General features: G+C 30.6%; 2 protein-coding genes across 7 annotated transcripts; both read right to left on the bottom strand.

Moving 5' to 3' along the window:
* Positions 1-12,211: 12,211 nt before the first annotated feature.
* On the bottom strand, positions 12,212-17,527 carry LOC111298853 (alpha-1,2-mannosyltransferase ALG9-like). 4 transcript variants are annotated; one of them, XR_016329548.1, is made up of 12 exons: positions 17,143-17,527; positions 16,217-16,304; positions 15,975-16,134; positions 15,549-15,766; positions 15,093-15,388; positions 14,588-14,702; positions 14,368-14,506; positions 13,759-13,955; positions 13,560-13,649; positions 13,323-13,470; positions 12,923-12,996; positions 12,212-12,795 (listed from the first exon to the last, which is right to left on the bottom strand). XR_016329548.1 is itself a non-coding variant. In XM_022893552.2 (11 exons), exons 2-11 carry the CDS (start codon positions 16,637-16,639, stop codon positions 13,330-13,332), a joined length of 1,488 nt encoding a protein of 495 aa, XP_022749287.1. In that variant the 5' UTR covers positions 16,640-16,650; positions 17,143-17,268; the 3' UTR covers positions 13,098-13,329. The 4 variants fall into 4 exon arrangements, 3 of the variants coding, with proteins under 3 accessions (XP_022749287.1, XP_022749286.1, XP_089603006.1); XM_022893552.2 differs by lacking the exons at positions 12,212-12,795; positions 12,923-12,996 and adding an exon at positions 16,596-16,650 and having other exon boundaries at positions 13,098-13,470; positions 17,143-17,268; XM_022893551.2 differs by lacking the exons at positions 12,212-12,795; positions 12,923-12,996 and having other exon boundaries at positions 13,098-13,470.
* Positions 17,528-26,148: 8,621 nt separating this feature from the next.
* On the bottom strand, positions 26,149-33,111 carry LOC111298852 (phosphoenolpyruvate carboxylase-like). Of its 3 annotated transcripts, none has more exons than XM_022893548.2 (11): positions 32,998-33,111; positions 32,391-32,613; positions 30,656-31,047; positions 30,437-30,521; positions 30,090-30,312; positions 29,813-29,916; positions 29,637-29,724; positions 29,042-29,196; positions 27,557-28,555; positions 27,080-27,466; positions 26,149-26,734 (listed from the first exon to the last, which is right to left on the bottom strand). In XM_022893548.2, exons 1-11 carry the CDS (start codon positions 33,003-33,005, stop codon positions 26,438-26,440), a joined length of 2,961 nt encoding a protein of 986 aa, XP_022749283.1. In that variant the 5' UTR covers positions 33,006-33,111; the 3' UTR covers positions 26,149-26,437. The 3 variants fall into 3 exon arrangements, with proteins under 3 accessions (XP_022749283.1, XP_089603005.1, XP_022749284.1); XM_089746879.1 differs by lacking the exon at positions 32,998-33,111 and adding an exon at positions 32,723-32,997; XM_022893549.2 differs by lacking the exon at positions 32,998-33,111 and adding an exon at positions 32,898-32,997.
* Positions 33,112-72,089: the final 38,978 nt, after the last annotated feature.

Below are 72,089 nucleotides of genomic sequence, written 5' to 3'. Positions count from 1 at the left end.
TTTTTAGTGGTTCTGTAAATGTTATTGGCTCTAAAGGAATGCTTAGACAGTCAAATGCAAGTACATTGACAGCAAAAATGTATAAAGAGCAAATGAAGCAACTAAAGGCAATGAATTCAAAGACCTTGTAGTCGTTTTTGGATTCAAGGATGGCTTTCTTAAAATCAGTTACAAATCATATTGGGTAATATTTTCATTTTGTATATTGATATGGTTAAATTTTTGCAGAGAGTCAAAGTAAATGTGCTAATGGCTAACAAAAAGTTCAAAAAACTTATAGTTTCTCTAAAGCCAAAAGAAAAGGAAAAGTTAGTAAAAAAAATGAAAAATGTCAACTGTGGAAACCAGAGATCCATGAACCTATATTTTTCATCGTTGTTTATGATTCTCGTTGTTCTTGCATTTTGGATATTTAATGCATGCATTTCAAAAATGTATACGGCTCCCAAAAGCTTTTGTGTGAATGATGAAAGTTTGTTATCTTTAATCATCTTAAATTTATAAGGTTTTAATAAAATTTTATGTCATTTGTGTGGGACAAACTATAATTGCTACTACAGATGTCCGCTATCGTAGAAGAAGTACCTAGAAAATATGGATATACTAGGTACATGCATACAGATTTGGCCATAATATATGAGCATGCTGGATGAATTGAAAGGCAAAAAGATTCTATCACACAAATATGAATTCTTACTGTTGCAAATGATGATAATGCATTTTTTAATATTATCAACTTTTGGCACTGCCATACTTACTTTAAGGTAATTTTGATTCATAACTTCAATCAATTTATCTTTTTTTTATAGCTATTACACATCACTTTCTAGATCTTACTAGATATACCATAGAAAGGCAAATATACATTGATAGTAAAAAATAGTCTGTACATACTATCAACTTGTGTATATGGGAGATATGTAGGTTTACAAATTATAATCATGATTCTCATCAATTTGTGCATGAAATTTCATTTCCAATATAGTATTTTTTATAAGGATTGTATCTTTTCCATCCTTGCATTGCTTTAATGAATTTCTCATAAGGATTTTGGGTTAAATGTGGCTCATCATGGCATGTGATTTGATGGCCTATAACTTGGTTGCTTAACTAGTTGATTTTAGTGAAAAGAAAAGAAGAAAAAGAAATTTCAAATTTTTTTTTAAAAAAATGGAAAATGATAAAAGACTTAGAATCATAAGCCTTCAAACTGTTACAACTACTAAGGTTTGTTTTAAAAACCAAATTAATCTCAATTACATCGTACAAAATCTACCTTTGATTATTTTTTTAATTTTAAGATCATTATCGATTACTTGAAGGAAATGTAGCCAAGTTAATAACTGATCTCATGAAAAAATAGCTTACTACTTTTCATTCTCAACTTGAAAAAGTTCAAAAAGATCAGGTAAAAATATTCCTTTTTAATTTTTTTTATGATTTTTAATAGTTTTAGTTTTTTTTAATTTATATTTTTTTGAAAAAATGATATTCATAAAAATTCATTTTTTAGGTTACAATTTCACAAAATGTATGCTAAAGTAAGAATGGATCCTTACGCTTTAAATAATGGATTTTAGGTTGTGCTATTAGGGATTGGTGATTTTTATTATGAACTTGGTTGGTATCCAAAATCATCTATTTTTCATAAAAAAAATAATATTGGGGTATTTTCTTTTTTTTTTTTTGAGTTTTTTATTTTTTTTTGTAGCTTAAATTGATTTTATTTTATATATTTAGGCCAAAGTTCTGAGCTTTTTGTCTTTTTTTATTTTTTTGTAGAAATGTTTTAATCTCTTTAATTATTTTTTGTTTTTGAGCATTTTTTTTAATGCAAATTTTCTAATTTTCTAGTTATTTTTGCTTTTATAGCATTATGAAATGTAACTATGATAGTATTAGATTTTTTATTTGTAAAGTTTTATAGTTGTGAAATTTATTAATTTCTCTTCTTTTTAGCGTGATACATGAATTCATGATCTGTAAAGTCTCTTTTTAGAATCTTTTGATGCTTCTTATTATCCATTTTGAAATGGTAACCTTAGCATGAAAGAAATTTATGCCAATACTTGGTAGAGTGCTTATAATGTGGTTTTGGTACTTGGCTAGACAATGGTGCAAATTGTTATGATTCACATATGCCTATCTTTATTTTAAGTTGTCTTAGTTTCATAATCCAAATTGACAAATTCAAAATTGAGTTACCTCTTTTCACTTATGCAAGCTTGGGTTGGATCTATTACACTGTCAATGGTTGCCCATTCTATCTTTACTTTAATTTGTACTATAATTTTTTTTTCAATTTTAATGGATAAATTAAAGCAACTAAAGGGAAGGTTTTACATGTTTAAGCATATGCAGCTGTCCAGATGCATGCCTCCAAAGCTTGATAGGAGATGCAAGAATTATGGAATGTGCCTTTGTACTTTGCTAGGTACCTTTTTCAAATATTTATTTCATGCCAACATTTTCTTAGTTTGCTTTTCTGACATTTTTTTAATCAATATACTCTTATCTTAATCACAAATTATGGAACTCAATTTCTTTACAACCAAGGAACCACTTGGTTGTACTAGAGTTGAGGAAGTTTGTCAATTAGGGCCTCTAAACGAGTATAAGAGGTATATATACAAGTGTATTTTATGTTAGAAATATAAACATTTTTATTATTTTAAGTATAGATACAAATTACTCAATTAATTCATGTTTGATTTTTAATAAGGTGGGTTTGGAGAAAGCAAAGAAAGAGTTAGTAGGAAGCGTTCCAAAGGGTATTGCCTTCATCAAAAAATGAATTGGTGATGAGTGGATCTTTATTATATAAGCTGCTTAAATCTATTACAAGACTTTGTATATGTTTTGGTACTTTGAAGAATTTACTCCATGGCTTTAAACAGACTTCTAATGTCTAATATCCAGTTTCACAAAAAAATGACAAGAGAGAGTCATTTCCTATTGTAATTACACTTTAGTATGTACTGACGAGAGAAAGAAAAACCTTTTTAAGCTTAGTTGGTTACAATGATATTTTGTATTAAGATTAATTCAATAAAAAATTATAAATATATATAAAAGCCCTCAGTGAAGCAAAGGCAAAAATCTAGTAAAGTAATAAGTTTGAACCTTAGCCTTCTTTTTTTTGGCCATTTCTTGTTATCTTCTTTGGAAATTGAATTTCTTTTGAAGCATTTCAATGGTTAAAAATAAAAATCTATTGAATTTACAATTTATTTGACATTGTGTGCATTACCAACATGTTAGATTTTTTATGCAAAGTGAATAGTAACTTTGCATAGTTTTAATGTCCGAGGAATTAAAATAAAATAACTTTTATAATTTCTTAACTAAAGAGAAAGCATACATTGATTCAAAATAATTTTTTTATAAAAAGTATTTTATGATTTTTATTCTCTTTCTCTCTCTTAATCTTTTTGTTTTCATAAACATTTTTATAAAAAGATCACGATCAATTTATAGACAAAGAAACTGAAGCAACTTTTTTTTTTCTTAATAACATTTATTTATTCATTCCATCAACATATAATTTTAAAAAAACTCTCTCTTTTCTCTGTATTGATCAAAATCAGTTTTAACTATAGTATTTATTAAATCATAATTACTTAACTTATTAACTTAAATTATTAAACCATAAATTAAAAGATATTTTAAATTAGAAGGCATTTAAGTCACATAATATCTAACATTCTTTCACTTTACCTACATGAAATTATTCAACTTTATGATTTAATAATAAAATATAACGTGCAGAATATAAGTTAAGTTATTTTTTAAATTGATAAATAAATCATCATTAAGTAAAAAATAATAAGAATCATAGTGATTATATATCATTAGCTAAACATAATCCTTTTATTTATCATAATGTTAGTTTGTACTTAACACAACTTGTAATGAGAAATACCATAATGTTTGAATTTTAAAAAATCTTAAAAAAGCCATATCCACTTACACTGAATCCTAATATGTTGATATCGAAACCAACTAGGTATGTAAATCAAAGTCCTCAAATGAGCCATGTCTTGGAAATTGGTTGAACCTTTCGCACAATGTCGATTCTATTGAGATAAAAAGCCATAATGATCATTCAGAATACTAAAAAATTATACGCCGAATGGCGCAACATGTGCAAGGATCAATCTATGTGGCAATCTATCCACATATGAAATGATAGTGGCTTAAATTTCATAGTTATGATCTTAAGTAAATGTGATTCTCACTCATATCACTAGAGTTAATGTAAAATTATATTTGTCATAACGTGTAAGTCCTAGAACTAACATATTAAACACAAACATGGAGTCACCATTAATCATTTTTAATTACGTGTGATTGATCACCTAAGTGAATCTATCATTATAAGGTTATTCTAGCTTGGTTAATAGCCCCTAAAAAGACTAGGTTCTAATCTTTAAAACAAAATTGGATTCAGAATTTGATTACATGTAAGAAAGGTTATAGCACACGTACAATGCCCACAAATTGGTACTAATTAATCTTAAATTATCTTTAACCTTAATTCAATGGTCTCTATTTTATTCTTATTCTTATTTATTATTTTTGTTAATTTTAATATTTTAATATTGGTAATATTTACCACTTTGGTCGTCCTCCTAAAAATATTTTTTAACTCAAAAATATTCAAATAACACTTATTTGCTTGAAAAGACCCCGTCATCGAATTTATTAAATATTTTATGAAAGTCAAATTCAAATTCAAATTCAAATTCATTTTATTTATTTATAAAATATTGTAAAAATACTATCAAAACATCAAGCAATAATATTATAACATGCAAAATAAATCGTGCAAAAACATCACACAAATAAATAAAATCCATGCCAAATCATGTAAATAACTAATAAACCATGCAAATGTATTAATAATCCTACAAATAAATAATATAATCATACAAATAAATAAATAATCATACATTCATACAAAAATATAATAAATCATACCAAGCAAGAATTACCCTATAATAATGTCATGTAATAAATATAGATCTTATCATGCAATAATTCAAGCAATAATATAAAATTATATCATGCAATAAATCAAATAATAATATAAAATTATTTTATGTAATATTATAATAAACTAATAATCATATATTCATGCGAAAATATATTAAATCATATAATAAATTAAATTCTTGCACAATAATAAATATTGTTAAAAAAAAATTTATAAAAATATCGTACAAAAATAAACTTTTTTTTTCATTTTTTACACAAAAATCAAGCATTAAAGAGAATAGTAATAAAGACACAAAAAAAATCAAATCAGGTCAAGTAAGCATAATGGTGTGCACGCAGATCTAGGTCAAGAGGCCTACTTCTGCTTCTCTAGCATTTTCTTTTATTATTCAATAAAGCTTTCTGCCTCCAGCTTCTTTTCTTTCAAACACTCCCACCTTCACAGTTGCCGCCATCAATTGCCGACACCCAAAACTAAAAAAAAAACAAAAACATTTTTAATTCCTTCCAAACTATTCTCCTCCAAACTCCAAAGTTCCAACTGCTCTCTGAAGTCTCCCAACCCAGAAAACGCTCACCTATAGTTCATCGGTGGCTATCATCTACCAGGAGCGTAAAATCCAATCAATGTCCACTGCAGCCTTCACCAGTCGCTGCCATCCGATGCCAAAGACCACCTCTGCCGCTGCCTGAAAACAAGTTATCACTGTCAAAATAGCCAAGGAACTTCCCTACTCTCTAGCTTCTGCATTCCACCTCTGTTTGCTGAATGTGTCGATTATAGGTTTGGTAGGTTTCGGGTGTGGGTTTGATTTTCTAGGTAGTGAGTTTTTTTGGGTTTTGTTTCTGTATTGAGCTTTTGGTATTGCAGGAAATTGGTGTTTTTTAGGGTTTGAAAGTTGTGTTGATTATTGGTTTATTTGGTACTTTTGGGTTACTAACTGATTCTGGGTTGAGGCTTTGGTGAATTTTTTTTGCTGCTTGTTCTTGCTTGATACCTCTTCTAGTTTGCACGACTGTTGAATGTGCTCTTTTCTACCAATTTTTTCTTTGTTAAATTACCGATTATTACTTCTTGATTGATGTTTGATCCCCTCTGTCTTGCTGTATGATTGCTCGATCTTTTCGTTGACTGCTTATTAGTTTGCTTTTCAACTGATCTCTGTCGATTCTTGCTTCTTCAATTGCAATTTCCTTCTGCCTTTGAGATTGAACTATTTTTCATTGCCAATTGTTTTCCCTTCTCATCGTGATCCTTTTCACCAATTTTTTCTTTTATGATCATTTGATCATTTCTATGGTGCTGAATTTGTAGAGAAAACATCCCAATCATGAAAGAGTTTCTAATCAATCAGTTTCAAATCAAACGAGTTTCAACACTTTTAATACTTTACCAATTCTTCTGGTGAAGTCTCAACAAAACAAATCTCTTTTTTTTTTTTCTTTTTTTTAAAGTAATAACTCTAAACTAAGTACAATAAAAAAATAAAATAAAATTCAAAACCTATTCGTGAATTGAACTCAAACTAAATGGGATGTTTACAATTGTCTATTTTGTGTATTTTTTTGTAAAACAAGCAATATGTAAAGATATAGACATCCATTTCTTCTAGATTTGATACAAAGAAAAAAAATCTAAAAATTCTCATTTACAATAAAGATTCGCATTTGCAACTGCAATTCAAAAGTTTTCAATGATAATTCAAACATTCTTAATTAGAAATTCAAAGATTCTTAACTTGAAGTTCAAAAGTTTGTAATTAAACTCAAAGATTTTTAATTTGAATTTAAAAGCTTGCAAAACATTCAAAGTTCTCCTAAAAGTTTAAAGATTCACAAATAAATTGAAATCAAAGATTCACAAAAGTTTAAGATTTGCTAAAGATTTAAAATTTTAAAAAATTCAAGATTTACAAAAAAATTCAAATATTCGCAAAAAATTCAAAATTCTCAAAAAACTCAAAGATTTGCATAAGATTCAAGATAATGATTCAAAAGTTCGTAAAAGATTCAAGATTCATAAAAAATTTAAGATTCGTAAAGAATTTAAAAGTTTTGCAATTGTAAAAATTTGCAAAAAATTTAAGATTCATAAAGAATTCAAAGTTCGCAAAGATTCAATATTTGTAAAAGTGTAAAATTCAAAGATTCACAAGTAATTCAAAGATTCACCAAAGATTCAAGAGTCACAAAGATTCAAAATTCGTAAAAGATTTCAAAGATTATCATTTGAAAATTTTAAAGATTTATATCTAAACTTTCATAATGTTTAAATTCAAAAAAAAAAAATTTAAGATTCACATCCAAGATTTCAAAAATTTACATTCGAAATTTTTTTGAAGATTTAGATCCAAGATTCAAAAGTTCACATTCAAAAACCTTAGGGATTCATATCCTAAACTTAAAAGTTTGCATTCAAAAATCTTAGATATTCACATACAAAATTCAAATGTTTGCATTCAAAAAATCTTATAGATTCACAACAAGCAATCTTAAAGATTCACATCTAATAGTTTTAAAGATTCACATCTAAGATTTAAAAATTCACATTAAAGATTCATATCCAAGATTCAGTAACTCACATTCGACAAAATTTTAGGATTCACGTCCAAGTAGTCTAAAAGATTCACATCTAAGAGTACTAATGATTCACATCCAATATTCAAAAATTCACATAGAGATTCATATCTAGGTAGTCTTAAAGATTCACATCTAAAAGTCTTAAGGATTCACATTCTAAATTCAAAGATTCTCGCTTGAAATGTTCAAATATAAAATTCAATATATCAAGAATTCACATAAGAGATTCTCATCTTGTGACAAAAATATTTTTTTAAAAAGAGGTGATAAACTTTAAAAATAAAAGAGCTCTTTAACCAAGGTTTACCAAATCTTCTTGAAATCATTTTTTTCATCTAAAGGTTTTAGACTTCATTTTCATAATATTTTTCTCATATAAGGATTAAAATCTTATTTTTACAAAAATATTCCTCAATTGGGGATTATTATCTTACACATTCTTTCAAAAAATTTTCCCATCGAGAATCAAGTCATATTTTTCAAAAATTATCCCTCACCAAGGATAAAAATTAAGTAAAAACATTTGACACTATCATTAATTATCATTTCAAGATCCAAGATCATAACTTCTTATCAAACAAATTACACGAATGTAATGTTTATGAATGTAATGCATGAATGCAATGTCATAAATGAAACTCTAATCATGGCAAAAAAGTTTTCAAAATCCTTTCAATGCCTCTCTTTAACTTCCAAGTTTTACTTTTTCATCTTTTAGGCAATTACAAATGTCCTATGATCTCTTTTTAATCTCATCATTCAATTTCATCATTCATAATTTTTCTTTTAAGCTGCTAAATACTAATAATTTCATAATTAACTTATAAATTTCATCAACTGATCTATTTTCATCATTTGGTCAAAACTTACAAACTCTATTAACTGATCCATTGTTGTTTTCATCACTTGGTCACTATATCTGCAAAACATTTTCTCAAGCTTTTTTCACCTTTCTTATTTCATTTTCTTCTTTCCTTTGTCATCCTTAGATTTCTTTTCAAAGGAATGCAAGAATATTTTATAAACATTATCATTCATTTATTTATCATCATTTCAATTCATGACAAATTAAATACAATCATACATTTCCTTAATTCATTTTGGGAATACAAAATTGGTAAAGAACAAGAAAAATTGAAGGAAATGGGTATTCATTATTGAAAAGAATAAAAGAAATCTGGTAAAAAACAAACAAAAAATGAATAAAAGCAAATTATTGTGATTGTTTAGATGGGATATCAACATTCAAATAATGAATATTTAGATAATTTTGAATTCTAATTTAGAATTCTTTCTCAAAAACTCATTCTATTAAATTTTCAAATCATTTTGAACACATCAAACCTTACCCTAGTTTAGTAGAATCTTTAGATAACATTGATCTTTTCAACTCGAATATTTTCTTACCAAATCACTCTTTCGAGTTTTCAATTTGAATATTCGTTTTCTGTTTTTTTTTTTTTTTTTTTTTTTTTTACATTTTTTACATTTTTCTCTATTTCATTTTTTTCTCATTTTTTTTCACTTCATTCATTATTGACTTCGCTATCTAATTTTAGACCAATCCCAAATAATGGAACAGATAATGATCTCATTGTCCTATCACAAGCATGCCTTAATTCAATATCTAACTCTTCAATTCAAGCATTCATATTTGATTAAAATGAACTTTTAAGGGATATAACATAAACTAAGGTGAAGGGTTATGAAAAAAAAAAAAAGATAGAATAAGCCCAAACATGTGCTTGAAGGGTTATAGATTGAAGATCATTTCATCATTTAAAGTAGCAGGGCATTTTGCCCCATTCCTTCACATTTCTTTTTTCTTTTTATCTTTTGTTTTTTGATCTTTTCTTTTTCATTAGTTTCTCTTCAAGAAGAATTTACTACAAAGAATTCTTTCTACTTTACCCTTAAGATAATTTGTGGCATTCACCTTTCTTTTAATAAAGGGTTTTTTCAATATTTATCTTTCAGACCTTTTATGATCTTTTTTTCTTTTTCTTTTTTGCAAACAAATCTTTTCCAAAATTTACCTCTAATATAGAAGGTGATCCTTGATTAGGATTTTTTTTTTAAAAAAATATATATATATATATATATATATATATATATATATATATGATATGCTCAAAAAGGTAACAAATGGATAAATTTCAGTTCCATGAAAGGTAAAGAAAGATGAACATTTCTTATATCAAATATGAATACTTTCTTTGAAGACCATTTATTAAACATAGACTTACTTATGGATAAATCATCATAAAAGACCACATGCTAATGAGACATCTCTAGTTTGATTTTCAATAAATGGTCAAATAATCTTCACAACTTGCTTTGGAACTCCCTTTTACACAACTTGCACAAATAATCTTCACAAATCAAGTTTATCAATATGAATGAGTTCCTAAAATTGAATCCCATATTATAATCATTATTGTCTAAATATTCACTATTTGAAATATGAAAATAGGTATAAAAAAAGGCAAAAGAAAATAAAAGCATATAATAGCGATTCACTTGAAAGAAAAAATGTCATGAAAATGCATCCTATTTGCCACTTTTATTAAAATGATAAAAAATAAAATCAAATCCTAATATATAAAATAAATCTTAGCATTATCTAAAAGAAATTCTAAAATAACAAGCAACTTCAGATAACTCTAACTTTCTTTATCATTCTCAAAATTATGCCTCTATGTGGTTAGGCAAAGGGTTTTTTACGATGTTCAACCCATCTGGCTTAGCAAAACTCACCAAGCTTACTCTAATCAAACTTTGCTCTTTGTGCTTGAAAGCAAGACAACTTTTTATTGAATGTCTCACATTCTTATTGTGATAATCACAAGCGATATTGGCATCATATCACTTTGGATAAGGTGGCTTTAACGGTTCTAGCTAAATAGGTGCTACCAAGTCATTTTTAACAAGCTCCGAGAATAACTTAGTATATGTTCTTGGGATAGGATCGATTTGGGCTCTTTCTTGATTGTTTCAAAGTCTTCTCAAACCATTTTCTTGGTTAGTGGGTTTAGCAATTGGAGTAGTGATAGGGCAATGCACATATGTAGGAGGCTAAAAGGCTGGTTGAAAAACTGATGTTGGCACTAACTGATAATAAGTTATAACTACTTGGGCTTGGTGCATTGGGTGGTGGTAATATGGGATAAAATTTTCAAATTCTTGCCCTTGATAGCTTACGGCTTGAGCTTCACTTTCCTTTTTCCTAAGTGCATTGACTTTCTTTACATTGATAACTCAACTCCATCTAACTTGTCATTTTTTTATTGTGTTTTCAATAATTTCATCAGAAATCACCATGTCAACAAAGTTTTTAGTAGCATTCTCAAACATTCTTTTGTAGTAAGGAGCCTTCAAGGTAGTGACAAACAAAACAATGGTTTTCTTCTCAGTAAGAGGTGTTTGAACTTAGGCAATTATATCTCTCCACCTTTGTGCATACTCTTTGAAAGTTTCAGTAACTTTCTTTTTCATATTTTGTAAGGACAGTTGATCAAGGGTCAAGTCTATGAGATAGTGATAGTGAGTAATGAATGACCTTGCTAACTCTATCCACGGTCGGATGCAAGTTCTATTAAGCTGGACATACCATCTAGCAGCAGAACTTGTTAGACTGTCTTGAAACACATGAATTATGAGCTTTTTCATCACAAGTATGTGCAACCATCTTGTGGTGTCAGTCAAACAAAAATTCTCCTAGTGAAGTCTCAGTCAAACAAATTTTTTTTAAAAAATTAATAACTCTAAATAAAAACAAAACAAAATTTAAAGTCTAAGTCTGTCTACTTGAGCAAATTAATCAATGTTGAATGTTTGTTGTATCTGGGTTTGCTTAATGAATAATAATAGTAATTAGTTGCCCTCATAATCGTATCATTGATGCTTTTTCAAATTCATGGTTATAATCAGTTTCATGAAATATGGAAATAGAAGCTCAACATACCATTGACTAAATCAAGGAGTTGTGCATTAGATTTATAAAATGTGTTTTAAGGTTAAGTAATTTCAATATAGATATATATATATATATATATATATTATATTTAGTCGAGTCAAAGTTGGAAGGACTTCTATCCTTTGAAGTTGGGTTTCATAATAAAAAACTCTTAAGTGAGGGCAAGTCGAAGATCAAATAGAGATGTAGGAAGATCGGATCGAAAGTGGAGCAAGCAAAAATCCACCTAAGATGACCCATTGACATTCCTAGTTCTAAGAAAAGTTCACAAATCAGCATAAAGTGCTTTAATGTAAGCTGAGACTGCCATTTTTTCTCCGGTTTGGATGTGCGGTAAGCGATGAATTCTTAATACCGCAATTCCATACTTGAAAGCAGTTCTGCTATTCTTGTTTTTGTTTGGTCTCACCTTGCCAGCTGTAAAACTAAATACCATCCAGAAAATAAAGACAACTTAACAAATGGTTTGTTACATGCTAACATCGGAATTTTAGTTTTGGTCAGGGATGATTAAAGAACTTGTATTTTATGAGTTTTGCGTCTCTGACTCAACCTTTCTAAACCTAACTCTGATTTTGAAAGAAGTTTCTCAACTCAAATACGTGTTTGTGTATAAATATGTATATATATATATAAATATATATATGCTCATTTAAATAACCTAACTATAAAACACATTTTATAAATCTAATGCACATCTCATCGATTTAATTATTGAGCCTATTTTTACAAAATTCATGAAATTGAATTGTACTTTTCCTAAATTCACGAAATTGAATTATAAGCATGAATTTGAAATAACGATCAATGATATGATTATGAGGACAACTAATTACCTGCTATCATTCACTAAGCAAACCCCGATACACCAACATTTAGTGGTGACCAATTTTTAAATCAATGATGATTATGAGGGCAGTTATACTGTAAGTGAGAAGTACATTTACTCACGATCATGGCATATGGAATTTAAGCCACCACCATTTCACATGTCGATGGATCGCCACATAATGAATCCTTACAAATGTTGCATACCTTCTTAGCACCCTCAATGATATGTACGTTTCATAGTCTCAACAAAATCAACGTTGCCCTGGAGCTCTAGCAACTTTCGTAGACTAGCTCGTTCTAGGACTCCGTTTCGCTTTTCGATTCCGTTTTGACTTCAACAAACTGGAATTCAATGTTGGTGGGCATGACTTGTTTGGGATTTTCCGACAATTTTTTTCTTTTCATGAAAACTTTTGGCACAAGTGAAACAAAGGAATAGAGTGAGGCGGAGGAAGCTGAAGATAAGATAAAAGAAAAGAAGTAATGGGTAAACCCTAAAATAATATTATATATCTAAGGATATTTTGGTGAATATACCGAGTCGGTTCAGGAGCATGGTGGATTTCCTCTAAAATCACCTACGATCCGACCTTGACCTCAAAAAAGTAAAACTGCCCCAATGGCCGAACCAAATTAAAAAACGATCCGAAACGGTTGGATTGAAAACCACGAATTAAAGTTAGTCTGCAATCCCTACTTAGAACCAAAGAAGGGAAATGAAAGAGTAATAAACCATAAATAAACAAACCAAGTAACAAGAGAACTTAATCAGCACAAACACCGCATAAAGCCTACATGAAGCAAGAATGACCATAGAATCATCTCAAAACTCGGGTCAACGTGTTTTAGTGTTCTAATTTTCCTTCTGGTTTTTCATTTTAGCATACTCCTGAAAGAGGAAGAAAAAAACACTAGAACTGAGGAGAAAGTAACTAACACGTAATTTATCTTTTTGGTTTGGATACTCTTTTCAGAAGCTTATACATGCCAAAGACATTCTTCTGCTGCCACAAGTATGGGATGAAAAATGACCGATACTTGGCAGGTGAGAGCTCCCTATCCAAGTAAGGCAGCGCTGCAATAGGCTGAAACAGGTGCAATTTCAATAAATGATATGAGAAGAACAACATAAAAAGGGAAAAATGAAAAATAAAATAAAAAATACTGCTTTTACCTCCCATGTCGATAAGTCATTTCCACGATAAGGGTAAGGTCGGTTGAGCTGCAGCTCGACCAGGAATGTACAAGCTTGAAGATCCTGGAGCTAAAATTAATATCATGCGTTAATTGGTACAATGGAAAAATATACGAATGTAATAGCATAAAGATTAAGGTTATTCCATACAAACTAGTTTAGAGTAAGGGTTAATTACATATTGCTCATCTGATGCCTTGTTTTTATTGTTAAAATATGGTGGTGCTGCTGAAGTCCCGCCCAGAGTAGCATTGAAAGGGAAGGGAAGAAGGCCTCGGAATCCATCATCAATCCATCTCACTTCACCAATATAATTAGGAATAAAAAATGATGATGGGAAACGATGCCACTCACTTCCAACACAAAGTACAGAACCTGCAATCATTAAAATTATTTTTCTTTATATCTTTCCCATTTACCTAGCATCTATAAAGCTTTTGATCCTGTTGATCACATTATTCTTCAGGATACATGTCAAGCATAAGCAATTATATAAATCAGGAAAATCTAGCAAACAAATCTATCTATGAAACTTTTAGTAGAACTACAAGGCAATTGTTAAAAAACAGACAATTGACATTAGTAAAGAACAAAAGCTAAATGCATGAGAAAATATGTTATGCATTCTTAAGAAAGTTCTGCATAAACATAAATGTCAACGCTAAGTTACTGTTAAAAGAAAAAGCCATTCATCTTTGTAGATCCAGTAAATTTTCAGATATGAAACAACAAAATAAACAAGCTACAATTTAGTGCATCATGTAAGAAAATATTGACTATTCATTACCAGTTCCTGCATCATCATGGTGCTCCAAAATCTTGTAAACCTCCAAAGGAGCAGCATAACCATTGATCAATGAAAATGTACGTGAATGTGAGGCACATAATATGAGGCTGAGGGCCACAGGTCTAAGAATTTTGGCTGTCTGCATAAACATACCAAGAAGATTTGAATGAGAGCTTAGTGTTCTTGAGATAGAGAATCAAAGAAACGAGAAGATTCCCACCATAACTATAATAGAATTATTGTACGGATTATATTTGTCTCGGAAAAGATCAGGAAAGCTCTCAATGACAGCTGAAGCAGCAATGCAAACAAGTGGATATATAGGATAAAGGAATCTGCACTGACAATTAAATATAATGGACTGTTACAACTCAAAGCGGGCTAGATGGATGACAAAATGACAATCCAGCAAAAACTCAAAGCTACAAATTTCTTTCTAGAACAGGATTAGCTGTTCAAAGAGCAAACTACAGGTTGTTCAGGACATGCAAAAAGGAAATAACAAATATGCTGCATTCTGTTCCCGTGCAGAACATATCATGCCAGCTTAGCCTAAAGCTTATGGGCCAAAGCAATTTATAAGCCCTCCTTGAAAACTTCTAAAAGTCATATATCAGAAAATTCTTTATTCATTTATCCATTTTATGTCAGAGAAAAGAAACAGGAAAGATAAAATATAAACAAAATTTCATAAGGACATGTAAGATAATAAAGATTAATTATACCTTTCTTCTTTGTGCAGTTGCAAAGACATAAAGGCCAGCCAGATATAAAGAGGAGAGATTACAATAAACAGGTCTGGGGCATACTTCTTCCTTGCAATTGGTAGAATTCCCAGAAAAAGCAGAGCAAAGATGAAACAGAAGTTGAAGTTGTTAAACCCATTCCTTATATAAAAAAGTGGTCCCTCAGTCCCGTACAAATGGCTCTCACCACCTCCTAAGACATTATACATTAAGAGATTAAAAACAGATGATGTCCATCGTTGGTAGTAGTAGTGATCAACAAGTATGGAGAATGCCTGGAGAAAGAACTTCAATTATTCACAAATGAACAACAAATGGAAAAACAAAATATGAATCAACTACAAATATGTTAATGTCAATCACTAAGTTAAGATATCAAAATCATATATCCATAAAGTTTACAGATAATAACCAAATTTGATTAAATATACTTACAAGAAGGGCGGTTGAGGTGACAGCACCAGAAAGAAATGCTTGTTTGAATTGTTTAGCTAAAGAGGACAATGTGACTGGAAGAAATGCCAAGATGGAAAATGGCCAACCTAGGATTACTCCCACAGCTGCAACTGCAACAGCCCATGCAGGTTTCTCAAGAAGGAATAACCCTGATGAAAGGCTCATGGCATACATAGAGAAAGAACTAGGCAGAAAACCTGGAAAAAAAATTTCACAATAATAAAAATAAAGCAATCTGAGAGAAAAATGGAATTTGTTATGTATTCTCATATAAGACAACTGCATTTAATGATTACTTTGTTAGAAGAAGCAGAAATTCTATGAAAACCAACAAGGAAAAGCATGAGCATAAAACTTATATCTGCATCATGGAAATTGAAAAAGGAGATGGAAAAAGCCACTCACTTGTGCTGGCAAAGAAACAACCACTAGCTAAGCAAAGCATTGCAAGTGCATAAGAAGCAAGGCGTTTTCCATACTTTCTGGAAACTGCTACCACCAGAGTGGCATCTGAAGTAACAGAAAGAAGACCAAGAAAGAGTCTCACAGCATAGAAAACTCTCACCTGCAAGATCAATAAGCAAATATAAAGATTGATCAAACTAAAAAAGTAAAAAAATTAACATCTTAGAAGGCTTGAAACTTACTTTTTCATCGGCATAAAGCCAGGAAGCAGGTTGACCAACTAATTCGTGGAAAATAATGTACAAATATGACCGAAGCGCAAACTTAGAACTGCAATGGACATACAAAAGTGATAACTGCCTCAGTGAAACAGTTACTGACAACTTAGAAGTTAGAACCATCTGCCAACGATGACAAACTATTTTCCAACTAGCAGTATGAATGCATGATAAGAATGTTTTTAACTAAAAAGGATAGACTTTAGCCACAGAAGTTTTGATAACTAAAATAAGGTTGCAGATTCATGCTCCCATATAATACAAAAATGCATCTACAGAAGAAGGAAACAAATGCAAAGCAACCAAATGACCATATGTAACTACTTTGCAGAAAGAAATATACCTTTTCAATTCACTTACAGCCCTAATTCCAACCATGTCATGCATTTAGATTTTACCTGAAAAATTCAATCAAAATCCATTTCCAAATACATACATGGCAACACAACAATCCCAACAAAGTTCATTGATAACCTCCATTCAAACCTATTTTGAACAACATCTAGCCCAACCCGGACACGAGCATGTCTAACACCCTCATATATATATTATATAATATATAATATAAATGCATAGATCCATAAATCATTTGTATTTTATGTATCACCCAGGAATATGAGCTAACTTCACTTCTTACTTCAACAAGTAAATTGAAATAAATAATAACAGCATAAAATTCCCCAAAGAAATACATTTCCAATTACTCACCAAACAAAGCTTAACAACCTCTACAATCAACCCAAAAACTTAAGGCACCCTTTCATTGTTTTCCATCCAAATTCACATAAAGAAAAAGTAACAATCCAAATACCCTTACAGATATATGTCTACTTATATACATATATACCGTATAAATATACGAGTAAATTTGTTTGTACAGAGAGGTTTACCTATACTCCCAAGTTTGGAAACCGGATTTGTAGAGAAGATAATGAAGAGGCTCCCAATAATTGAACACTTCATCGCAGTCGTGTATTATATTCGACGAGGCGCTCATGTACCGTAGCATTCCCAGCGCAAACAACACCGTGAACCACCCCAATCCGCGGTCGTTTCCCGACTCTTCCCCGCCGTCCGATGATGATCGTCCTGGCTTGTCCACCTTCGAGTATGATTCTGGTTCCAACGGTTGTGATGACGATGATGATGGAAGATCCAACGGCGACGATCGCCTCTGCCGCGTCGAGAGTGACATCTTAGGGAAATTTTTTTTTCTTTTAGTGTGGAGTTTTGTTTTGGGGGAAGAAAGGCTGAATTTTCAAAGAGAAGTCCCCCGTGTTACTGATGCTTTTCCTCTTTATGAAGTCAGTTTTTACGTTTATTTTATTTATCATATGGCCTTTTTAAAAAGAAATTGTTTAAAAAAAAGTTATTATTATTCAGTAACATTTTTAAATTTCGTAAACATATTTATAAAATTTACATGTGTTTATTTAAAATTTATATTAATTTAAAAACATCCCAATATTTAGTATTTGTCCATATTATCTTTTATTTTTATTTAGATATTGTTTGCTAATGTTTTTTTACATTTTGTTATGTCTTTAAATTTTTATTTTTTTTTATCTATTGCTTTTTTCCTTATCAATGTACAAATTACATAGAGTTTTCCCCTTTTTTTTTTCTTTATTTTTCTTTTCTTTTGAACCTCATTTTCTCTCAAATAGCACATGGATGAGAAAGTGAAGACTTTACTACAAAAATTGATGAGGTGCTTCGAATCTAGATTAGAAGAGTTGCATAAAGATATTCAATCTGATTTCAAAAGTATTAGTTTTCAACTTAACAAAATATTTGTTAGACTGGATGATATTAATGAAATGGTGAGTGATTGGGAGTTAAACATGAAAGATAACCAGCAATCCATGGAGTTAATCGTCAAAATCTCCTGCTTTTCATTGTCCTTAATTTTACATGAAATTGGTAAGTCTTTGCCCTTACTTATGGGGGTTAGTATAGATTCTAAAACGTTTAATAAATTTAAGTATAATGAATTATCTTCTAAAATGGATATCAAATGTGTTAAATGTTCAATTGTTTGTGCTTTTATGCTAAATAATGTGCAAACCTTTATTGCTTGGAATAACATTAGGTTTGTTAGAGTACTAAACACTGAAAAGCAGCTAAACCTTTCTTTGTAAGGGATGTTGATGCTTTTGGAAAGCTTGATAAAGGTCTTTCAATGACATTTCTTATTAGAAATAAGTTTGTTGTTTTATATGATTCATACAAGTTTAGGCTTTTGGTAATGGGGTTGAAAAGTAAAAGTGTCATGTTTATCTTTGATATTTATGCTTATTATTTGATTAAAACAACAAGTGATAGAAAGGTGCATTATGGTAAAATTTTAATGGTTGTTAATCTTGGAGGTCTTCAAGAAGCTATTACCAATTATGTGCAAGCCATTTATGTGTTTGGCAATGACTTGACAAAGCCACCTCATGTAATACCTTTTGCTTACTTAGATGCCACCATTATGTTGCTGAGGCAACTCTTTGAGAAAGAATGAAAAATTGAACAATCGATAGTTTTTAGATCTATTGACCTTGGCTCTAAAAGAGTTAGGTTGGTTGGTCTTGGAAAATTAGTTTCATTTTCTATTGTTTTTCATGGAATTGGTGAGACTTTAGCTATAACTACAAAGCTTGCTTAAGTTATAGTGGGGTTTTTATCATTGCCTTTTCAAAAGGTTTTTTCAATAAAACAAGGCTCTATCCTACTTTAACAATAACTTGGGAAATGGTGTTAGAAATATATGAAAATAATCTTAAATATGATGAAAGTTTTAGTTTTAATACTGGATCAAATTTGGAAAAAGAGCTCAAATATGCTAAAAATGCTTTTTATGCTATCATATTTGGAAGAAGGCTGACTCTTAATATTGATGGTTGCAATATTAAGACCAAACTTCCATGCTCGATTGAAGTTATGGAAACTAACATGGGAGAGTTACTTGTAAAAAATCCTACAAAACATCAGGCTATGACAAATTCAATTGATACACTTTTTGGAACCAAGTGTTTGATTATCAAGCTCTTAATAGAGGTATGTAGGTTGAAACAAATGACAATAATATTTTTATAGCCAAATTGGAACATTTATGTTGAACGAGATAAAGAAAATTGATGGTAAGGGAATAATCAATGAGCTTACTACTTCTGCCATCTCATATGAAAAAGCATCAAGAAAAGTCTCATGCTGTCTTTGATCCTAATGATGATACATTTGATATTTCAATCTTGTATTATAATGGTAGTGTAAATGGTAAAATGATGCTTGCTCAGGAAACAATTATGCGAAGAATTTCTTTAGTTGAAGTAGTCATCGAAAGAATATATATACCTGTGAAAGATCTCTTAAGAGGGAACAATATGGATAAATGGATTGAATTCCTGTATGAAGACAAAAATTCCTTGAAAAATGGTGCTAAAATCCATGTGAAGCTTCAATATTCTAATACAATAAAAGACTGCAACTGGGATTGTGGTATCATAATTTGGAAACTTCTTGGAGTTCCATATACATTTTATCCACAGAGTCGTGAAGGTAAGGTTTCAATAGACCAGGATGCTTATATCCTAGATGGATTTGTTCTTAAAATTCACCTTGCTATATGCAAGTATTTAGAGCTACATAGATGTTAGAAAGATGTTTTTATGGCATTAATTATGCCAAACATTTTATCTATATTACTCATTGGCTTGTTTATACTGAGATTACTTTGGTGGGAGAATTAAGAAAGCAAGAGCCAAGGGAAGACATTACTTTGGAAAACAAGTGAAAGTGTTAAAGTTAATATGCTTATTTGGAATGAAAAAAATGATTGCTAGCTAGCTAAAGAAGAATAGGCTAATAGCCACCTATGGTGAGGAAACTAAAAACTTTCTTCAAGAATAACTGTGTCTTATGCCTTCGTAATCCAGATGATGGTGACAGTTTTGTTCAAGAATTACAAATCTCTACCATAATAACTCATCATTAAAAGATTGTTGTAGTGGGTGTTGTTTTTAATTGTTATGTAATTTTTATGATTCACCTAACTGGTGTTCTTATTGCTGTAAAAAATAAGCCAAATGATGGTAGCCAACCTAAAGACTCAACTTGGGAATGCTTGGCTAAACTGGAGCAACAGTTTTAAGCTATAATCCTTAAGGACAAAGATGTTCTTCATGGTGGGAGTATTGTTTTAGGTCAAATATTATTAGATTTTAATTATGTTTCAGCTATTTTATTTTAATGCCAGGTTATTTTACTGTATGTAAGGCCTATACCTTAGTAAGGCTTGTTAAGTTGCTAAATTCTATTACTCCACTCAAGTATGGAGAGGTAGAAAATGAGTGTATGTGTGTTATGATTTCGAGAATTTCAAGTTGTAATTGTTAGGTTGTTAATATGAACAAAAGAAAGGACAATGGCATTATATTAGACATTCTATTATAAAAAATTTACAGATGTTCTTTCCTCTCTAATATTCTTCTCTCTTCTTCTTTTTGTTTCTTCTTCTCTCTTATTTTTTCCCTGTTCTAAGCTTACCTCGATATAATAGTTTCTGATTTGCATCAGTGAAAAATGACTACTAAATGACTTAGATAATTGAGCCTGCATAGCCTTATTTAATTCAAATTGTAGCAACTACCTCCCCATCGAAATAATCTTTGTCCTAAAGGATTGAAGCAAGAAAACTTTTTTTATAGCTCATATAATCTTTCCTAAGTTGCATTTTTTATATAACTGTTACTCTACTATACTAAAACCTCTGTGATTGCTCTGCCTCTTTTCTTACTGAATCTTCTATCTAAAATTGTCACTGATTTCTTGGTCACCATTCCATCTACATCAATCATAAGAAGATTAGATTATGTTGGAACCTTTCTAATGTGCTTCTTCAATTGTGAAACATAAAAAATAGGATGACTTTTGGCTTCAACAAGCAATTCCAATTTGTAGGCGACAGGTCTTATTTTTTCCAACACTTTATAAAGGTCAAAGTACTTAGCAACTAGCTTAAGACAAAATCTGTTAACAATATATTATTGTCTGTATGGCTAGAGCTTAACATAAACTAAATCACCGTCTCAAATTGCTTATCAACCTTATGTCTGTCAGTTTATTGCTTTATTTTATTTTGAACCCTATTCAAATGAAATTTTAAAAGTTTGATTATGGCCTTTTTTGCCTACAAACTTCTATCCATTTCATCCATTTTAGAATCTTTAGGCAGATATGGTTGATGAATGGGAGCAAGTTGACCATAGACTACCTTATATGGTGTAGTCTAAATGAAAGTATGAAAACTAGTGTTATACTATCATTTTACCAAAGAGATTTGTTTCCACTAGTGCTTAGGTTTTTGTCTTATCATATACCTTAGATATGTCTTCAAACATTTTGTTGAGCACTTCAGATTGTCCATCTATTTGAGGGTGATAAGCAATGGACATTTTTAGCTTAGTTTCCAATAATTTGAACAATTTATTCCAAAATGAACTAGTGAAAAGCCTATCTTTGTAAAAAACAATGGTAGTAAGTAACTTGTATATATTATCTAGATAGGCTTAAACAACTGTAATAGCAGTGAAAGCATGAGCCAGTATAATTAAATGGGCATATATACTTAACTTGTCTACTACCACTACTATAACATCTTTCTCAAATGACTTAGGCAACCCTTGTATAAAATCTATAGACACATTAGCCCATGTCTTATTAAAAATTGGTAAAAGTTGTAACAAACCTGGAGAGATAGTTTCATGAATACATTTCCAACAAATTATGCATTCTTTAACATGCTGTCAGATTACCTTTTTCATTCTTTTTTAATATACCACATTAGCTATTCTCCTCATAGTTACCTTTACTCTAAAATGCCTTTTATCTACTAAATTATGAAAAAATATCTATAAGTCCTTCCTTAACTCAAAATTAACTCCCATCATAAGTTTTTCCTTCCTTATCAACTGACTTGCTTGCCAAGTGTACTTAAGAGATTGTCTTGGGTTATTTTTGAGCTTATGCAATAAATGTATCAACATTGAATCTTTTAACCAAGACTATTTAATCTTGGCCATTAGATCATTAGTTATAAAAGATAAAGCATATAACAAGGCTACAAGATTTTGAGAAAAAGCATCAACTACCATTTGGTAGAGCTTTTTTTGTAAAAAAGTTCATAATCAAATCCTATCATCTTGATAACCTAAAGTTGTTGAATAGGCGTATTTGTTTTCTAGTCTAACAAAAATTTGAGACTTTGGTGATCTGTTTTTATGTAGAAATGCCTTCTAGTTAAATAAGCACTCTATTTTTTTATTGCAACTAATATGGCCGACATCTTTTTTTCATAAACAGACAGTGCCTAATGTCTAAGAGATAAAACTTTGCTAAAATAAGCAATTGGCCTATCATTCTGGCTCAACAAGCACCAATTCTACAACTTTAAGCATTTGACTCAAATATAAAAGTTGAGTTGAAATCTGACAGTGCTAGAACAAGAGCTAATATTACTGCTTTCTTGAGCTTTTCAAAAGCTATTGTTTCTAGTTCTTGCCAATTAAAGGTATTTTTTTTTCAATAAATCAATCAGTGGCTTCGTAATAGTTTTATATCCCTTAATAAACCTGTGATAATACCTAGTGAGGCCCAAGAATCCTCTCAATTCTTTAACAAACCCAAGAATTGGCCACTGTTTAACACATTCAACCTTGGTATTGTCCATAGTAACTACCCTTTTTCTAATCACATGCCTTAAATACTCAATCTGAGTAACACTAAAGTCACATTTTGAAAGCTTAAAAAATAAATGGTTGCTAACTAAAACATCAAACATCTACTGCAAATGTGCTAAATGATCATTCCAGCTTGATGAATAAACCATGATATCATCAAAAAACACCAATATAAATTTTCTAAAAAAAGGTTGAAATATATTATTCATCAAGCTTTGAAATGTAGAACGTGCATTAGTCAATCCAAAGGGAATGACTAAAACTCATAATGCCTTTTAGTGAGTCCTAAAGGTTGTTTTATGAATATCTACAAGATCCATTCGAACTTGATGATAACCAGATCTAAAATCTAGCTTGGAGAACCAGCAAACAATAGATAATTCATTTAACAACTCTTTCACTAAAAGAATGAAAAACTTATCTTTAAATGTGATTTTGTTCAATTGCCTATAGTCCAAACAAAGCCTCCATGAGCCATCTTTCTTTTTCATTGGAACCACTGGATATACGAATAAACTATTACTGTCTCTTATAATTCCAGCCTCTTTCATTTTTATTACTATATTCTTAATCTTATTTTTTTGTACAATTGGCTACTTGTAAAGCTTAATCTTTACAGGTTGAGATTCATTTATCAAAGGTATCTTATGATCATGAAGCCTTGATGGAGGCAAATTTGTAGGTGTCTCAAATATCATAGAGTATCATAGTAACAATTCTTGCAAATCACATGCTAAATTAGTTTGTTGACTAAACTGGTGTAACTTATTTCAAGCCTGATAAACTCCAATACCAAATGTCATTATTAGTCCACTTGTCTTACTAACACCTTCAACTTAGTAAACGGTTTGCTTGTAGCCATATGTACCTGAGCAACTTTTATTCCTTACAATTTGTACTAATTGTTAGCTATAGCAAATTGCATGGTAAACAAGAAAAAATCTCATAAAATAGGCCTTAGTGTTTAGAGCCATTGCACCTTAAGTACTGCTTCATAGCCCATTAAAAGTAGAATAAAGAAATCAGTATGTTGGATTAGGCCTTGAACCTCCCAAATCAATGTTTTACATACATCTTGAGTTAATAATTCGTTACCATTAGCTATAATGACACTGATTTCACCAATCTTCTGTGACATTGATTCTACCAATCTTTTGAGTGCTACATCCTAATTTCTTAATCAAGGATTGATTAATAAAATTATGTGTACTTTTGGAGTCTACCAAGAACACTGCTGATTGGTTATTGATTTGACCATATAATCTCATGGTCTTATGACCTTCAACTCCAATTAAAGTATGTAGGAAAATGACATGCCTGTTCTATAATTCATGGTCTTCATCTCCAATCTCCTCTATATTATCTACATAGTCACATAACTCTTTAGTATCATTAATATTATCTTGGCTTTCCTCAATAAACATCTAGTACAATTAAGCCTTAACACACCTGTGGCATGGTGTAAACTTAATCCCATACCACATGCAAAGTCCTTTCTTCCTCCTGTCATCTCTTTCCTCACAGGTCAGTATTTTGATAACATTGGATTTTACTATAGTTGACTCAGGTTTATTGGTTGTGTTTTGTAGGTATTTATAGGGGTTGTTGATTTAGTAGGTTGGTTGTAATTTAAAAAATGATTCTTTTGAGGTTGGCAACAATGGGGTAATGTAGATTTGGAGGTATAAGGATTATTATGGGATATAGGATTGGTTGTTATAGGAATCTTGTAAAGTTTTCTAGGCACATTTTATATTAGGGATTCCATCTGTTTGGCCAATTGATGAGCATGGCTTAGAAATTTAGGATAAAACATTCTAACAGGCTTAAAAATCTCAAGATTCAATTTTTCAAAAAATATACTGAGAACATTGTCATCAGAAATTGAAAGTAAATTTAGTAAACTCTTAAACTCCTTATAAAATTCATCAATAGTATTGTTTTGCTTTAACACTACTATTTCTAACATAAGATCAAAAAACTCAGTTTTAGCAAATCTATTCTTCATCTCAATAACATAAGTGAGCCAGCTTACCTATTAAATATTTCCTTAATTATTTATGAACTTCTAATGCCACTATGAGGGTTGGCCTTCTGAATGCATCATCATAGTCCTTATTTTCTCATTTTTTTGAGTTCAATCAGCTTTGAAAAACTATTCAATCTTCAATAACCATCCCCTAAAATTATCTCCAACAAATTTTGGGCATTCCTACTTAGAGTACTTTGTTGGTACCCTTGCTACTTCCTTTGCTTCACTAATGTGCTTCACTAATGGGAAAAGGTCTACGAATAATGACCCTACTACCTTCAACATCACCCATAACAAATTTCTGCTTCCTATCTGATGGTGCTGCTGAATCTCCCATCTCAACTTCTTGAAGTGAACTTTATCTATTGTTCTCAAACATGCCACGCATTTCTTTTGCAAAGGAATCGATCTTATCATTAAGCTATTTAATAGAGGTGTCAAGTTTAACCTCCACCCTCTCCAACTCCTTTTGTATATGGCCCATATCTCTCTGCAACCTAGTTGTCGTACCCTCTGTCATTACCAAGATCCGAGGATTTGATACCAAGAATGATGCTACTCAATTGAACTACTGTCAACTCAAGTTCTTCTGTAAAAATTCAAGGTTCTAATAGCTGAAATTTCAGAAATAAAGATAAGAAAAAAAGAAAGAAAAAAGATAGAAATAAATTTTAGAATCTAGAAAAAGGCTGTAAAATTGTATTTCTCCATGTAACCACATCCTTTCGTAATCGTTCTGTATTCGTTTTTATACCAATTGTCAATTCTCCCAAAAAATAATTAACATGCTGATTCATATATACTGACTGTAAAAAAAAAAAAAAAACTACTAAATGACTTAGATAATTGGGCACCCATGGCCTTCTTCGATTCAACTTGTAACATAATATAAAAGCTGATTCAGAAAAGAATTGTTCATCAAGGTAACAACAAACTCCTACATATCTCACCATCCATTCTTCAGTTTCTTTGTCAAGCCATTGGTGATGATAAATAGCATCAGTATTAGTAAAATGTAGAGATAAAAGAAGAAGAATTATTGCAAATGTTGAGGATCAAATCTCAACCACTGCTTAAAGGAATATAAATGCATAAACAAGCTGCAGGTTATCAATAAGCTAAAATTTAGACCACACACGAAAACCAAAAGCCTCAAGGGCATTATTGAAACATAATTAATCAGTTTCCATGGAGTTTCATTCCGATCCGGCCTGTGGCTGGAGAAAAGAGTCTAAGCACGGAAACATAGTCATACGGTTTATATGGGTCACCAACCCTTTGACCTTATGCCGGATTATTTAAATAGCATCCACTTCTTTTTTATTTTTTTTAACTACAAGAAAGCTTTACGCTGAAGCTGCATCTGTCTTTCATGCATAATTCTTGTTCTCTGGACAAAATCTGTAAAGCATGGAGTAGGAAGTGGGTTTAACCAGTGTTTTGCATGCCAGCAGCAATACCCTTCATAGTCAATATAAGGGTATCCTCCAAACCAGGGGCATACTCACTTGTCGGGTTCAGTTTCACAAGTTCATCTGCGGGTTTGCTTGATTCCATAATCTCTTTCGAAATATGTGGCCGCAACTTCACATTGTAATTTGGATCACGGATCCGTTTGAGTGTGTAGGCCTGGCAAACATTTAGTGTTGTGATGTATGAATCACGCAGCCGCAGCCTTTGCTTCAGGTATGGATCCCCTTCAAGAAGATCCTCGTGCCCGGCAATCTGGAAATAGAAGAGAAAAAGAGTAAAAGAGTAAGTTGCCTGAGTTTTCTAGCAATAGGTTCAAAGCACTCCATATTGGCCCATTGTCATTAATTGTCAAAGAGATGCAACCAATCTGACAGAATTCGAGTGTCATTGCAGGATATGAATTTAGCATAAATTTGCAATTACTTTTCAGGTTTGAGAAAAAAGATCAAGTAAATTTAAACAAAGTTCAAGTATCAACTTTCTTTTGGCAAAATAGCACCAAGAAGAAAAATTTAATGGTCTGCTTGGTAACCAAATATTTGAAGGGTGATTTTGATTTGGATTTTAAAATCCAAATACATTTCCTAGTGAGTTTACCTGGAGGAGAAGGCTTTTAGTTTCTTCATAGTTGGTCCTCAACCGCTCTGCAAATGACCATAGTTCTTGAGAAACAAGTAGCTTATCATATAAGGCTGCTATCCCAGGATCTCCTTTTGCGAAGACCATTTCAACCAAATCAATTGTCACCCTGAAGAAAGGCCATTCATTGTACATCTTCCGCAGCATATGGAGATTCTTAATGTCCTTCTGAATGACATATTTAAATGCTGCTCCAAAGCCAAGCCAAACAGGAAGATGAAACCTTGTCTGTGTCCAGGCAAAGATCCATGGGATTGCTCTGAGAGATTCAATACCCCCACTTGGCTTTCGCTTTGATGGTCGGCTACCAATATTCATCCTACCATACTCCAACTCTGGTGTAGCCTACAACCAAAAGAAATAGTATTATTCAATTGAAAATAACTTTTAATTAATTTAGATAGTGCAAAGAAATGATAATACAAGTTCACTTACAAGACGGAAATATTCAACAAATCGAGGTTCTTTGAAGACAATCAAACGGTACTCCTCGGTAGCAACAATGGCCATTTCATCCATCAGTGCACGCCATTCTGGTTTCGGTGAAATTGGTGGATGCATACCATGTTCAAGTGTGGCAGCTGTAAAACGCTGAAGTGTTCTAAAGCACAAGTGTTCCTCTCCAAACGATTGCTCAATAACTTCACCTTGAACAGTAACACGAAGTGACCCATGAATAGTTTCTGGCGGTTGAGATAATATAGCAAGATGGGTGGGACCACCTCCTCGTCCAACAGTTCCACCACGACCATGGAACATTGTTAGTTTCACACCAAATTGCTTAGCAACCTTTATAAGCTCCTCCTGAGCTTTGTATAACTGCCAGGCAGCAGATAGACGACCAGCATCTTTACCTGAATCAGAATAACCAATCATAACTTCTTGCTTGCCATTGATCCGATTTCTGTACCAATCTATTGAGAAAAGCCGAGCCAAAGCAGCAGGTGCAACCTCCAGATCTGCAAGCTTCTCAAATAGTGGAACAACTCTTAATGGTTGCTTCACATGGCATTCACGTTGCAGGAGCTCAACAGCAAGAACATCAGAAGGTGCAGTTGCCATCGAAATGATGTATGCTCCAAAGTTATCTGCTGGAAGCTCTGCTATGACACTAAACGTGTCCAAAACATCAGCAATTTCTTCTGTTTTAGGAAGATCAGGACCAAACAATGGGCGCTTGCCACTTAGCTCAGATAATAACCACTCCTGCTTTTGTTCCTCAGACCACCCCCGATAGGAACCAATTTCCAAGTGCTTGGTAATGGCATCCATGACATCTGTGTGGCGATCAGACTCTTGCCTAATGTCAAGTTTGACAAGTGACAGGCCGAAAGTTGACACTTGCCTCAAGAAATCAAGAAGGCTTCCATCAGCAATTGTTCGATCACCACAAGAGCAAAGTGATCTATAACAGAGTTCAAGAGGTTCCAGAAACTGCATAAAATTTAAGACTTAATTAGTGTCAAGGCCAGTTAAGAAAAGGTTACGATAAAAAATAGACATAAGAAAAGGCTATTTAAAATCATGACCAAAATAATTACTTGAGAGTGACCTAGTACGCGTTTCAAAACAAAATCCAAAATTTTCTATGTTGTTTGGCAAGGGGATTTTCCCTTTCTTATTTGCCACTGTTTTATACTTAATGGCAACAATTCATTCCTTGTAAGAGAAGACATTGCAACGGGGGCAGAAAAAGTGAAATGGAAGTTAGACTAAAGGTTCAAAACATTGCTGTCCCAGCATATAAAACTACAGATAGAGCAGAACCATGAAATTGGAAACGCTAGTTGTTGTCCATTTATTAAAAAGGCCACATATAGTCAAGGAGGAAATGTAATGGTAAATCTCTATTTCACTCGTGAAAAATAGGTGGAGTCCAAACTAATAATAGGACCATGATATATGATAACAAACAGAGACCTGCTCAATGTCAGTGAAAGTTGCTTCCTCTGGAATGTCAGAGATACCATGAGATAACATTTGACGAGACCTTTCACGTGTCTGATACAGTTTGTCCCTAACATCAGCAAGAATAACACGGTAGGGTTCATTGGGAGGAACTTGTTTCCAAAACTCTGCATTTTTAGTAACATCAATGAGAACTGAACCAATAACAAGAGATCAACTGAACAAAATATTACAGAAACCACCATTTCTGAGTCAAATAAATCATCACATGGCATTGGAAATATTGTCAGAGATGCAGGTCAAGTTTTTGTTTCCCTAAAGTCTAAATGTGTTCTTGGGCATGCTATAAAACATACACTCTTGAAGAATTCTGTCCCTTCATGGGGAATTTGAAAGAGGGAAAAAGGTCTTCTAAATACTTCAAAATATATTTTGAAAGCACTTGCAAAAATCATAACAAAACAATAACTTAGGTTTTTGTTACATGATCAAGGGAAATGCACATAAAACCCATTCAGAAAAGCTATTTACTTATGTAGCAAGTGCATCATCTAGATTTAGAATAAAATGCACACAAAATGGAAACCAGCATATTTCCAAAGTATACCTATGTAGTGTTTAGCATCTCTTCTCGAGGATCTATGAAGCTCTTTTGCACGAACACTAAGCTCATCACTGCAGCGCCACATGGACAACTGCACAGAAACATCAATAAGAATTGGCCTAAAATGGGTCCTTCAAATAAAGCTCTATAGAATGTGTTAGATGATGCAAGCTAAGTACCTCAAACATCAGATCCTCAATTTGGGAATAGTACAGATTGGCAGCCATCATTCTAGCCAACAAGCAAACATCCCTTGTGACCTCAGGTGTTACCCTTGGGTTGCCTGCATTATATATCAAGAAAACATTGAAAAATTATATATCAAGAAAACATTGAAAACCCATAAGATATTTGAATACCTCCAATTTTAACCAATTAACCAAAAAAAAAAAAAAAAGAAACTTTTGAACTAGAAGGTACTGTCTTTTAGCATTTTTTATTCAAGTAGGACCATACCATCACGATCACCACCCATCCATGAAGAAAATTGAATAAGTGGTGCATTATAGGGAACACGTTCATTAATTCCAATGTTCTTCAAAGCAGTGTCAACTCGCCGCAGGAATTTTGGGACACCCTTCCATACTGTTTCATGGAAGTAGCTCATTCCTGCCCTCATCTCATCTTGGGGAGTTGGAGGGGTCCTTCGAATCTCATCTGTACGAAATGCAGCTTGAATCTACATGGAAACAGAACCGAAACAAAATCAGAGAGAGCAAGTTTTTTTTTTTTTTTTTTAAATTGTGGAACAGGGATAGCAAGTTTATTTTCATATAAACAAATATCATGACAACGTGATTTACCTCACGCTGTAGAGCCTCATCAAGCTCCTGCTTATCATCTGGAGTAATATCTTTAGCATACAACTGTGCTAAACAATTCCTTATCCTGGACATATGAAAAGTGCAGAAAATGATTCTTTAGAATCAGAAACATATTAGTGAATTGAAGTAGGTTTCGAATTGAAATTTCTTCATCAGAGTACTTGTTGAGATGTAATAAAAAGGCATTAAGCATCAAACCTTCCATGCTTCTGCAGTAAAGATCTACGAACTGATTGGGTAGGATGAGCAGTGAAGACCAGATCCACAGTCTGATTCTTAAGAGCATCAAAAACTTCCTCAGGAGACTTCTTCAGATCAACCACAAGTCTCTTGAGAGTTTCTTCAATGTCTGATTCAGTTGTTGCAGAGTTCTCATCAACAAAATCACCTTTCTTCAACTTTATCCTTCGGCGGTAAGCAATCTGAACTTCCTCAGCCAGGTTAGCCAAGTTAAGCATGTGGGAGAAAGCTTTAGCTACTACAATAGAGTCACCGGGATCCAAACTGGTCAAAACATTTCCCAGCTCCTCAAGTTTCTTGGGGTTATTCTTCCCTTCATACTCGGCAGAAAGTTCATAACATTCTTGAACCTAAACAAATCAAACAGAAAAATACAATTTTATCACTGTAAATCACAGCAAAAAGTTCAAGAACAAGTTTTTTTATATAGCATCTTCCACAAAATAAACAGTGAACTAAAAGTCTGAAAGTAAGACATATAAATCCTCTCAGGATCTACGAAACCAACCCAATATATGACTATATGCCCTCTGATCTCCTCAGTGAAGAGTTGAGCTATGCAGAAACCAGAAAATTTTCAAATTGAAAAAGACCTCCAATTTCAATGTAATCCAAATATGAAACTTCCATAATTCAATGTACAATCAATTGATAATGAAAAATACTACCATGAGCATTCATCATCCTTTCAACAAAAAAATATGTTTATGTCTCCAACCAAACACTCGTTAAGCATCCAACTTAAAACTAATTGGCAATAAGTGGATGGGCCCAACCTGAATATAAAGTTACTGGAAATTGAAAATTTATTAGATGTGGAATAACCCACTTTAATAAGCTCCCATCACGTGTAGGTGGGATAACCTATTTTAATAGATCCCCATCACATGCAGGCGAAGATAGAAGAAGCCTTCCACATGATCTGGCTCTGATACCATGTTAAGCATCCTACCCACAACCAATTGACAATAAGTGAAGATTGACAGTAAGTGAAGGGGCCAACTTGAATATAAAACTACAAGATATTAAAAATTTATTAGATGTGGGATAATTCAATTTAACACGTGTGTAGGCTACGTGATAGAAGCCTATTAAAGTGGATTATTCCATATCTAATAAATTTTCAATTTCTTGTAGTCTTATATTCAGGTTGAGCCCCTTCACTTACTGTCATAGGGTTGGTATCAGAGTCAAGATTTTTTTTTCATTGCCTTTTCCTATCAGGATTTTTCTAGATCTTCCTTCCATTGTCCTTTCCTAATTTGTTAGGTGGAAAACTTCTTCCATTTTCGTCTACACGTGATAAGGTCCGTTAGAATGAATTATCTCACATCTAATAAATTTTCAATTTCTTGCAACCTTTAGATTGGACCCCTTCATTTACCACCAACTGGCTTTAGGTTAAATGCTTAACACGATATCAGAATCTAAGATTTTCCGTTACCTTTTCTTAATTTGTCCCATGAAAAGCTTTTTTTTATCATCCACTACACGTGATGGGACGTTGGATAACCCACTTTAACAATAGTCATACTCCACTATATACAATTAAAAGAACATAAAAAATTTCAGAGCAGAAATCACTATCCTTTCTCGTTAAAAAGTAAAGTGTTTAAAAACAATGGCATTGACCAAACTATCAAAAATCAAATTTAAAAAAAAAAAACAAAAGTGAAACTGAAGAATGACATACCGTTTCCTTAAGATCCTCGCCATGCAAGTCTTGAAGAATATCAAGAAACCGATCCAAAAGCAGAGCATCATACTCCACCAATTTATCATCTTCACTCACTTTAGCAGGAACCAAAAGCCGTAGCTGCGCATCAATGGAAGCCAACTTCTCTATCTTGCTAGAATTATTATTACTCGCCATTGCCCCACTCAAAAAATAAGCCTTCAGTCTTTTTTTATCCTCCCTGTGGATAAAAAAACATGATCAAATTACCAATACACCAAAAAGCATAAATCAAGGATTGGATATATAAAATAGCCACAGAATCTGATTAAGACCCAGAAAAATAGAACCTATAAAATCGAAGATTTGATATAGAAAAGCCATGTATAATTCAAAAAACAAGGCATAATTTCAGGAGACAATTTGAGTCTTTCTAAACAAGGAAAAAAACAGAGTAGAAAGTTTAATGATTTTGAGAAAGACCCGCTTTTGGATATTCAAGTAAAGATATGGACAATGAGGTACCTGAATCTGAGTAACTTAGAAAAACCCAAACTTGGATCAGAAAAAGAAAGAAAAAAAAAACAGGAAAATGGCAGAGAGAGAGAGAGAGAGAGAGAGTTACAAGAGCATGTGAACAAAGGAAGACAAATATTTATAGACGAAAAAAGTAGTCAGCTACCCATCAAATTTTTCCTTTTTTTTTATTGGCAAAAATTAGTGTTGAAATTGATGTCGAAGACTAAGAAGGGAGAACCAAAATGAACAAAATAACTTACTTTTGTTTGTCCTCTCTCCTTATACTTTTTTCCAAATTTAGTTTGCGGTGGGATTGGTTTGTTCGAATATGCTTTCAAGGATGCTTCTATTTTACATTTATTTAATAAGTAATTTTGTTATTTTTTCAAACATAATTTTGAAAGCATTATATTTATCATTATTATAATATAATTAATTAATAATCATAATTAACTACCATGCAAGAGTTTTTAAAAATATTATATAGAACTTCGTGTTGAATCACTGCATAATTTTTAATTGTATTTGATTAATTATAATATTATAATAAAAAATAAAATTAAAAGATAAAAAATACTTAAATTATAATTTAATAATTATTTAAATTTTTAATATTTTATTAAAATTAATTAAGCTTTTAATTTTTTATTTTAACTCAACTGAACTCTTATGTAATCACATGACAAAATGTAATTAATCAATCTCTGAATTATAATCAATTAAATTATTAGAGATATCTTAGATAAATGAATTGATAAAATAGAAAAAAATTATTTTATTTAATTTTTACATTTATTATTTGTGTTACATGATAAATTTTTATTTATTTTATTAATGTCATATAAAAATTTATTTTAATTGATAAAAAATTAACAGTACTAATTTTTTCGTATAAATAAAAGTTTAATTAAATGTATATAATTATTTAAGGGATTGATTGATTATAATAAAAAAATAAAAGCTTGGATTAATTTTTTAAATTTAAAAAGAATTATTGTAAAATGCTAATTGTAATATGTGGTCAACTAAAAGAAATAAATAAAAAAAACGTTTTTCAACTTGACTTGTTAAATATAATTTTAGTTATTATAATTTAAATATTAACAATTTTAAATAAATTTTTTTTTAGAATTTGGATTTTATTTGTATTACCAAATTATAATCGACATAATTGTTAATTTGATATTTGATATTATGAAATTAGCAAATTAGGAGAGTCTGTGCAAAAAAATAACAGTAATAATAATAAGAATTCCTTTTTTATATGCACTAATGAAGTTTACACGACGTTATCAAAAAATTATTATATAGATTGTTTCTAATGATATTAATTTTTAATAATACCTTAAAGGAATATGTGATCATTTTTTTTTAGTTTCGTAGATGAAGGTAAAAAACTTCACTATGTATTTTTTTATGCCTTTTCGTCATATTTTATTTTTTTAAAAAAATATTGTGAGAATATAGTTTACATTTTAATTTCCACATTTCATCTTTTTTCAAAGGGATGACATTTTAATCCATATTTATCACAAATTTGAACTAAAGATTATTTAATTTTAACTATATAAACATTTTCACAAAATTTAAAGAATGATTTGTGTAAATTTTTAATACAATGCAAAAATTATAGAAAATAAAAATGATTTGTTAACAAATTATTCTTCTTTATTCCACTAGTAATACTTTGGAAACACAATCATGAAAGTATTTTAATCAAACGTTTAACAGAGGATAATGTACTGGAGGCAACATCTGAACAGATTAATGGACACAAATTAAGTAACCTAATTAAAAAGATTTAAGTTTAATATGAAAGTGTAGTACTTTTGATGGGTTATAAATAAAGTATCACAAAGTTGGATCAAAAGCAAAAGCAACCAATTTACTAAATTAAAAATCCTGATCATAACCATATTTAAAAGTTGTGTGAATAATTAAAAAAAATTTATTATTTCATACATTCTGTGGAATTTTTAAGAAAAACAGATAAAATATTGTTATTTTGTTATTTAAAAAGATAATTTAAGGGATATTTATTGAAGGAAAGATTTAAATGAAATTTTTTTAAGTGAAAATTTTAAAGTTTCTTATTAAAAATAATTAAATTAAAATTAAAATTAAAAATCAAAATCAATGAATTAAAAGATTTAATTACATAGATTAAGTGTGTAAAATTTTAAAAAATTTTAAAAAATTTTGATAATTTAAATAAACATTTTTAATAAAAATATTACAAAAATTTTTATCGTTAAATAAACATAAAAAAATTGCATTATAAATAATATTTTTTATAATTCTTTTATAATATTAATTTTCATATTAAATTCTATTAATTCTTTGATTTAAAATTTTAAAGTTTTAATTAAATCACTTTTAAGAAAAAACTTTACAAACTTCATTTAAAGAATTTCATGTAAATTTTGTTTTATGTATTCATTCTTTTGAATTTTAGTATAAAGTTTACAAACTTCACCGTAACATAATATTGAATAGAGTTCTTCAAAAAATTTTAACTTCAACTCTCAATTCCTAAGTATCCAAAAAAAAACCCCTCCATTCCTAGTTTTACGCCCAACTTCAAAATTTTGTAGGAGAGTTTTGGTTCACATATTCTAACTTCTCCTTTCAGAATTTAACTTTACGTGATTCTTTAGTTTGGTTAAAAATTTTCCTTATTTCAACAGTGTAGAAAAAGAAAATGCAGGAAAATCAAAGACTCACTTTTCTTTAAGTTTTTTAGATTCCAAAGTGAAAGTAAATTTTTTTTATTTACCTTCACTTAATTATATTTTCAGATTATATAGATAACGATATTTATCTTAAAAATGTAGTGATTTTTTTATAAGATTTTATGAAAATATTTTTTTCTCAATATATTTTAAACAAAAATTATGTTTTGAGATTAAATATATGGTGTTCATTATATTTTTAACAAAAAATATGTTTTTAAAATTAAAAATATGTTTTTTATTGAAAATATTATGAAAAAAATTATATTTTATTTTTTATAATTTAAACAAAGACCATGTTTTTCTTCTTGAAAACACGGTCATTGTTTAAAATATAACAAAAACTATGTTTTTAATCTAAAAAATATGATCTCTATTTAAAATATATTAAGAAAAAATTTTATTTTTTTAAAATTTTTTAATTTCAACAAAAATAATGTTTTTAAAATTAAAAAGTGATCTTTATTAAAATTATATTATAAAAAAATTTTAGATACAAAAAATTTATTTGCCCCCTAACAATTTAAAAGAATGCTTTTATGAAGAAGACTGCGTTTTATTGCAAAAAAAAAAAAAAAGGCCACTTTTTGAATATTTAATATGTTTTATTGCTCCAAAACGTCATCCATAAAAATATCCTTCTTAACATTTATGGTTATCATATGACATTAATGCTAATGGATTCCATTATTTTTAAAACATAAAACTCAAAATTTTCTTGTTGTTACTCATAATAAAATAAAAATGAAACATAAAATACATTTATTTAATATTATTACATACAAAATTTAAAATATATTTACTAAATATTATTATATATATAATTTGTTTGGGGCTCCACCTTTATAAATCCTCAAGAGAGGGTTTACTATCTCCTTCCAACCTTGATCTTATCACGAAGGTCAATCCATGTTTCTTCTTTGTAAGGACAATTAATGTTAAGGTAATAATTAGGATCCATACAACTTAATAAAATATATATACACATATTTAACATTTAACTAAATATACAAATAATTTATAATTAAAAAATCTTATAAAATATTAAATAAAAATGTTATTTTTATATTTTTATATTTATTATGTGTTATTCATATTTTATCAAAGATAACATAATAAAAAATTTTATTAGATAATTTTACATTTCTTTAATCAAATACAAAAATTTTAATAATCACCCATCCCCTTTAATATCATTTTTCTCATGAAATCACATCCCTTTATAAAATTTAAGAATTTGTAAACTAAATATCCAGTAGTAAATTTCATATAAAACCCTAATAAAACAATGATATTTTTTTGTAATTAAATTAGATGGCAAAAGAGTGAGAATGAAGCATGTAAAAATTAGTTTATATGAATTTCGAGTTGAGCTAAACTGGTTGATATAGTTATTTTTAAAAGATAACATTTAATAGATTTGTGGTTCAGATCATAACACCTACAACTTATTTTATAAAAAAAAATTAATTTCTATTTAATCATTTATTTTATTGCATCCTAATTAGATAATAAAAAATTTGTAACCCAAATTAAATTATGTAATTATTTTTAAAAAATGATATTTAAAAAGTTTAAAATTCGAATCCCAACATCTAAAAATCCTTCTCCTATCTCTTGTTACTTTATCCTTTATATAAAAAAATAGGAAAATTTTCTAAAAAGTATAATTAAACGTCTGGATTGATTTTTTTTACATTTATTTAAATGCCGAGATACAAGATTTTGTTTTCTTCAAGCCAGAAAATTTAAAACCTTATTATACAACAAATCCAAGCTCTAATCGATTTGGATAAATATGTTAAAAAACTGATTTTAGAATATTTTTGAAAAAAAATGGGATTCATCAATTAATCTAAAATATTGTGTCCTTAAATCTTAATTATAAAGGGAGCAGTACCCTTAAAGCTTAATTAATAAAGAAAAATCCTGTCTAATTCTATCTTCATATACATATATTAACAATAAGCTAAGGTGAATTTAAACTCGACATTTTGAGCAGAAAATGCATGCACTTAATTAGATTGTGATTGTGTTAAATTATCTTTATTTCTTCATCACATGAGTAAATTTATGTTGCTTTCAATTAATAAACCATGTTGGCTAATGTCAGCACTCACGAGCATCAACTAAGACAGATTATGCTTTGAATAATAGTTAAATAATTAATGTAATTTCTTACATCATCCTTCTTATACCAATTTTTTTTTATCTCATTAATTTAGTGAGATTGTACTTTTGATTTTTTTTTTTTTTGGGCGTGGAGAAACGGTTGACAATTTGCTTCTTCTACTACTATTATTACTACTACTACTATTACTATTACTACTACTACTAATAATAATAATAATAATAATAATAATAATAATAATAATATTTTAAAAAAAAAGTTTTGTGTGGTGGGTCCATTAAGATAAATTTATATTTATGAACATTGTCATATAAAGTTAGTAGCATTAACTTTCACTCGATTTGGTTGACTAAAAATAATTTTAATGATTAATTTATACCAAAAAGAAAAGATTATGAATTGTATTGTATGCATTCACTTCAAAAAGCATTGTTGTATAATCAAAAGAGAGGGAGAGAACAAGGATTATTTACCTTTTTTAAAAATATTTTATGGGAAGTGTTGTCGTCTACCACATTGAACGAACATGGTAGACTATTTAGGGATATTATATTATTAAATTTATTATATTTCACACTCTCAATTTCAAGTATATTATTAAATTATAGTCAAAGTGTGATTAGATACTTTGATTATAATTTAGTAATTATATTTAAGCTGGGGGTAGCTTTTTTGTTTGGTGAAAAGAAGATAAAAGAAAAAAAATTAATCAAATGGTTAAACAACAAAATAATACATATTATTATATCTCAATTATTAAATTAAATTTTTTTTAATCTTTTTTCTATCCACCGAACGAATAAATGCTATTTTTAGTCAAGGTAACTCTGAATATTTGAGCATTAAGATAATTCATTTCTCGCTTTTTTTTTTTTTTTTTTTTTTTTTGCTTTTCTCCCCATACGTTTCTTATCGTTTCTTTCCCTTGCTTGTTCCATTTCTCATATCCAAAGATGACAACAGGTCACTATTGGAACATTATTCGTACTCATCCCATCCCGATATTCATCGAGTAATTTTTTCATATATCATTTTCGTACCTCATAAGTAATGGGCATCGAATATCTGATTAACAATTGCATCTCAACATGACTATATTTGCTTGAGACATAAATTGTCTCAAACTGGGTCTCATGCTAGTATCCATCCAAATTCCTCGTCAATATTTACTTCCACTTCATTAGCACCTGAACTGCAAGGCTAAAGAAATCCACCTTAGTTCAGTCTTTTTTGTCCCAAATTAACTCACATTTATGGTCCATCAAAACCTTTCATCTTAAAAAAAAATTAGACATATTTAGTTACTTGTCACATCAAGTTATGCACGTTGTTTCTTAAGTGATCATTGCCTCATTGGATAATTAAATAAATAAACTAGTATTTATGAAATGTAGGCAGTAGGCATGTTATGTGCTCAAATAAGGCCTTGATGACAACTACTCATGCATGGATGCATGTGGTTTAGGAGCCAAATGTCACATGAATGTTCTTTTGTGTTTCCTTCTTTGTTGTTAGTTCACTCTTGATAATATCATAGCTATGGCTCAGAAAAAAAAAAAAAAAGAATTATCCAACCTTTAATTTCTTACACTTTCCGTAGAAGAAAAATAAAATTTTTAGATGACAATTTTGTTGAAAAAAATGAATTGTGAGTACCCTCTTTGGCATAATTTAATTTTCAATGTCTTCTTGCTCAATAAATTTCAGATTAACACGGTGTTTGATAGAAAAAAAAAAAGTAAAAAAAGATTGCTTTTTCTATTTTTATGTTTGATAAAAAATATGTTAAAAAAATGAATCTACACGTTTTTTTTCCTTTCAAGTTCAATTCTTTCAAATATAAAGGAATGGCATTCATTCAACTCAAATTAATAAATATACTTATAATTTTATTCCAAAACTCTTTTGTTCTTTTATTTTCATTCTTCATACTGAACACAATAAAGAAAAAAAATTAATTACTTTCATTTCACTCTTTTCTTTTTCTTTTTTCGCTTTTTTTCATTCATTCATTTTTTTCCTATTAAACATAATTAATGTAAAATTAATTTTGTGACTTGAATTTAACCTTTCATCGGAGATAATAAAGTTGATCATAATCAATACATAATTAGCATGCATATCTTAAAGAAAAAAGAATAAAAGAGAAGAAAAGCAATATATAATGAGAAAGAGAAGATGAAATCATTCCATTCTCACATCCAAGTTAAGTAGGAAGGTCAGCTCTTAGCCATAGTCATAGATTATAATAAGTGGTGGCCATGCCTCACGCATGATTTAATTGGTGCTAAAAAGAGTAATACAACAGTTCCGCTCACTAATTAATTAAAACAATTACAGGCCACACATCAGCATTTTAATATTTTAAAAAAATTAATCACACATCTTATTCGAGGTTGAAATTAGTTTTGACATAAAAAGAATTAAGAGTGCATATAATATTAGCATTTAATTTTTTTATTTTTTATTTTAAGTTTCGAGAATGAAAAATCCGAACTGGATTCTTTGAATTAATTAGAAAAACTTTTGGTCAAACAAAAAAAAGCCAAAAAAAAAAAAAACTTATTAGGAAATACTTGTATCTATTATTGAATCAAAGTACTAGATGACTTGAAATAAAACAAATATTTATATCTTATATTTCAATACTTTTTTTTTTTAAATTCTTAATCCACCCTTAAATTCACTTACCTTTTATATTTATGAAAAAGATAATATGCGCATAAACTCTTTGGAATTTATAACTTTCAAACATCAGCTCTAATATAATATCTATCATAACGGTTTTTAGGACTGCTAAAAGAAGTTTTTTAAAAAATAAGAAGTCTTCATTAATTTTTTTTATTTGGTGTGATTAGTCACCTAAAAATTTATATTTTTAATAAAATCTTAAAAACTAATTTAAAATTTATCAAAAATATAATTTTGGTATTTGAAATCAGAGATGGATTTGAGAGTAGATTACGTATGGAGAATGATAAGTATCCTTACAATGTTCGTTTTAAAAACAATAACAATTAATCTTATGTTATCCTTTAATTTTGATAAAAAAGTCTTAAGTTCGATATTTTAAAAAATGATTTCCTTGATTTATTACAACCAAAACATCTTTCTTTTTTTTTTTTTTAATTTTGTTTGAAAGATAAATTAGAACCTTGTGTATTGAAAAATTCCTAAAAATATTTCAATACTCTAGTAATATTAAAAGGAACTTTCTCATTTTAGGATCTCTTAAGAATTATTACTTAGACTTCTTAAAAATTTCATCTTCAGTAGTTCATATTTATTTTTAAAATTAATATTTACCATGCATATAATAATAAATTATGACACCTATAATTTAATCCAAATAATAATTTCTTTTTATAAAAATTCATTTTTATTTTTTATTAAATAAAAAGTAATGAAAATCTTCATTGAAAATTATTCTAAATGTTTTAATACTTTGGCAACACTTTATATAAATTTTCTCATCTAGAGATTTCCAAAAACTTTTCATTGGATCTTCTTTTCGACCCTCTCCTCTCAAATCTAATCTTAATTTTTCGAGAATCACCCTTTAAAATCCTAGATCTATAATGAAACTTGCGACCGAAACAACCTAAAACACCTATCCTTGTGTGTTCCAAACACTGTGATTGAAACCCTTTTGTTATGTTTTTTTTTTTTTTTTTGCTTTTGGCATTAATGTTCCATACCCAAGAAATGTGGTTTTTTTTTTTCTTGTTTTTGTGTATTTTCAGTTTTTCTTGGGCTACCTTGTTGGTTTATTTCTAGGTTTCAGCTTTTTTTTTTTTTTTTTTGCTTTTTTGGTTTTGGAATTTTTTTTCTTGGTAATGTTTTTGTTAGTTTTTTTTTTATTTGGTGGGGGTGGTGAGCAAGGCTCATGGTGATGGTTGGAGAGTTAAGAGGGCAAATGGGATGGCTTGTGATGTGTGTGGCGTTGCTGTTTTTTGGTGCTTTGTGTTATAACAGTTTTGAGATCATTAGACAAATTTAAAAATAAATAGAGTTACCACCAATATTTTTTGATAGGTGTGATTGACCACCTATTAAAACTTATTCTTTTAATAAAAATTTAAAATTAACTAATAGTTTATTAAAAAGATAATTTTAAGGTTTGCGAAACTAGTTAGGATTTAGGAGTATAGATATGCATGGGGAATGATTAATATCTCCACAGTGCTCGTTAACAAATAGTATTAGTTAATTTTAACAAAAGAGTATTAATTTTGGTATTTAAAAATAATTTTCTTGACTATCTTTATTTCACCCTTTTTTCCTTTTTACAAATTTTTTTTTTATTTTTTTATTTTTTTTAAGATTAATCCATTTTATTTAAGAAAAATAAATTAGAACTTTATTATCGAAAAAAATCTTAAAATGTTACAGTACGTTGGTAACATTAAAATAATTTTTCTCACTTAAAGATTTTTTTAGGAATTGCTACTTGAATTTCCTCAAAATCGTGTCCTCAAAGGTTTGTATCTATTTTTCAAAGATTAGATAATATGTAGACGATGCAAATGATTAAATATTAATGTGCATGTTTTATTTATCATTTTTTTAAAATTATTTATTATTTTTTATTATAGTTTTTAGAATTTTTTTAGAAGAAAAGAAAACTTTTTATTGTATTGAAAATTGTTTATAAATATTCTAATATGTTGGTAGTATTTAAAAAAAATCTTTTCATCTAGAGATTTTTAAGATATCACTATTCGAATTACCTTAGAATCTCATTATCGGATAAAAAAAATTTTTTTTTCTTCATTTACTAGTAATCTTTTTTAGAACAAATACATTTTTTCTTTTAGAAAATTTTGCTTATTAATTTTTTCATTTTATTATTTAATATTTACTATTTATTATTATTTTTTATTTTTATTTTTTAGTAAAAGAAAATTGAAATTTTGTTTTGTTTAAAATTTTTTATAAATACTCCAATACGCTAATAGTATTTAAAAAAAACTTTCTCACCTAGAAATTTCATAGAAATTGCTCTGTAAATTTCTTTAAAATCTCATTATCAAACAAAAATTTTATTTCCTTTATTTTTTATTATTTATATTTTTTAATTTCATTTTGTTTTATTCTTTTTTTAAAAAATAAAATTATGAAAATTTTGAATATTTATTCTATTACTAAAATAAAGTAATAAATATTTATTTTGAAAATTTGTAATTTTAAACATGCATGAATGAATAAAAATAAAATAAATGAAAATATATAACTAAGAAAATAATAAAATAAAATGCAAAAAATAAAAAAAAACTTGAACTGACCGATCAACAATCTAGTTAATGCTTTGCATGGTTTTGGTTGTTTGGGATGATTTTTTGCTTTTTTAGAGCGATTTTCTTTGCTGTTCAGCTAGTTTTTTAGTGGTTCGATTAAACTAGTCAGAGATTCAATTAAACTGGTTTCTAGTTAGATGGGAAATCAAGTAATGGGTTGGGTCCATAGATCAACGGTTGGGCCAGTCTGAAGCACGAATCCTCTTTCGATGAAATGGTATCATTTTGCCTTTTTTTAAAAAATATATATATAAAAGAAAAACTTTTTTCATATCATTTCATCCCCTTTTACTAAAAAAAAAATCAGAACTAAAAAAAAAAAAAATTTTCCCAAAGCTTCTGCTATAACCTAAACTTCGGTGCTATGTCATTGTGCCCGTCGCCACTCTTTTGGCCATTACTATACCTTTCGTCGTTGTTGACAGTTGAAAAACTCCAAAAAAAACCCAAAAACTCCTTTTAGCCTCATTTGCAACATTTTGAGCCCCGTTTTTCTAAAAACTCTATTTAAAAACATAGATGTGCTCCCAAAGTTTCAGTTGAAATATTTTTTTGTTTTTTGGTCTTTCTTTTTTTTGTGGTTTGTTTTTGGCGTTGGTTCCTTGTTCCAGAGAATATGGATTTTGTTTTTAGGTTTTTTTTGCAAGATTATGAAAGGTTGTTTTTTGGTTGATAAGGATTTTTTTAGGCTTTTTTGGTAGAGGTTCTGTTTCTTTTTCTTCTCCATTGTTCTCTTTCTATGCTTGAGCTCTAAATTTATAAAGCTAGGAGGAAAGACAAGATCCCATGATTTTTGGGATTTTAAAGGGTTGTCACCGGTGGCCTTTATGTTACCAGGATGGTTGCTGTGTCTGAGATTAAAAAATTTGTCTAGTTTCTAGGCATTAGGATTATTGTTCATATGATTTTAGCCCAAAACTAAATTTCTTCCGTGGATGGTGATGGTAGATGTAGACACCCAATTGGGTCCAGGCCCAGATCAATTGGGCCTGGCCCAAATGGGTAAGACCTAATTCAATTTTTATCCTGTATTTTTTTTTCTGTTTCTTTTGTATTTTATGTATTTTATTATTTATTATTATTATTATGTATTAATATATATATTTATTTTTTTATTATTATTAGATTAGATTTATATGTATATAGATATATATTTATTATTATTATATTATTATTATTTTTTTTTTGTTTTTGTTTTGTAATATATTTTTGGGTTTATCTTATTTTATTTGTTATTATTTTTTTTAATTATCTGTTCTGATTTTTTCCTGATTTTCAGATATTATTTTTTAATTTTTTTATATTATAATATCTTTTGATTTATCTTTTCTAATTATCTAGTATTTTTTTTTATTTTGATTTTAATTTTGGATGGCTGGGATTAAAAGATGAAGAATCCCACTGTGGAGGGGAACTCAATCAGAAGAGTCCAATTGAATTCAAAGATTGAATCCCCGTCCAAGGAGGAATTGGGATTGATCAGGAACTCCTGATCAATCCCTATATAAAGGACCCCTGGAACAGATGCAAACACACACAGAAAACGGTAAGCAAAGCTACTGATTTGAGAGAAAAGGAGGCGTATAGAAAGCTAGGAAAAGTTTAGGAGTGTTCTGGGAGTGAGAAAAAATTTTTCGAAATTTTTGGCGAAAAATTTTTCTGGAAATTTCTGGAAAATTTTCAGATTCCGACGAAAATTTTGGTGAAATTTGAATTTTTCGACAACAATTCCGACGAACATTGAAGTTTCCGCGTGACCTGCCCAATTTTCGACGAAGAATCCCAGAAATCGATGGTATTCCGGCCAATTTTCGGTGAAATTTCTAGATTCCGGTGACATTTTCCAGAATTCAGCACCGGTGTTCTTCAGCTTTTAGAGAGAAGGGAGAGGAAAAGGGAAGAAGAGAGAGAGAGGGAAGGAGCGTTCTGTCGAAAAATGAAAGGGATTACTTTTTATACCCTCCCAAAACGATGTCGTTTTGGCCTTAAGTAACCAGAGGATCTGTGCGTTTTGCCGAACCCGACCCGACCCGAGCGTCGACCCGCTTTCCTGACCCGCGCGTGCTGCCCCTCCCCCAAGCCGAGCCGAGCCGAGCCGAGCTTCCAAGCCGTTCCCCCAAGCCGTTTCTCTTCTTTGAGCCGAGCCGAGCCTCGATCCGAGCCGCTCCAGGTTTTTTTTTTTTTTCATTTATTTGTTTATTTGTTTTTTATTTTATTTATTTATTAGATTAGGTTTATTTAATATTCCTTTTATCTTTATTTTATTTTTATTTTGTTTTTTTAATTTTTATTTATTTTCACTTTCATTTTTTTTATTTTATTATTCTATTTTCTTTAAATAAAAATCAAAATTTTCAAAAAAAAAATATTTTTAGGGAAAAGTTGAAAGTATCAATTTTCCTTAAAAAAAATAAATAAATTTTAAAAAAATATATTTTTAGGGAAAAGTTGAAAGTATCAATTTTCCTTAAAAAAATAAATTTTCAGAAAAAAAGATTTTTGAAGAAAAGTTGAAAGTATCAATTTTCCTTGAAAATAAAAATTTTTGAAAAAGATTTTTAGGAAAAAGTTGAAAGTATCAATTTTCCTTAAAAAAATAAATTTAAAAAAAAAAGGTTTTTTGGGAAAAGTTGAAAGTATCAATTTTCCTTGGAAATCAAAGTTTCAAAAAAAAAATATTTTTGAGAAAAAGTTAAAAGTATCAGTTTTCCTTAAAAATAAATTTTTAAAAAAATATTTTTGAGGAAAATTTGAAAGTATCAATTTTCTTTAAAAAATAAATTTCAAAAAAAATATTTTTGGGGAAAAGTTGAAAGTATCAATTTTCAACACAAGAACAATCATTCTTTCCTTCCTTTCTATCTTAATTTTGATTTTGTTTTTTTCTTTAAATAATCCGACGACGGAGCCTCTACAAGTGAAACAGTAGTTTTTCTTGCATACTCTTGATGTGAGGGAATTTTCTAAATTTTTTGCTAAAAGTATTAGAGTCAATTGAGAAAATTTCCAATAATTAATTACTTGGTAAAATTTTAAGGCTTTTGGATAACACAAATTTAAGCTGGTACCATCTTTTGATGGGCGTTGTGAGGGTGCTATAACCTTCCTCACACGTAACCGAACTCCCGAACCCTGTTCTGGTTAGCAGACCTGAACTTATTCTTTTAGGGACCCTTAAGCTTAGGTGTTCCCTGAAAGGACAGATTCTTTAGGTGACCAATCGCACCTAGATAAAAAAGATTGGTGGCGACTCCCAAAAGTCAATGTCTAGCGATAGATCCTCGGATCTAGACGTTACGACAGCTTGACGACTCCACTGGGGACCTTGAGAGTCAGGCCAGCAAATAATTTATGTTATCCAAAAGCCTAATAAAATTGAACCCTTTTGTATATATGTATTATTATTCATTCATGTTTATTTACTTTATTGATTATGTCATTCATGTGAATGTGCATAACAAGAGCTCTACACCTGAGCTCCGTCCCTCTAGGAGAGAGTAAAGTACCTATTGCTTTCGTGAGGTCTAATGCCTCCGCAGTGGCTAGCGAAATACTCCCACTCAAATTAAACATTTTCCGTTTGTAGCCTGTAATGGGTGAGGATTAGGGTGCCTTACTAGTCTGTGATGGACAAGGATGTAAGGAACAATTTGAGGACCTTTAGACTTTGACCCTAAAACCACATATAGTGAACCTTAAGAATGCCTAACCTATAGATAGAGCCATCACTCTTCCCTTTTAGAATTGATCAAAAGCATATGATTCATCCCTTTTACTTAGTGTGATGTGTGATGTGTAAAATTACTTAGTTATTTGTTCTTTTTCTGGGTATACTAACCTTTTTCTTATTTCTTTTGCATTGGTTCATACGCATATCATAAAGTTACATAAAAGAACATTTGCTTGAAAAACGGTCTTCAACAAATTTTTTTTCATGAACACCAATGAACGCCTAGTTTGCTCTTCATCAGTATTAGCACCCTGTGGGACACCTAATGAAGTAAGGGCCATATCAGAAAAGACTCAACTGAAGATGGGAGATTGCTTGCCAATTGGGTATGAGTCTATTCTGTCCCAAGAAACATCCATCCTCCTCAAACAAAACAATTTAAAAGATTTAGTGGATATCTGGAAGAAGATGAGTCCGTCAAGACAAGAGCAGTTTTGCCAGAAACATGGGCATATAGCACACCTTCTAGCAGTGGCTGTTGATGATCAACTAATTAGAGCTATAACATAATTCTGAGATCCTGCATACAAGTGTTTCATCTTTAATGAAGCTGATATGACTCTCACCATAGAAGAATATTCGGTCTTATTGGGTTTGCATCTAAAGACTCCTGACAAGATATATGTCAAAAAACATAAGTCAAGATTTCGTAAAAGTCTGGCTCAACTCATGGGGATAGACAAGGAAGTTATGGATTCTCATACAAAGAAGAAACAAGAACAGGTTTGCCTACCTTGAAAGTTCTTTCATGAGTTTCTGATGCAACACGTCAATGAAGAACGAGAGTTAGACATATTTGCCTTGGCTATATACAGACTGGTAATCTTTTCAAAGGTTTTGGGACATATTGAGATAGCAGTGGTTGATTTTTTTGAGAGTGTGATCAATGGCTGTAATCCTTCAATGGTAATATTAGCAGAGACTATCAGATCTTTGAGTTATTGTCGTCGGAATGGAGGGCGCTTCATAGGATGCATACAGCTATTGTATGTGTGGATGAAAAGCCATTTTGAACAAGGAAATGGTGCTTTCTCGAAGATTTATATCCGTAATCGCTTTTCGATCAAAGAGTTCTGTGAAAGTGAGTGGTCAAAGCAGAAGTCTAAACAAGAATGGATAACTTTCTTACAAAAGTTGAAAGGTGCCAGAGTGAGATGGTTAGTCCCATGGATGAATCGAGAGCCTATGTTATACCAATGTGGAGATAGTACAGTGGTTCCACTTCTGGGTTTATGAGGAGTGACGAATTATACACCGCTCTTAGTGAGGAGACAATTGGAGGGAAAACAGTTTATTCCTATGACTTATGGGCTTCATCAGTTAGATTTCTCTTACAGTGAGCTTAAAGCATTTCAGAGGATGAATGGGATGATCAAAGCATGAAAAAATCCCCAAAGAGTGAATCCTGGACCATTCACTGAAAAGTCACTCCAGGTTACTTGGTTTGGAGAACAAAGAGAAGACAAAAAATGATATTCACTTATGAAGTCTCTCAACCACCGACAGAAGAAAAGCTTGAAGAGATACCATCAGAGTTAGAGCTGACAACAAAAGAATTTGAGTTTGAAAAGATCAAGTTAAAGAAAGAGATTCAAGAACTTCAAGAAGAAAAAGCTCAGTGGAAAGGTAGAGCTGAAAATTATGAAGTTAAAGTTCATAAGATTGCTAGAGAACGAGATACAGCTACTGAAGGTCTAGCAAAGTTACACCAGGAGCATAAGAGACTATGTGTGAGAGAAAGGGCCAAAGAGATAACCATTATCGAGTTGACTGAGGAAAATACAAGATGAAGCAAGAGTATGTCGAATTGGAAGAAGAAAGTACCGAAGCACAGGCAGAACTTAACATGCTAAACAGTTATTTGAGCGGGCTAAGTCAAAGGTTGGAAGAACAAGGAGACCACATCGCTGCATTGGTCAGAGAACATAGAGAATTATCATACCAAGTTTGGTGTGGTAAAAGAGAGAACTTAGGAAGGCAGAAATACATTGAGCACTTAACAACCCAAATTCATAAAGGGGTGCGTAAAGCAAGAGAGATGGTGGAAGAGGCAGAGGCATTAAGACAAGTGGTGGCCCCAGTAGGAGAACATGGACAGCGTCTCCTGAACTTCATAGAAGAAGCCAAAGCCCAGTATGAACAGATCAAGCAATTTTATGGCTATAATTCTAGGATGATAAACTCAATGTAGATCAAAGTTGTTTGGAATAAATGAAAATTTTTAGTTGAATACCGTTTTAAGGAAAATGTTCTTTGCATACATGCATTTTTCATTTATTGCATTCTCATTCATTACACTTTAACCATGTGATAATCATGCAAATTTACTAATTCTGAGGTATGGTACTCAAGGTTCCAAGGATAGCTCCATCTAGCGAGAACCCTACTCATCCATACAACACAAGATCCAGAGCAAGGCAAATGGAGGAAGAAAGTTCCCATAGATTTGAAAAGCTAGAAAAAGCACAGGAAAAGATTGAGAGTGAGCTAAGTAAGATTCTGAAAGCTCTATATAACATGAATAAGGGGAAAAGAGTTGAAGGAAATACAAGCCAATAAGTTCCCCATTTACAAGAAGTGGCTGACCCTTTGTACCCTTCAGGTTTTGGCCCACCTCAAGCCCAGTCTGCTCAAGAGGCCCCGTCACAACACTTTGCATATCCAACATATCCTGGAATGCCATCGACTTTCAACCCAGGGCAGTATAATAGCTATATAAATCCTGTCTTTACTGAAAAGGCAGCAGAACCAATTCCTAATCTAGATGATTTAAAAGAGAAGAAAAAGGAAAAAATGAGGGTGAAAGCTGAAGAAAGTTCCAAGATTAGCATGCTAGAGCAAATGCTAAGGGCTGTTAAAGGATTTAACTTTTATGGGTCAGTTGATGCTGCTGGGCTCTGCTTAGTTCCTGATGTGGTTATCCCCCATAAGTTCAAAGTACCAAAATTTGAAAAGTATGACGGTACAAAGTGCCCCAAAACCCACATCACCATGTATTGCAGGAAGATGGTAGCTCATGCACATGATGAAAAGCTATTGATTCATGTTTTCCAAGACAGTCTTACTGCTCTGCGGCCAGATGGTATGTTCAGCTGGATATGACTCGCATTCGCTCTTGGAGTGATATGGCACATGATTTTATCAACCAATACCGACATATCATCGATTTGGCTCTTGATCGTTTATTTTTGCAGAACCTGGAGAAAAAGGCAAACGAGTCTTTTAAAGAGTATGCCCAGAGGTGGAGGGATGTTGCTTATCAGGTACAACCTCTTCTGACAGAAAAAAAAAACTACAGTGCTATTTGTCAGCACTTTAAAACCTCCCTATTATGAAAAGATGATAGGAAATGCAACAAAGAATTTTGCTGATATGGTAATCTCGGGAGAGATCATTGAGAGTGCCATCAAGAATGGCAAGCTAGAAGGAAATGAAGCATCTAGCAAAAGAGTCCCGAAGAAAAAAAAAATTGAAGCTCAGGCTGTGAGCTTTGATAGACGACAAAACAGAGGTTATTCACCTTACCCACCATCAGAATATTCGCCCTATCACCCCGCTGTAAATAACACTTCCTTTCATCCATACCAACCATTTACACAACCACCATACCCTCAAACCTATCAAACCTCTTATAGACCCTAAAACACCATGTACAGTCCTAACATCCAACCTACCTCAAGATCATAAATTCGCCCAACTAACCCTATTGGTGGCTCACGGGAGCAACGAACCACTTGTGAAAAACTTGTTTTTGACCCTATTCCCATGACCTATACGAAATTATATAAGGAGCTCTACAACAGTCATTTGATCGCTCCAAGTAAATTGAAACCCCTCAAGCCACATTATCCCAAGTGGTATGATCCCACCGCCCACTGTGACTACCATTATGGGATTGCTGGTCACTCTACCGAGAATTGCACTACCCTGAAACACAAAGTGCAACGGTTGATTAAGGATGTGATGATTTGCTTTGACACTGGAGGGACGATTGCGCCAAATGTTAGTGGCAATCCTCTACCGAATCATAATGTGAATGCTATAGGGAAAGAGCAAGAACGTCATGTGAAGAGGGAAGTGGCAGATATTAAGACACCCCTGGGCCAATTATTTGATGTTTTACGAAGAGCAGACATGATACAACTGGTAAGTCCACAGCTATCATGGAGCATATATAGCTGGTACTAGTTGTAAGTATCATAGTGGGGCAATAGGCCATTCCCTTGAAACCTGTGAGCAGTTTCACCATGAGGTGTAAAGACTCTTGGATTCACACCAAATGAAGATCTATGAAAAAAAAAAGACCTGAAGAATACTGAGGTATACATGACTGATAAGCCTGTAAAGTTGTTTTCAAAACCAGTGACAATCCAGTGTGGGAACAAACCAAAGTCAGTCATAGACAAACTCTTTCCCAGGCCGATAACTTTTAAAGTCCTGACTCTTTTTCCATACAAAGATGATAAAGCTGTACCCTAGAGATATGGCTGTGACACCATAGTTCAGAGACAAAAAGAAGAGGTCTCCAAAGCCGATGCTTCCAACATAACTGATGTAGGAGGCATTACTCGAAGTGGGAGATGTTATACTCCAGAAATGCTAGAGAAGGCTAGAAGAGAGAAGGCTAAAGAAGGAGAAAGACAGAATAATCCAGAGATAGAGCCTGAAGAAGATCAACCAAAGCCAATATTAGAAAGAGAGGTTTGTGAATTTTTGAAGCTGGTAAAACATAGTGAGTATTCTGTTGTAGAACAGTTAAATAAAATGCCAGCTCGAATCTCATTATTATCACTGTTGCTGAACTCAGAGCCACACCGAAATGCCTTGCTGAAAGTGTTGAACCAAGCATACGTGGCCCATAACGTGTCTGTTGAATATGTGAACCACTTGGTTGGAAATCTAGTTATGTCAAATCACATTTCATTCAGTGATGATGAGATTTCTTTGGAGGGAAAAAGAAATGCCAAGGCTCTACATATCACAGTCAAGTGCAAGAGCCATATCATAGCCAAGGTCCTTATCGATAATGGTTCTGCTATCAATGTCATGCCTATGTCAACTTTGGCAAGGTTACCCATTGATTCCTCTCATATGAAGGATAGTCAGATGATTGTGAGAGCCTTTGATGGGACCAGAAAAGAAGTTCTGGAGGATATTGAGATGCCCTTACAAATTGGGCCATGCACCTTCAATATAAAATTCCAAGTGATGGATATCTCTCCATCCTATAGCTGTCTGTTAGAAAGACCATGAATTCATATGGCAGGAACTGTGCCTTCTACTTTGCACCAGAAGATCAAGTTTAATGTAGAAGGTCAATTGGTAGTGGTAGTTGGGGAGGAAGACATGCTGGTGACTCAACCATTGAACACCCCATATGTAGAGGCTACCGAAGAAGCATTGGAATGCTTCTATCGATCTTTTGAATTGGTCAATACTGTAGGTGAAGGATTTCAAAGTCAGCCTTTTTCAAAGATAGTGGTGAGCCAAGTCATCAATAAAGGCTGGTGTCCAGGACTAGGGCTAGGCAAAAATTTACAGAGAATTAAAGAACCACCAACAATAGCAGACAATAGCGATAGGGCAGGCTTAGGCTATGAGACGGTAGAGTGGGAAGTCAAAAGAAGGCTATCAAAGAAGACAGCAAGACTGATGTTCATCCCACACTTGTATGAAACCTTCAGACCTAGAAGATTCATGTACCCAGATGCAAGAAAAAGTATGGAAGATGATTTTGCCCAGTTAGCCATTAATGCTATTGAAGATGAGGTGAGGGTAAATCAAGAAGAGTGGGTTCGTCTCTGTCCACCAGATTATGAGCTGAACAATTGGAGTGCTATCGAGATGCCTTCGACTTTTGATTTAGATGCAATGTAATTGTAGCATCCCAATAGCTATCGCCTAAGGCATTGAGGTGATCTTTTTGTTCGGGCCATTCATCATTTATTATTTTTAATAAAATTAAGAAGTATGCATTTTCATTTATTTCTTCTTGTGTTTTCATTATTTCCATCTTTCCAAGCACATCTTGCCAACATATCCCATTTTATTCAATTACAGGTCTTTAAATGAACATGAGGATAATCATGATAACAATCAAGAAGTTAGCTTTGAGAATTCAATTAATACTGATGAATTTGATAATGAAGAGAATTCTGAAAAATATGTTATGCCTCCGGACCTAATGAGGATGATTGAACAAGAAAATAAGCTGATTGAGTCCCATCAAGAGTTAGTGGACTTAGTGAATCTAGGAGATGTAAAAAATAAGAAAGAGGTCAGAATGGGCACTTCACTTTCATCTGAAGATAGGCAACGACTGATAGACCTACTCCGAGAATTTATAGATATATTCGCTTAGTCTTATCAGGATATGCCAGGGCTGAGCACAGAGATAGTGGAGCACAGATTGCCTTTAAGACCAAAATGTAAGCCAGTTCAACAGAAACTGAGACGGATGAAGCTCGAAATGCTACTAAAGATTAAAGAGGAGGTGAAGAAACAATTTGATGCAGGTTTTCTACAAGTGGCTAAGTATCCAGAATGGGTAGCCAATATAGTCCCAGTTCCTAAGAAAGATGGAAAAGTACGAATGTGTGTGGACTATCAGGATTTGAATAAGGTTAGCCCAAAGGATAACTTTTCTTTGCCTCATATTGACACACTAGTAGATAACACGACTAAGCATTCGATTTTCTCCTTTATGGATGGTTTCTCGGGATATAATCAGATAAAGATGGCTGCAGATGATATGGAAAAGACTATTTTTGTGACCATGTGGGGAACTTTCTGCTACAAAGTCATGCCTTTTGGGTTAAAGAATGCTGGGGTAACATATCAAAGGGCCATGGTAACACTCTTTCATGACATGATGCACAAAGAGATCGAAGTGTATGTAGATGATATGATTACAAAGTCTTGTGGGGATGAAGATCATGTCACCAGCCTCAGAAGTTATTTGAGAGGTTGAGAAAATTTTAGCTAAAATTAAACCCAACCAAGTGCACCTTTGGGGTAAAGTTAGAGAAGTTGCTAGGTTTCGTAGTCAATGAAAGAGAAATTGAAGTCGATCCCGATAAGATACGAGCCATCCAGAATTTGTCACCTCTCAGCAAACTAAAAAAAGTTCGAGGTTTTTTGGGTAGATTGAAATATATTTCTCGGTTCATCTCTCAACTTACCTACAAATGTGATCCCATTTTTAAGCTTCTTCGTAAAGATAATCCTAGAAAATGGAATGAAGAATGTCAAAAGGTGTTTGATAAAATCAAGCAATATTTATCGAACCCTCAAGTATTGGTGCCACCTGTTTCAAGAAAACCTTTAATTTTATACCTAACTGTATATGAAAATTCAATGGGATGTGTGCTGGGGCAGCAAGATGAGGCTAGCCGGAAGGAGAGAGCTATTTATTATCTGAGTAAAAAGTTTACGAAATACGAATCCAAGTATTCTTCACTGGAGAAAATGTGTTGTGCATTAGCGTGGACTACCAAAAGACTCAGACAGTACATGCTCTATCACACTACATGGCTCATAACGAAACTAGATCCCATTAAGTACATCTTCGAGAAGCCTTCTTTGTCTGGAAGAATCGCTAGATGGCAAGTAATGCTCTCGAAATACGACATTATATACGTGAGCCAAAAAGTAATAAAAGGGAGTGCTATAGCAGAATTTCTTACAGATCGTGCTACTGAAGAGTATGAGCCGATGAAGCTAGAATTCCCTGATGAAGACTTAATGACTATTTTTCAACTGAAGGAAGAGGAGCATGTAGAAAAATGTTAGAAAATGTACTTTGATAGAGCTGCTAATGCCTTGGGATATGGAATTAGGGCAATTTTGATTTCTTCAGAAGAATAATATTACCCTGTAACAGCGAAGTTAAATTTCAATTACACAAATAACATCGCTGAGTATGAGGCATGTGTCATGGGCCTGCAAGCTGCTATGGATAGAAGAGTGAAAGTACTGAAAGTGTTTGGAGACTCAGCTCTAGTCATATATCAGTTGAAAGGAGAATGGGAGACGAGAGATTTAAAACTCGTTCTATATCATAAGTACATTCTAGAGCTGACGAAATAATTTGAAGATGTCCAGTTTGATCACTTACCTCGGGAAGAGAATGTGATTGCTGATGCATTGACTACTCTGGCTGCAATGATTCAAATTAATGATAATACCGACATTCAGCCCATCCAGTTAGATGTTAAGGATATACCAGCGTATTGTTCTAATGTGGAGGGAGAAGAAGATGGAAAGCCTTGGTATTCAGCCCATCAAGTTAGATGTTAAGGATATACCAGCGTATTGTTCTAATGTGGAGGGAGAAGAAGATGGAAAGCCCTGGTATTATGACATCTTACAGTATGTCAAGGATCAGTAATACCCAATTCAAGCAACAGAAACTGATAAAAGGGTCATTCGAAGATTGGCTATGAGCTTTTTCCTGGATGGGGATGTCCTGTACAAAAGAAGCAAGGACCAAGTATTATTGAGGTGCGTAAATGAGGCTGAAGCGAAGAAAATCATTAAAGAGGTGTATGATGGAATATGTGGGGCACATACTAGTGGACATATGATGGCAAGACAGATCATGAGAGCGAGATATTACTGGTTGACGATGGAGAATGATTGTATTGATTATGCTCGTAAATGCCATAAATGCCATAAATGCCAGATATATGCTGATAAGATTCATGCTCTACCATCTGTTTTACATGTTATGGCACCACCATGGCCATTTTCAATGTGGCGCATGGATGTCATTGGTCCAATCACCCCAAAGGCTTCTAACAGGCATAGATTCATTTTTGTGATGATAGATTACTTCACAAAATGGGTAGAGGCAGCATCGTATGCAAATGTGACACACTCCGTAGTTTACAAGTTCATAAAAAAAGAGATCATCTATAGATATGGACTTCCGGAGAGAATTATTTCGAACAATGCCAAGAATCTAAATAGTAAGATGATGTAAGAAATATGTGCTCAATACAAGATCAAGCATCATAACTCGGCACCATACCGTTCGAAAATGAATGGGGCAGTTGAGGCAACCAATAAGAACATAAAGAGGATTTTGGAGAAAATGACCGAAACTTACAAAGATTGGCATGAGAAGTTACCATTCGCATTGCATGCATATCGAACGTCAGTTCATACCTCTACTGGGGCAACCTCATTTTTTTTTAGTTTATGGGATGGAGGCTGTACTACCAGTGGAAGTAGAGATCCCCTCTTTTAGAGTCTTAAAAGAAGTCGAGTTGGAAGAAGCTGAATGGATTCGAGAATGTTATGAGCAGTTAAATTTCATAGAAGAGAAGAGATTGACTGCACTGTGCCATGGTCAGCTATATCAAAGGAGAATGATGAGGGCTCATGATAAGAAGATTCGAACTCGTTGTTTTCGGGAAGGAGAGTTGGTCTTGAAAAGAATTCTCCCAATCCAACACGATAGTAGAAGAAAATAGACTCCGAATTGGGATGGGCCGTATGTGGTGAAACGGGCTTTTTCGGGTGGAGCACTGATACTAACTGAGATGGACGGAAATGATTTACCCCATCCTCTAAATTCTGATGCTGTGAAAAAATACTATGCTTGAAAAAAATGAAAAAATGAAAAAATGAAAAAATGAAAAAATGAAAAAAATGAAAAAAAATGAAAAAATAGAAAAAATGAAAAAATGAAAAAAGTGAAAAAGGAGGACTCAAGGCGAAAACCCCAAAAGGGTGGTTTGAGTCATAAGGGGTTTGTCTAAGTTGAAAACCTGAAAAGACGACTTAGATAAGGAGAATACAAAATCGAATTTAAAAAGTTCGCTGATATGGAGGCTAGCAAATTTAGAAGAGTTCCAAATTGTTAAATACATCAGAGGGTTGGGTTTTCAGAAAAGACTTTGAGAGGTGTTATCATGATTATCTGATTGATCATTTTGGGCTTTGTCCCCATACCTATCATTGTAGTTCTTTTTTGGCCAAAGTTTGCCAACATTTTGCTAATAAAAAAATATTTTATCTTATTTGTTGTGCCTTTTTTTTATGCTTGTTTCCCAACCATTCATATTCCTTTCCTCTTAGCACCCCATCATGAAAGAAATATGCAAATGCATTCTTACCTTTTGAGTTTGAAATAATGATTGATGAATGAATAACAACATAAAAATATCTTTACATTACATTGAATAAGTCAAAAGTGAAAAAGGCAGAATCGAGATGTTCAGCTCCTGATTAGGACATTGAATCTGGGAAGAGATTTTTTGTTACAGGAAGAATATGAGTGGAAGAAAATAATTAAGAGCTACACTGGTTCGATCTTAGAAGAGCAGTGTAATCGGATCTCTGAAGAATAGAAGGGCTTGATGCCTAAGAAAAGAGCTTGAGAAACTTGAGTACCATACATTGAACAGGAATCAATTGGCCAACATCTCCATAGCATGCATTGAAATTCATATGCATTTGCATAGCATACACTACTTTCAAGAAAGTATAGTGTACAAATTCAAGAAGCAGTGGTGTTTCAACATCCCACATGGAGAAGACAAATATGAAGATACTTTGCAAAATTGAAAAAAGCTTGTCAGGTAAGTTCCTAATCCTTGAAATAGGATGTCTTTTGGTATCAGGGTTGATTTATAAGACCTTTGGGCATAATCTCCTGAAATTCCTCCAAACACAACTTTCAACTCCTGTGGACATGATTGTCAAGGAGCAATTTACTTTTCAAAGTTCCATTGCCTCTGTTTAGAGGAGCAATTTACTTTCCAAAGTTGTGGTACCTCTGTTTAGAGGAGCAATTTACTTTCAAAGTTTCGTTGCCTCTATTTAGAGGAGCAATTTACTTTTCCAAAGTCGTGGTGCCTCTGTTTAGAGGAGCAATTTACTTTCAAAGTTTTGTTGCCTCTGTTTAGAGGAGCAATTTACTTTTCAAAAGTCGTGGTGCCTCTGTTTAGAGGAGCAATTTACTTTCCAAAGTCGTGGTGCCTCTGTTTAGAGGAGCAATTTATTTTTCAAAGTCGTTGAGCCTCTGTTTAGAGGAGCTTTGGTCAAAAAAATAAAAAAACAAAAAAAATAAAAAATAAAAAAACAAAAAGTGACAACGTTGAGTTGAGTCTTGATTGGGTGTCTACGTCTTTGCGTAATTTTTGTTTCACAGAAAATGTGCAAAGAGGGACAACTGTAGACACCCAATTAGGTCCAGGCCCAGATCAATTGGGCCTGGCCCAAATGGGTAAGACCCAATTCAATTTTTATCCTGTATTTTTTTTCTGTTTCTTTTGTATTTTATGTATTTTATTATTTATTATTATTATTATGTATTAATATATATATATTTATTATTAGATTAGATTTATATGTATATAGTTATATATTTATTATTATTATATTATTTTTTTTTTGTTTTTGTTTTGTAATATATTTTTGGGTTTATCTTATTTTATTTGTTATTATTTTTTTTAATTATCTGTTCTGATTTTTTCCCGATTTTCAGATATTATTTTTTAATTTTTTTTATACTATAATATCTTTTGATTTATCTTTTCTAATTATCTAGTATTTTTTTTATTTTGATTTTAATTTTGGATGGCTGGGATTAAAAGATGAAGAATCCCACTATGGAGGGGAACTCAATCAGAAGAGTCCAATTGGATTCAAAGATTGAATCCCCGTCCAAGGAGGAATTGGGATTGATCAGGAACTCCTGATCAATCCCTATATAAAGGACCCCTGGAACAGATGCAAACACACACAGAAAACAATAAGCAAAGCTACTGATTTGAGAGAAAAAGAGGTGTATAGGAAGCTAGGAAAAGTTTAGGAGTGTTTTGAGAGTGAGAAAAAATTTTTAGAAATTTTTGGCGAAAAATGTTTCTGGAAATTTCTGGGAAATTTCCAGATTCCGACAAAAATTTCGACGAAATTTGAATTTTTCGACAACAATTCCGGCGAACATTGAAGTTTCCGGCGACCTGCCCAATTTTCGGCGAAGAATCTCAGAAACCGGTGGTATTCCGGCCAACTTCCGACGAAATTTCCAGATTTCGGTGACATTTTTCAGAATTAGGCACCGGTGTTCTTCAGCTTTTAGAGAGAAGAGAGAGGAAAAGGAAAAAAGAGAGAGAAAGGGGAGGAGCGTTCTATCGAAAAATGAAGGGGATTGCCTTTTATACCCTTCCAAAACGACGTCGTTTTGGCCTTAAGTAACCAGAGGATCTGCGCGTTTTGTCGAACCCGTCCCGACCCGAGCGTCGACCCGTTTTCCTGACCCGCGTGTGCTGCCCCTCCCCCAAGCCGAGCCGAGCCGAGCTTCCAAGCCGCTCCTCCGAGCCGTTTCTCTTCCTTGAGCCGAGTCGAGTCTCGATCCGAGCCGCTCCAGGTTTTTTTTTTTTCATTTATTTGTTTATTTTATTTATTTATTAGATTAGGTTTATTTAATATTCTTTTTATCTTTATTTTATTTTATTTTATTTTTTTATTTTTATTTATTTTCACTTTCATTTTTTTATTTTATTATTCTATTTTCTTTAAATAAAAATCAAAATTTCCAAAAAAAAATATTTTTAGGGAAAAGTTGAAAGTATCAATTTTCCTTGAAAATCAAAATTTTTGAAAAATATTTTTAGGGAAAAGTTGAAAGTATCAATTTTTCTTAAAAAAATAAATTTTTAGAAAAAAAAGATTTTTGAGGAAAAGTTGAAAGTATCAATTTTCCTTGGAAATCAAAGTTTCAAAAAAAATATTTTGAGAAAAAGTTGAAAGTACCAGTTTTCCTTAAAAATAAATTTTCAAAAAAATATTTTTGAGGAAAAGTTGAAAGTATCAATTTTCCTTAAAAAATAAATTTCAAAAAAAATATTTTTGGAGAAAAGTTGAAAGTATCAATTTTTCTTACACAAGAACAATCATTCTTTCCTTCCTTTCTATCTTAATTTTGATTTTGTTTTTTTCTTTAAATAATCCGACGACGGAGCCTCTATAAGTGAAACAGTAGTTTTTCTTGCATACTCTTGAGGTGAGGGAATTTTCTCAATTTTCTGCTAAAAGTATTAGAGTCAATTGAGAAAATTTCCAATAATTAATTACTTGGTAAAATTTTAAGGCTTTTGGATAACACAAATTTAAGCTGGTACCATCTTTTGATGGGCGTTGTGAGGGTGCTATAACCTTCCTCACACATAAACGAACTCCCGAACCCTGTTCTGGTTAGCAGACCTGAACCTATTCTTTTAGGGACCCTTAAGCTTAGGTGTTCCCTGAAAGAATAGATTCTTTAGGTGACCAATCGCACCTAGATAAAAAAGATTGGTGGCGACTCCCAAAAGTCAATGTCTAGCGATAGATCCCCGGATCTAGACGTTACGACAGTAGACATAGCCAAATATGGTAAGGTGTATCTAGGAAGGGGAGATTGTAGGCAGGGGATAGTGTGGCTACCAAGGATAGGGCTTTTGGGTTGCCAATGCTGTGCATGGCACCCATAATCATAGGATCTTTTTTTAATTAATAAATTTTGTTATTTTCATTTTTATTTTACTCCTTTTAAAAAAATTTGGGCCCTTACCTAGATTTTGGACTACAACATTGGCCTAGGGCCAAAGACATTGAATTTGAGCTTATTTAGAATTATGGTTTGTAAGTTCAATTGCCATTAGAATTCAAGCCCATAAGCACGAGCAACCTAAATAACAGAGATTAGGCCTCAACCCAATCAACTTTGAATTTGATTTTGACCTATGCAATTAAACTCAATAAAGCCTAAAGAAATTTGGTGCCGAACAAAATTAGGTGTCTACAGTTGTCTTTCTTTACACATTGTTAAGAATCAGGAATAGGGCATGGATGAAGACATCCATTTTGTCAAGAGTCCATGATTCGAAGGTCTTAGTTTTTGGATTTTCTTTTTTGGATCTTTTTTAAACCTTTTTTTATAATACATTTTGCTCTTGTTTTTATTTTTTTGGTTTTACTTTGCTTTTGTTGTTTTTTTTTTTTTTTTGCTCATTTCGCTAGAGACTCGACAATTTTAAAACTCAAACTAAAAAGTTTCTCTCATTAGAGGCTTGATAACTTTAAAAATCAAATTGAAAGGCTTCTCTCATTAGAGGTTTGACAACTTTAAAAATTAAATTGAAAAGCTCCTTTCATTAGAGGCTTGACAAATTTAAAAATTAAACTAAAAAGCTTATCTTATTAGAGACTCAACAACTTTAAAAATTAAACTGATTTAATTGAAATTTTGAGATTATGCTCAAAGGTCATGTCCAACAAGTTTATTAACCAAAGGTCGATATCTTTTTGAAAAAATTCAATTAAAGGCTCATGACACTATCAACCCTTGGTCAATCTTTAAAATTTAGTCTAGATACTACATTTCTTATTTATTGAGTGCATGCAGGGAATGTGATGTGAATAAAACAATACCATACATTTTTAGTTGTGGTAACAAGGTTTTTAAGATTATCTCTTTTTTTTTGTCCTTTTTTTCTTTTTTCCTTTTTCAAATTTCCAACATTCAACTTTGGATTTGGCTTTCAAAATCTTGACAACTGAGCAACCTTTTTGGTAAATCAAATATTCATTCTTTCAAACCTATGGAGTATCAATTTTTTCCTTAATTTTCTTCCGTTCTCATTTTGTTTATTCTTTCATGTTACCCTACCGAGACCTTGAAGGCCTAAATCTCTATCCACGAAACTTTTAATTGCCACCCACTAGTCTTACTATAATACCAACAACTCAATTCAAATTACCTTCAAACTGAACACTAAGATACCTAAAGCCTATTCACCCTAAACCTGTCGAGACTACCACCACACTTAAAAGAAATATATTTTTTTAGCCTACCAAAAAAGAAAAAAAAATATATCCCCAAAAGGGGAACTATTGAAAAAGAAAAACAAAAACAAAATAACAAAAAGAAAAAAAGAAAAAAAAAGACAGAAATAAAAGGTAGATTGAGTCTATTCTAGGCAATTTCGTGGCCTAGTTTTTAAAGGAGAAGAAGGTTAAGGCTAGGTTAAAAATAGTGTAAAAAGGTAGTGTATGAAGCAACGACTAAGGCTGTTTTCAAAGTTGGAAATGTGGGTTTCAAAGTTAGATCTAAGTAGTTAAAGGCGTTTCTAAGGAAAACTACTTAGATATTTGGAAGGAAAAAATTGAATGGAATATGTAAGTGAAATTTCAGCTTAAACCAACATTGACGAGCATTAGCCAGTGCAATAGATGATGGTAGCATTGGCAAAATATTTGCTAGACTCTGGGTTTAAATGTGGCCAAAAATCACATTTAGAGAAAGAGAAAATTTAAGGGAAGAGAGAGAAAGGTAGAAAAATGAAATTAAAAAAATTTTGGGCACTTTATAAGAAAAAGCAAAATAGTGTCATTTTATAGGTAAGGGGCCCATGCGTGGACTAGGATCTGACCTGAGATCATCAGCTCGACCTGATTTTGAGGCTTCCTTTTGTGTCGAACCTATTTGAACCTTTCTTGAATCAAATTAGATCATTGAACCATTGACCAGTGGCATTTTTTGTAGTTTTTTTTATTTTTTTATATTTTTACATTTGTAATTATTTATGATATTTTGGATGAATTTTGATGTGAATTTAGAAATATTTTCAAAATTTGTATGGAAAATAAAATATTTTAGTTTAAAATTTATTTAAAATAAAGTGAAAAATATTTAGGAAAAGATTAAAATATCAATTTTCCTAAATTATGGGGAAATTAAAAAATAATAAAATAAGAAATAAAAATAAAATTTTTTTTAAAAACCTAAAAAAAGTTGAAATATTAATTTTTTTAGAATAAAATTTTGAAAGTATTTAAAAAAAATTGAAGTATCAATTTTTTTCTAAATTCTTAAAAATTAAAATGAAATAAAATAAACAAAAATTTTTTTTGAAAATATTTAAGAAATATCAATTTGAATTGAATGAAATAAACTGTGAAAAATACTAAAGAAAAAGTTTAAATATAAAATTTTTCTTTTAATTAATTTTTGAAAATATCTAGAAAAAGATTGAAATATCATTTTTTTTCCTCAAAAATAAAAAAATAAAATGTTTATCTTGAATCTATTAATGAAATTGCTAGAAAATTATAATAGCAATTTCTATGTAAATTCGTAGGTCAGGTATTATTTTTTAAATTTTGTTAAAATATTAGAATATTTAAAAAAAATTTCAATATCAAAGCTTTTAATAAAAAATATTTTTAAATATGCTAATTGTGCCTCTTCAAGAGTGAAAATAGATATTTTAAATACTTTTGAGATAAGAAAATATTCTTAAATTGTTTCTAAAATATTAGGGTAACGTAAGGATAATTTTAAATTTTAAATTATTTTGAAAATATTTTAAAGAAATTTGATTAGGTTTAATAGATAACATAAAATCAATTGGTACTGTCTTTGGATGAGTATTATGAGGGTGTTATAATTGTTTTCATACGTAACCATATTACTAAACTCAACTTTGATTAATAAACCAAAAGAATTTTAATAAACTTTAATTAATTTTAGATAGGATCCAAAGATATGTTACAATATCTAGTATTTCATATAAATGTTTTGAAACTTGAAAGAAAGTTGTATGTTTAGATAATGAAAGTAAAGAGAGCAACCCTTTGTTTTATTTTGATTAATAGTAATTGAGATCTCCTAGTATTTGATGTGATTTTTCTTTTTGCTGTATAAATTAACCTCTAAATAAAGGAAGTGAAAGTGAAATTTATAAGAGATCGCAAATCTTATGGAGATGATCATCCCTGTTAAATTTAGTTCATCTTAATTTCATTCTTTAATCACAATTAAATATTCTCAAAGCAAATAAATTATAGAAATTTATTTAATTAATAGATCTTTTGTGGAGTTTAAAGAGTAGACATATACTCTTTTATAGTATATTTTAAAAGGTAAAAGATTCATATAATAAAAAATATTACAATCTAATTTAATCTTATTCATAGAAATTTCAAATTTCATAAATTACATATGAAAATAATTCATAAATTATATATCAATAAATCAATGTAAAATTAAACTTAATTTATGTATGATGAAACTTAAACTTAAAATCTGATTTTTTTTTTTAATGCAATGCGATCAAATCCTTTTTTTTAAGTCGCATAATTTAAGGGGATGAGGATGGCTTCATTGGATCCCAAGTTTTCACTGCTCCTTTTATCATTAGATGAAGAAACTAAAGAGAAATTTTGTACCAAGGATTCAAACGAGGAATATAGGGAGGGTGTGGGGGGAAACACTAAGAAGCTGCATGACGAAAGGGTCGTTTGCTTATTAATTCAACCATTGACAACTTATCAAAAAATTGTTAAAATGCTGTGGATGTCAAAAGGAGAATATTGGATATTCCTTGGGATTTTAGTCTAATTAAGCTTGCAGTTTCACAATTGAGAAAACGGGAATGGAAAGTTGTGAGGAAATTTTAAAAGGACAACTATGACCATGGTTGATCCATCTCAGAGGATTCAACTTTTTTTTTAAGGTATCTATTTACAATATAATAATATATATAATTAATAACGAATTTATTAAAGAAAAGAGTATCAAAAAATTTTTAGAAGTATTCAAAAGTTTTTTAAAAATTTTCAGTGATGTCCATAAATATTTTAATGTACCTTTTGGATCCACCCGTGCAGTTCATGGCGGAAATGATTCAATGAAATTACCTTCATGTGATTAGGAGAAAATTCTATTTCTTTTGTACGATTTTTCTTAAAATTACAAAATACAATTTAAAAAAATTCGAAAGTAATTATTTTAAAATTACACTTTTCTTCACGTGATTAGAAGAAATTTGTATTTCTTGTGTGTGTGTTTTTTTTTTAATTACAAAATATTGTTTTATGAATGGATTCAGAAGTCAAAAAATAGATAAATGAGAGGAATGGATTTAATAATTAAAAGCAGAGAGATTTATTTATATAAATATAAAATTTATATTTTTTCATCGATAGATCAAAATTAAATCTCTGAATTATTTGAATCAAAATAATAATTTTAAACTTAATAATTTTAATTTAAAGGTCCAAAAAATATAAGAATTACACCAAAAATGAATTTCTCCTCATAATTAAAATATTAATAAACATTTAATTCAATTGTAATTATATATATTTCTGTAAAAAATCATATTCAAATTTCCATTCTTCCCTCAATAAATAAAACTATTAAAAAATTAATATTACTCTTATACTTTAATTAGTACTCCTTTTTTCTCTATTTTGTAGAAATTTCACTTCCTTTAATTTCAAATTCAACTGACAATAAAATGATTCATAATCCTTAATTTCTATTAGAATAGATTCATTGATGTTTCGGATGGTACCTTGCCTCAATGTTGTTTGATAAACATTTTGTAGATGACAGGAAAAATGTCCGACCAAAGCTTTACACCTTATTCTTTAATCCAAAAATTTTCAAAATTTTCGGAAGAAAAAATGTCGAACTACTCACACAAAGTTAACGTAAAGCTCTATAATTTCAATTTGTGTCTACTAGATTTAATAATTTGTATATATATATATATATATATATCGTATTTATTTCATATAAAAAAATATAAAATATGAAATTATCGTTTTAAATTCATGTGAAAATACAAAATGTAACACTTTTTTTTTACTAAATTTATATACAATATTTATTAAAATTTTAAATTATATCATTTTTATAAATTTTATATTATTTTATGATATTTAAAATTATTGCACCATTAAATTTTGGCCCAAATAGCACATTTGTTTTTCAATACACATAAGTTTTAGAAACTTCTTTAAATTTATGAATTATTTTTGAAGTAGGTCTTCATGAAGTAACTTGATTTCCTTTTTCTTTTTCTATTTTTCAAAGAAGTATTCTTTCTGATTGGGTGATTTGTCCGTAACAATGGGGGGCTAATTACTTCCAAAGAAAAGGCAAATGAGTGACTTCATATATAATAAAAAAAAAAGTCAAATGATTGAGATATGTATTATTGCCAAAATTTTGGTAAAATACATTGAATATAGCATGTTCTCACGTTTTCCAAAGGGGACCATTTTGAAAATCAAAGGTATGCGGTGGTTGATTGAATCTAGAAAGCCACTTTTGCTTCCTTCCTCTGTTCCTCTCCTTTTTGCCTTTTTCCTAACACAATTTTTTCGCTTAGGAGTCCTAGAAAACTATGTTGTGATTTTAATATATTCTTTTTTTTTCTTGTTTTGCCACCTTATTATTTTTTAATAAAATTATTAGGAAAAGCAAAATTGTAATCATATTTCAAGTGTTATATATTAAAAATCAATTAATCAAATAAAAATGAATGAACCAATCAACTTATTATTGAATAAATTCAATACAAAATTGAATCAAATCAACACTTGATGAAATTTGAATATAAAATCTTAAATTTTTAAAATGTTTTCTTTACCACTATATCATGACTTTTTTCATGTCACTCTATTGTTTTAATTTCGTATTTTTGTTCCTTCATGGGTAGGCCACTTTTTTATTTTTTACAACATAACGAAATGAAGAAGATTTAAATTTGAGATTGGGGTTTATTGACTTTTTCTGGGATAATTTTTGGGTTAATGTATAATTAGACCTTTGAATTATATCACTTCACGATTTGATTCTTATAAAAAAAATTTACGACTTGGTATTTTAATTTTCATTCTGTTTTGTCATTTGTCCTAAACATTAACTTTGTTAATAATATGTTTATGGTTAGAAATCAATAAATAAAATTATGACATGCCACACATTTTCATTGGTCAACATTTGCCATGTCATTATTTTACCTAACACCATTTGTCAATGATGCAAAGTACTTGACAGAAACAAAATTAAGATAGCAAATCATGAATTTCTTTATATACGTACCAAATCCTGAAAAAATAATGTAGTTTCAAAACCAATTTACACATTAACCTGTAATTTTATTACATTTTTTAACTACACTTACTAGGTTTCACGAACAATTAAGTACTGTTACACCATGAGATCGTCCCTAGTTGTAATTTCTATTATCATATGTAATAGATTTGAAAAATATTCATCAAGAATTGTCAAGGTAGAGTTAATTTAGTTTTCTTTTTTTTTTTTTTTTTCCTCTTTATGAATTCTCTCAATTTTTAAGTTGGAGTAAATTGTATTCGAAATCGTCTTAATAATTGACTTAGGGTAAGCCTACTTTACTTGAGCCATCATGTATTAATGAATTAAGACAAGTGAAGTAAATTTTAACATTAATCACTTAACTTATATTCAAATTTTATTTGGATCACTAAATTTTAAATTGTTTCAACTATGTCTTGAAATTTGTTAAATATATTAAAATTTGACAAAAAAAGATATGCTTCTTGTATCATCAGCAGCATCATATACCATATCAACTAATTAAAGCCATATAATTTTATGAAAAGTCATCAAAATTTCACCCAATTTCCAAATAGGTCACTAAACTTTAATTTACCGTTACAAGATAACTAAAGTTTGTTACATTTACCAAATTTTTTCACTGTAATAAATTTCATCCAAAATAAAAATTAGAGAAAATTTAAATATTGAACTCAACCAAACAACATTTAAATTTTTTATGTGACCAAAACCCTATCATACCTCACAAAAAAATCAAAAGAAAAAAAATTAAGTAAGCCCAAAGCAAACAAACCCTTAATAAATATTTTCTTCTGAAATATTACTACTTTTATTTAAATTAATAAGCATAAAATATTTTAATAAAAGATAGAATCTTTACAATTTAATTAAAACGTTATTTATTAAATATTACTGCTTTTATTTATATTAAAGAACATACAAATTTAATAACTTTTTATTTTGGATGATATTTATTAGAGTGACCAAAATTGATATATTTAACAAATTTTAGTGACCTCATAGTGATAAATTAAAGTTCGGTGACCTATTTGAAAATTGGGTAAAAATTTCAGGACCTTTCATAAAATTATATGGGTTTAATTAGTTGATGTGGTTGATGATTGGCAGTCATACAAATTTTCTGTCAAATTTGAATAAAATCTATTAGGATGATCAATTTTGATATATTTAACAAAATTTAGTAACTTGATTAGGATAAATTAAAGTTCAATAACTCAAAAAAGATTTGAATAAAAATTCAATGACTAATAGTGAAATTTACTTTAAATTTTAAGTCTTTATCACAAGGATGGTGGTGATTGAGTGCAAGATGACATAAGAAATTGAATATAGTATATATAGCTTATGTTTGATGCATATGATGATAGATAGGATGGTATGATAATTATTTTATATTATGTTTTGATTTGACTCTAATTGAAAGGGATAAGATTACAAGGAGTATTATCATCCTCTTAGTATTTGATGATATAATCCTCTCAAAGTGGAGAGAATTATTTTTAATTAACTGGATTAAATTTACATGTTTTATTATATCTTTAAAAATTATATTAATAATTTAATTGTATAAATTTTGAGGAAAGATAATTTTGACAAATAAATAAATTATCCTATCTTAATCTTTATACATATTAAACATAAGATATGATGATATTATTTAATTTTATTTTATTTATAATATTATTTTATCTTATCCCATTATAATCTTATATACAAAATATGACCATAGTATACTATACAATAATGTTAAAATTTAATTGAATTTACGGTATTGCATAAAAAGGAAAAGAAGAAATATTTATTGTTGGGCATGCCAAGCCATAAGTAGCTTGATTGACTTGAATACAGTTTTTTATTGAAAATATTTACAGTAGACCTCATATTTTCTTCGAGTTAGGCTTTTTATTTATTTGCTTATTTCTTTGACTTGATGTGAATGCATGCTTAGAAATTACATCAATAAGCTAACGTAATTATTGAGTGGGCGGCTTATTAGATTATAAAAAAATAACTTCACTTATACATACGTAAATGAGAAATAGCAATAAAATAGTAGGATAGATTCTCATTCACATAATTGAATATTCAACTAAAACAATAATTGTTCTATTAAAAAGTAAAATTAAATGGAAATTAAAATAAATTATTTATAAACTCATTGATGCTCATGCTTGGCAGTTCAAATCAGCTATATAATTAATTAATTAATTCTATCCTATTTTCAAATAGTATCACTATCACTGGTATTGTTGCTATTTTAGGCAAATGTATGAAAAAATATGAGATGGCTATCATTTATTTTCATTTTCCTTTGCTTTGTTGGGATTGAAAACGTTGAATACAAAACCTAAAAGGGATTTTCTAGAGATCAACGCGTAGGACGAGTCTTATTACTAAATTGCGAATGTTAACACTTCAATCTAAGGTCAATTATGTTGAAGAAAAGTTTTTTTGGTACTTGAGGATGAGGCTATTAAATTTGATTTCGATTATTAAAATTAAAATTTTAATATTATATCAATAATTTATGTAATTATTTTCTAAAAAAATTAACTAATGCATTTTTTGTTAAAAAAAATAAATAAGAGAAGAGAAATAATAGAAAAAAATTTTGGTTTTGAGGCGTGAAGTACATTTTTTTAAAAGTAATTATGTCTTTATGATACAAGAAAGCCTCAAACTTTCTAATCAGAAGCAATGAAAATAGTTATATTGAAAGATTTACTTATAACGAATGAACAAATATAAACTTTTATTCAGATGGTTATGACATTTTGTATAATCATGACATTTATGAATAATAATCTATTTATATTCAAATAGTTATGATAATTTGTTATATGATAATTATTTGTGTTCAAACATAATTATTTAAAATATGAATAAAATTATACAAAAACTAATTTTATTCATCAATAATTAAATCTTTTTATCCAATGAGGGATGCACCACATTCTAAACTACCAACAATCCCTCACTAGTTTGGAATTTTGGTGTTTAATTTTTACATTTCACACAAATAAATATTATGAATACAAGAATGTATCTCTCGGTTTAAACCTTCAATTAGCGTATATATCTTAAAATTCTAAGGAAGTTGATGGTGTTCACAGATTAAACCTTAACTTCTAGTGTTAGTATTGAAGATATAACACATATAATACTTATTCATTCTTCTGTCAGAGGTTTACACATAATAACTTGTTTTTTCCCATTAAACTTTGTAATTAGAGGTTACTAATTCAGAGTTGAGTTCTCATTATTGGTGTCTAATAGTAAGGGTTTAGATTTTTTCTACTTGTAGTAATACTAACCAAATGTCTTGGAATTCAATTTTCTTTTATGGTAATTATCCTCACTTGAAATTGAATCTCTAATATAATCACTCAGGCTAATATGTCCAAACTTTTTATTTTACATATCATTTATATGCTCCAGACATTGCTGCCTCATTCTTATCATTTTAAGAAATAATTGGTTTTGGTTGTGGCCACAACTTTATATTCGTTAATTTCAACCATTCTATTTTCATACTTTATACATTTTTAATACAATTGTACTTCTAGTACAATTGGATAAACTCAATGAAAAAACCAAATGATTTTAGTCATTTTAAGATTTTTAAGGACCTTTTTTGTTTATGATTTTACTTTAATAAGTGTCTAAACTTATTAATCTGTATAATTTGCTTATAAAATTATACTAAAATCTTACAACATTATGGTGATAATTTTTATTTATATTGATTCTTATCACCCTCACCATGTGCAAGTATGCATTCTTTTATTAAAGAATGTCTTATTCAATTATTCAAGATATTATATATACTTAATCAAGTTGTCATTTCATTTGTCTTGTCACTATTTGGTGATTTTTTTTTTTAAAGTAAAAGGCCTCCAAATCCACCATTAGTGAAAGATAACTAGCAAATATCTTAATATTTCTATAAAAGTTTCAAAGTTTTTATATTTTAATTCAATATAAGAGTTTACATCAATAAGTAGATTTCAAATATAATTATGTTTTTATAGACTCCTTTTAAGACTTTTATGTCAATTCATAAATACTTATATAAATCTATTTTATCATGGACATTATTAATAATTTTTTATTACCATGAACAAAATCATTTTTATCACCAAAATGGGTCAAATAGCATTCTTTTTGCTATTATAAAAGTTTTCATATTCATAAGATCGTCGAATCACTCATGGCTTCCAAAGTAAATATACTTTGAAAATTTTACTATATAAAACCATAAATGATAAATCATTTGTACAATCTATGAATTAGACCATATATGTAACAAAAAATTACCATAATGTGATCAAGATTGTGGCATCAATTTTGGCTTATGGATATTCTAAGTCAACTATAATAATCCACATCATAGCTATAAATAATGTAGATTTGGCTATTGAAATTATCTCATTTATAATGATGGTTTTTTTTTGAAAACCAACTATCTCAAATGTTATCATAAGTTTCCAATACATATATTAATTGCCCAATAGCCAATTCCGAGTTCATGACTATTTAAACCTATAAATTTGATTTCAAATTTTTTTACGAGAACTTTATTTCTCCATCATTTTGTAACTTATATATCTTTGTTATTTATCACTTTTAATTGATCATAATATTTTTGGATATATAATAAATTCAAACTTTACTCATAGAGCCTGTTGCATGCAAGATTGCCATTGGGAATGGCATGTTTGCTGGAGCGTCTAAGTCCAGGATGAATGTCCCCAAGCCCAAAGAGTTCAAGGGGACTAGGGCGACCAAGGAAGTAGACAACTACCTATGTGGTATGGAGCAGTACTTTCAGGCCATGAGCATGCAAGACGAGGCGATCAAGGTAAGCACTGCTGCTATATATCTTACTGATGTGGCCTTATTGTAGTGGAGGCGCAGGTGTGATGATGTGAGGCGTGAGAGCACCAAGATTGGAACCTGGGCAAAGTTCCAAAAGGAGTTCAGAGAGTAATTTTGCCCAAAGTATACCGATGATGAGGCATGGGCAAAGTTGCGTAGGCTGAGCCAGCAAGGGGACATAAGGGAGTATGTCCAGAATTTTTTGAATTGATGCTACAGATCTTGGATCTAGGCGAGAAAAATGTCTTATTTGCTTTCATGGTTGGGCTAAAGTCGTGGTTGAAGCATGCTCTACAACGAAGGGGAGTTCATTACTTGGCTAAAGTCATGACTACTGCTAAGTCCTTGATATAGTTTAGATTATTGAACAAGTTCGAGTCTTTCAAGCCCAAGGGTAAGGGCAAGGATAAGAAGGATCGAAAGAAGCAGTCCAAGGGTAGAGACCGTGACCGACAGTCCAAAAATAGAGAATAAGAGCAATCAAACAAGGATGACAAAAAGAAGCCACCAGCAGGTAAGTG

The sequence above is a fragment of the Durio zibethinus genome, chromosome 18 (assembly GCF_047325235.1).
Source record: "Durio zibethinus cultivar Kanyao isolate XHJ-2024 chromosome 18, ASM4732523v1, whole genome shotgun sequence".
NCBI classification, from domain to species: domain Eukaryota; kingdom Viridiplantae; phylum Streptophyta; class Magnoliopsida; order Malvales; family Malvaceae; genus Durio; species Durio zibethinus.
The sequence above is the reverse complement of the archived record's forward strand: the minus strand, read 5'-3'. Positions and strand labels throughout refer to the sequence as shown.

Bases quoted from the DNA above. Each gene is read 5' to 3' on its own strand.
- LOC111298853 (XM_022893551.2), bottom strand. From the start codon at position 17,447: ATGTCACTCTCGACGCGGCAGAGGCGATCGTCGCCGTTGGATCTTCCA. The intron at 16,135-16,216 runs GTAAGTTTCAAG...TTGATCTTGCAG, and splicing joins GGCTTTATGCCGATGAAAAA to GTGAGAGTTTTCTATGCTGT. The intron at 13,471-13,559 runs GTAAAAGCAGTA...CACCTGTTTCAG, and splicing joins ATGACTTATCGACATGGGAG to CCTATTGCAGCGCTGCCTTA.
- LOC111298852 (XM_022893548.2), bottom strand. The intron at 30,522-30,655 runs GTTTGATGCTTA...TCATATGTCCAG, and splicing joins TTACTGCAGAAGCATGGAAG to GATAAGGAATTGTTTAGCAC. The intron at 28,556-29,041 runs GTCTCTGTTTGT...AATTTTATGCAG, and splicing joins CTTTCACTGACATTGAGCAG to TTTCTGGAACCTCTTGAACT.